The following is a 72089-nucleotide window of genomic DNA, read 5'->3' as shown; positions in this document are numbered from 1 at the left end:
AAATGTGTCTCTGTGGGGCTAGGAAATACTTCAAAGAGAGAACGCTCACAGAGGGGAAAGTTCTTAGGCTTTCTCCGTGTTAGGAATGGGGCCAGCGGCCTGAGCCGGACAGCTGCCCCAGGCGTGGTCAAATCGCTGACAAGCAGCCCAAAGCTGCCTGAAGCATTTGCTCCACATCTGGGACTTGTGACTCATCAGCCACTCTCTCCTGCTCCCTACATTCTTAGGCAGGCCTGAGCATGCAGGCCCCACAGTGCACAGGTCCCAGCACTCAGACTCGACCTTCCACCTGAGTGCCCATCAGGATTTTTACTTATCTCCAACACTGCCTTCCCCTACCCATAGACTCGGCCTGATTCGCCAGCTCCAGGTCTAGGGAAAAATGACCAGACTGTCTCAGATCCAGCCTGAGGTATTATAAGAACCTCCCAAGCTGAGTCCATGTTCCTGGACACTGGTGTCTGCTCTGGCCCTTTAAATTTAGCAGACCCACAATCCCACCATGCCCAGCTGGCCCACCAGAGTAAGCCACAGCAGCACCTGTTCTAGTCCAATCCTGTTTACCCTGGACCTACTATTTTTGTTCACACATCCCTGGTTCTCAGATTCCTGGCTCCATATCCCAGCTGCCATAACTGCTTCTGGCCCCTTCACTTTGGGACCCTTTGGACTTCCCTTTTTAGATCATAGCCTCTCATGTACGTGTTTCTGATTCCTGCAGTGCTGGCTTCACTCTCATTCTTGGTCAAGGACTCCATGATTCAGTCCCAGCCCCTGGTTACCACTTCAGCTGGGGTCATACCCAGGAAAGGCAGAAGGTGAAAACGTGTTCCTATGACCCCTTCCTGCTTCTGACCCTCAGCCTTGCTTTGCCCTCTAATTCCAGCACCTGGGAGCCTGTCCCTGTCTCTGTCTGCTGGCCCCAACTTGGGTCCTGAGCCCTGCAGTCCCTCCTCCATCTGGGCTCTGCCCTAAGCTCAGCTTTTGATTTCATGCTGACCTTGCCCAGGTTATACCAGGCCCACTCCCCCCACTTTCTCATTGAGATCAGAGTAAGGGAGATTGTCAGGCCTCTCGAGGAGTGGGGGCGGAGGGGGAGGTCTAAGAAGAGGGAAACACTGCCTCTGCACAGGGTGCAGAGACTGGGAAGAATGTCACATCTGTCTGCGGTCATTTCTATCTACCGATTTGGGGAGTTACTTATGAGAACAAGCCTAAGCGGAAGAAGAAGGCGAGGCACTTGCCATCTCAGGCCCTTGTTTCCTACTCTCTAAATTGTGTGCCTGGGGAGGGGGGAGGGTATTTTGATCCAGGTAATACCTCACACAATCTGCCAATTATAAGACAGTTATAAGACCCTGGAAGTTAAGAGTGGCCCCATATGGCTCAGACCCTTTTCTTTGTCTGCCAGATTCCACGTCTGACTTTAGGGACATGTCTGTCATGGACATTCTCCCTCCGGCCCCTCTAGCAATGAACCAATGAACCTGCCCGCCGTTCCCCAGCTCCCAATCTCTCTATTTCCTCCACACCAGAAGGTGCAAAAACAAGGATCAGAGACAGCTTTTGTTCTCCTCTTCCTCCTAGTCATCTCCTTCCCTGAAGGCCCACGGACCGAAGACCATCCTTCCCTAAAATCTCAAGGGACCACCGTTTTTTGTTTTGTTTTGTTTTGTTTCCATATGCCCTACAGATAGTGGCTTTGCTTAATGAGCATGTGCTCTGGTGGAAGGGTGAAGAGCAGGACTTTAGGCCTGGCACCCAGGACAATTCCAGCTCTGCCACTTACTAGTCATATGACCCTAGACAAGTGATCTAACTTTTCTGTGCCTGTTTCTCCATATCTAAAATTAGGATACTAATAGTCCCTCCCTCACTGCACTGTTGTAAGAATTATGAGTTCATTTAGCAAGAACGGTGTCTCACATGTAATAAATATTGATGCTACAAGCTCTCAATTATGGATTACTTACCCTATGTCAGGCCTTATTCGAAATACTTTACATGTGATAATTCACTTTTCTAAATGAAGTAAATCAGGAGCAGAAGGATCATTTCATAATTCTAATTTAAATTATCATTAAATAAATAAATTGATTAATTAATTATCATTAATGTTTATTGTGCTCATCAATATAATAATGATATATAATGATAATAATTAATTATCATTAATGTTTATCGTGCTCATCTATGGAGTTAAAATGCATTATCAAAATTCATCATAATTCCTGTTACTCCAAAAAATCAAATTGTTTTTATTATTTGGTGTGTAGTGACCTCACCTTTAGAAACGATAGGTTAAGGATAAGACATGGTACGTGCTAACCGCCATGTCTCACTTTTAGTTAGTTATCTGCTAAAAATTTATTAACTAAAGGGATTTACTGGCCGGATCACTGCCTATAGGTACAAAATATTTTAACAATGACGCATTCTGCTTCTGTACCCCTGCTTGCTTACCCACCTCTTAGTTATCAGTTAATGAATGGAGGACATATAGTCTTTTGTGTAAAGATTAAGGATGTGGGGGATGGGATCGAGGGCTTAAAACCTTTGTGCCCCTGCGTCTCGGGGCTGCTCCTTTGCAAGGACAGCCGCCGGCTAATAAACTGTCTCTTGGACTAGAGCACTCGAGTTGGGCCTGGTTATTTCGGTCACAACAGGTGCTCTCTGTACTGGACTTGGTAAGTTTCATATACAATGAATATTCACACCTGGTCAAAAAAATAAACTAACTTGTATAAGATTAGAGAATTTCTCCATCTGTACACAAATCCAGAGTGTAAAGATGACAAAAATAAGCACCTAGGGAACAGAGACTCCCAATAATGTCCCTCATGTGGACACAAGCCTGCATCATAGTGTGTCATAGTATAGACGAAATTCTCTGTGTATCTTTTAATTTAACATTAAATCATAAACAGTTTCCATGTTGCTATACAGTTTTTGAAATTATCATTGATGATTGCAGAATAATCCATTTAGTTGAATTACCATAATGGAACTGACTTCCTCATTATATATTGGTAGATTTTACCATTATAGATAATTCTATATAAACATCATAGCACAAGTGACCTTTTTTTTCTTTTTGATTATTTCTTAGGCCAGTTCTCAGAGATGGGGTTACTGGATCAAAGAAGCAATCGGAGGCTATTTAAAGCTATAATTGCTTCCATCATCTTATGCATCCCTGTTCAGTTAGTGGAGGACTCTACACGTATTTGAGGGATAAAATATTCCAGGTGAAAGCAGAAAGAAGGAAAAAGGAACTAGCATTTGCTGTTGAGTGCCAGGCATTGTGCTTACTTCAGAATGAATCTTTCACTTGCAGCAATCCAGACTTCCCAGATTTGTTGTCATTGATATTGTTTTGGCCATTGATGAAGACATTCATTAAGCTTTGTTCACTCAATCTCATGTAATCCTCACAACAATGCTCTGAGGAAGATATTATTATCCCCATTTTACAAAGGAGGAAGCAGGAGCTTGGAGAGATTAAACTAAGATGCACAGCTAATAAAAGGAAGAACCTGGATTCAACTTTTTGCTTAGTCTGCTCTGCCACATTGTGCTCTGGCCCCTCCTCAACCCCCTAGCCCTGAAGCTACAGATGGGATTTTTCACTCTCTGCTCTGTGTGGACAGAGGGAAGGCTGAAGACAGAGGCTGAGGGAAGGTCAAGCTATAGGACTGCTCTGAAGGGAAATGAACCCTCCTGGCTTTCTGTCCACAGTTTCCCTTGTCTTTCTTGCTGGTGAAAAGCATAATATTAAAGGCAACTTTGTTTCACACATGCAAACACACACACGCACTGCACACACGCACACACGCACACACACACGCACTCCAAGGAGAGGGCTCTCTCTAAATAAAAGACCCACCACCTATCAAAGATGCTGACCAAGGATTAACAGATGTCCTTTGAGGCTAAAATATCTTTCAGAACAAATATTACTAAACCTGAGCACATGGACTAAGACTATCCATAAGTTAAAATGTTCTCTCATGGAATTATTCAATCTAGCCCAACATTTACCAACTTTGTACACATTTCAAAATCTCAGTTAAATCATCTAATCTCAGAATATATTCATTCTAGTCTTTTTCTCCATACCAAGAGAGACCTGTATTATTTTTCCGTCATATTTTGAAACATTGTCTCTCTTAAATACATTGAATTAATAAAATACCAGATGTTGCTTAATGATGCAACTGGGCCACTGATATCCCAGCTTATTTTAGTTAGGACTCCCAAGGAACAGGCTGCAGCTGGAGAGGGTTATAGAAAGACAAGAGCTGGCACCCGCACTGACCCAGGAGACCCAATTTAGTAAAACGAATGAATTAGGAGCCACAGTTCGGTATGGTAGGAGATCATCGTGATGGCTCTGTGAACTGAGTTCTGCCATATGCTGAATTGTGCAGACATGCATTTGTCAGGCCTCTTTCAGATACAAGTGACAGAAACCTAACTGGTGTAACCAGATTCAAGTGCTTAAATGGCATCATCAAGAATCTGTCTCCATCTCTTTGCTCTGCTTTTCTCTCTCCAGAATTATGTCCACCAGTAGCTCCAGGCTTATTTTCCACAGAAAGAGAGTATGTATTTCCCAATTGTTCCTTCAAAAATCCCAGGGCTGACTCTCAATTGGCCTAAATTCACTCATGTGCTGAACATTTTCAGCGTGACCTTCAAATCCACTCTCCACCCTTCTCCTTGCTCTGTAGTCAGGAGGCTGGCCTGTGTAGATGCGTCAATAGTTCCTTTCCCCTATACCTTCCTCTGGGTACTTTCAGTGGGAAGACCAGCAGGAGACTGGAAGAAGAGAGAAGAATAAGATCAGGATGTTTATTCTCCCCAGATCCCTTTGCAAAGGTCTGCATGGGTTAGCTGTGTCTCTTAGTCAATAGCCACAGGTTCTGCCTCAGCTCTGTCCACACACCTTTCCCTCTTTTAGTCTCAGTAATGGCTCCTCAATTTTGCCTCTACAACCACTGGGTGGTACCAATGACCCACAATAAGTAACCCTAGGAATAACACTATGTCTTATTGTATTCCTATACTCTGCCCACACCTTTGTGGAAAGGTTATTTGATAACCCAGTTTAAGAGGAGAGTTTCATCTATTTCCGGGATCCTACTGATACAGCTAACATGCCTATCCCTAAATCAACCCCATGTTTCTTGTTGGACAGACCTGAGTCACATGCCTACCCCTGAAACAAAGGTCTGAAATCAGCTCCATCAAAACCACAGGTACCGAGAGTGGAGGAGGGATAGTCCCTCAAAGGGACAGATAACCTATGATTACCCCATCTAGCAAAGTAGAGCAGAAGGCATTCTAATCATCAGTAAGAGTTAGAATACCCAAGCATTCATCAGATGCAGCACCTACATATAAATAAAGATGAGTTTCAGAGAATAAATAGCCTTTCATCCATGTATACACAAACCAATGCCTCCAAAAGACCTGGCCACTCATTTTCTGAGCTCTGGGCCTGTTGACAACTCTCTCCTGAAACAAATAGAAACTTCTATCATCGATTCACTTTGAAATATCGTAAAGCAGCTTAGGCCTTGGCTGGCTGAGCAATAAAGCAGACCCTCTTGGCAGCCTCACTGAGCTGCCCCTGACAGGACAGAGGACAAGGCATTAAACATTGCCAAGAATAGACAATTTGAAAGCCGCCTAGTGGTAAAAATGACAAGGCCAAAATCATAATGCTTTGAAAAAAATGACATCAGTTGAAGAATAAACATAAAATGGTAAAATAGCAACCTCATCACAGAGCTATAGAGGCTTAGGAGAAAGAACATTTAGCCTGATACCATATGAAATCCCCATATCTTAGCAGGGAATTGTTTTTATACATGATTAACCCCCGTTATAATGACTGGCCCTGCCATGGGTGAGTCACCTTGCAGATAAAATCAAGGACCACTACCCATGAATCTCAGCCCTTTACCATTATCCAGAAAATTAGTAGTGCAGATGTTAGTTACCTGGTTCCCCAACCCCATGTTTTGATGGAACCTCCACTATGTTTTTAATGGACAGGTTGACATTCAAAACACGTAGAGGCTATTTGGCTTTCTTTGTCAGTTTTCTCAATAAAGCCTCAGATGCTGCTTTTGTTGGAGTTCAAGAACATGGGGCTCCTGAGCCACTTGTGTGTCTCTCCTACATCGATTAATAATTCCTTCGTGATACAATTCCACCACAGTTCTCTTCATCCATAAAGATATTTGAATATCAGTTCTTTGGAAGAAAAAGAAATCTAAAGGATCCCTTTGCTTCAGTTCCCCTGAAGTGTAGGAAATGAAAATTTGGGGGCCTAGAAAGAGAAGAAATCTAATCTCTAGCTAAGGGAAGCCACACCTGGGCCCTATGCATATAATGGAAAGATTATGGGCGTTAGAGGCAAATAGACCAGACTCAAGTCCTAATGTGTGACCTTGAGCAAATCACACCTTTATGAGTCTGAGTTTCCTTCTCATCTAGTATCATTGTTTCTAAGACGCTAATGATTTGATAAGCATTAAAAGTAAAAAATGAGTTCTTTGAACCCATGCAGCTCTGATTGGCATTTCCAGGGACAATGCTGCTTTGAAAGACACATCTAAGCAAAAGTTACCAACAAACTTAGAGGACAGAACAGAGTAGTGGAAGCATGCCAGAAAGGTTTCATCTTACCAGCCATCTCTGCTTGATTTGTAGTAACTCCCTGGAACATCGCGTTCAAAAGGATTCTGAGGTCATATCTGGGCTTGGTGGGAAAGCCTGTTCGGTAGGTACAAGAAGAGGGTCTGATAACATGAATGACATGCCTGTGGTGGTAACTGTGAGCACCAAGCTTGAAAGTCAATTCTTGGAGAAAGTAATGTGTATTAGCTCTTGCTTCAATAATAAACAAGCAAAACTATAATTTCAGTGGCTTATGAACATAAACACTTATTTCTCACCACATAGAGGGTCAGGCTGTGGGTTGGACTGGATTTGTTCCATACTTCTTCTCATTCCAGGACCCAGGCAGAAAAAAATAGCCTTCATTTGAGACATGTGGTGCTTGTGACAAAGGGCAGAAATTCCAATGGCCAAATCAAATCAGATAATCGCATTTAAAGCTTCTGCTCAGATATAGCATATGTCATATCATTCACATTTCACTAGCCAAAGTAAGTCATATGGCCAAGCCCCAAGTCAATGGGGAGGGATATATACCAGGAGGGAGAAAGTGGAAAACTGCAATCAATGCAGTCTACCAGATGGTGTTTGAGAAAGACCCTTTCAGTATTGAGATGTTATATCTGTTTTTGTTATTTTTTATACAATATGTATATAATATACATATAATTAAAAATGAAAAGTTGTAAAATGCTAATGTATCTTATGGATATTAGGAATCCTTGATACCTGGAAAGAGAAGGGTGCTTATGCTGATAGAAGTAGGGGGAGAAAAACACATAAAGCTGGGAGATCTTCAGAGAATATGTGAGTTTAAAGGAGAAGATGGTAAGGAAACTAAGAAGATGACAAATAGCTCCACAATGGAAGCCCCAGAAAATCATCAACGGTGAGTCAATGAGCAAGTAGGATGGTGCCCACGGTGTGCCAGTTGGATAAGCAGATTACCTCAAGACCTGCAGAAGGCATAGCGGTCCCAGAATAAGGGGACAGCTGGGTGAATGAATGACTGTATAAATATCAATGATGTCCAGAAAACAACAACTATGGAATACTGGTAAAGAACACAGGTGTCTTTTAAAAGAGCAGTTTCAGCAGAGAGCCAAGCATTATTAAATCATTGAATATTTACTGAGTACCTACTAGGCGCCAGGTACCATGATAGGTGCTGCAGGTACACTGGTGCACAGCAAAAGAGACACAATTTCTGCATTCACAGGGCTCAGAGTTGAATGGTAGAAATAGACAACAATCAAATCTCAAATGGATATTAAATCTTCTTTCAATCTGATGACACTTTCCTAGCATACTCACTTTCTACCATCCAAAACAACTTCTTCTTCTCTCTCTCCAAATCCATTACCTCAATATCTTTGTCCCTACACACACCACTTCCCATCTTCTTCTCTCTCTCCAAATCCATTACCTCAATATCTTTGTCCCTACACACACCACTGCCCCTCCCCTCATACTTCATTAAAAACAAAAAGCAACTAACGGCTCACCCTCTACAAACATTTTGTTTCCACCAACAATATACCAACCTAAAACTCAGCACACATTTTCTTTGCTTCCTTTCTGTTAAAATGGGCAATCTCTGCCCCATCTAAATCTCATCCCCTCTTTCATTCAGTCTTCACTCCTACAATTATGCTTTTTTTCATCTGAATTCTCCTCCCTACCAGATCATTTGCATTGTTACACAAACATACTATAGCTAGGAAGTTGGGGGAGGGGGGAGCAGGACTTTCCTTTCCAAGAAGAATTTGGAAATGAATGCAAGTGAATTTGGTTACCACAGTGACCAGGGAGCCCCAGTGGCATTTAGTGGGGGCCAGATATGCCAATTGTGTTCTATTTTATTTAAACAGGAAAACTCTTTTAAATCGTAAAACCTCTATCGACTATTACAAACTACTTCTCAAACCCACCACAGGAAAACATCTTAATAGAGTTATCTATATACATTGTCTCTACTCCTTCATCTCATAATCTCTCATCTATCCATTCCAATCATGTTTCTGCTCCCAACACTTCCCAGAAACTGTTCTTTTTGGAATTATCAGCGACCCCAATTGGTCCACCACTTATTTGATGTCACAGGGCATGTGATCCAACTGACCATTCCTTCCCTTTTGAAAGGCTAACTAGGCATGTCAAATTAACAAGACCAATAAGAACACTCTTGATTTATTCTCCACCCCAAGCAACTAACCAACCAACAAGCAAATACTGCTACTTCTCTTTCCTTTATCTCAGGAAAGGCTATCTAGGAATTTAAGCCAAAAAAAAAAAAAATCTAGATTTATCCTTGAATCTTCTTTCCCATTTCCTATATAAATTCATCAACAAGTCCCATCCACTCTATATCCAACATATAGTTCAAGAGTCTACACTTCTCTCCATCTCCATTATAGCCTCTCTGGTTCAAGCCATCAACATCTCTTGCCTGAACTATAGAAAAAGCCTCACTGCTCTCCCTGCCCTCCACTGTAGTTGTCTATGACCCACAATGAACTTTTAAAAATGTAACTCCCATGCTTGAAATCCTCTATCGAATTTTCATTTTATTGAGAATCAGAGCCACACTCCTTACTTTATCTTATAGAGCTCTATATGATCTGACCTTTGCCTACCGGTCTGATTCCACTTGATACTAATATGTTCAGCCACACTGGCCTTATTTCCATCCTTGAAGTATCATAAATTTCATACCTTTTGGTACAGCAAATGTTTAAGGATTTATTGCAAAAAAAAATGCTTAAAGCAGATATTAGTGGGTAGTGAGGTACGATGACTATCTAGAAAGAGTCTCTGATCTGAAAGACAAAGAAGGATATTATATATTTATAAAGGGTCAACCCATCAAAAAGATATAACAGTTATAGTGTTATAATACCTAACAACAGAATCTCAAAATATATGAAGCAAAATTGACAAAATTGAAGGGAGAAATAGACAGTTCTCCAATAGTTAGAGTCCTCAATACCCCACTTTCAATCATAGATAGAACAATTAGACAGAAGATCAACAAGGAAATAGAGGACTTGAACAACAGCATAAACCAACTAAACCTAATAAACATATATAGAATACTCCACCCAGCAACAGCAGGATACACATTTTCTCAAATACACATGAAACAGTCTCCAGGACAGACCATATGCTAGGCCACAAGACAAGTTTCGATAAATTTAAAAGGACTGAAATTATAATGTATCTTCTCCAACCACAATGAAATAAAAGTAGAAATAAATAACAGAAGGAATTCTAGAAATTTTACAAATACATGTAAATTAAACACAATCTAACAATCAATGGGTCAAAGAAGAAGTTCTATGCAAATTTTTGAGAATTCTGCCTCACCCAGCAATCTAATAATTATAATACCTACGACCTTAATATCTTAAAGGAAGCAACTGTATGACAAAAGAAATGCTATGAATTCTTATACAAACGAGCTTTTGCTGAATAACAACAATAAAAATGCTATGCAACAATAAGCATTTACTCTCATACTTAAAGGGCCTTGAGATTGGCTGGGATAGTCTGCTTCAGGTTGCAGTTCTGTGGAGAACCTGAGATAGTCAGGCTGAAGGAGCAACAACTTCCTGGGGGCATTTTCTCTTCATGACAGTGGACAAAAGCTCCCAGAGCAATGAAGGGATACACACAATTCCTCTTAGGCCTGGGCTTACATGTTGTATGTTATTATTTCTGCCCACACACTATTGGCCAAAGCAAATCACACAATCAAGTCCAACATCAGTGGGAAAGGGAAGAACACTTACCCTTACCACAAGGATTAGAGGGGAGGGAACGAATATTTCCTGAACAATAATCTATTCTTAAACAGTCCCCTTGGAGAACAACTTTGAAAAATCATGTTGTTGTTACTACTATGAATGCTGAACAATATCTTCTTATTAATCATGTTGGTTGTATTATAAATGAATGTTTAAGATTCATTCTCTCAATGTATTTGTAACTGTTAAAAACCATTAAAAAGCCATATAGAAACGTTATATTCTTCAAAGCCATTTGCCCAGATTCAGTTAACAAATATTGACTTACTAATTTATTCTTAGTTGAGCAGCATTATCACCTCAAGAACTTTTGCTTCAACATAATTTCTTTTCTAGTACTATCAAATAGAAAGTTTTAAAAATGTCTGTATGATATATCAAAGTATGAAAAGTGAATCTAACACCATCAATAGAAACTGAATTATTTTCTGAAAAATCTTCCTAAAAGAAAAATCTCTGACATTTGAATTTTTGACTTATTGTAGAAAACTTCAACCCTCAGAAAGAATCTTATCTCTGCTGAAGTAAAAACTATGCAATATAAATACAATACAGAGTCTAATACAGAGTCAATATGACCTCGATATGTTGCTAATATTTTCACAAACAAAAAAAGCTGACTGTGATGACATTATCCTGAATTCTGCATTACTCAGTCAATTGATGTTACATGGCCTCCTTCATGCTCTAACCCCCTTTCCAATAAATATTTCTCCCACAGATTTCCATCCTATTTGTTTGACTTAGAATGCGGTAGAGAAAAAAGAAAGAAAGAAAGAAACCACACACAAAAAAGAATCTGGTGAAAAAAATATATTTTTACCTTAATTTCATGCCAGAAAATAAGAAGTCATAAAAACAAACTTAAAAGGATAGATATTTTTTAAATTAGACCTTACGAGCCAGGCCCAATGCCTGTTGCCAAATTGAATGAAGAATTGTTTGAAGTAAGAACAGAACATTGCTCTGGGACTGAGCCAACTATAAAGGCTGATACACTATGACATCTCTGGTTTGTATAACCTCCCTGCCCTTGAAATGAACTCTAGAGGGGCAGCACAGCCAAAGTTGACAGCGAGGTGAAGAATGCATGTCCAAGTCATAAAAGTACCCAAAACCTCACTATTCAAGACAACCCAGTTGGAGGAAAGATCCATTTAAATTGGTGGAAAGTCTAAATTCCCATTATTTCCAAATACAAGGAATATTTCTGGATTTAAAAAACTGACAAATGGAATGAAAGTTTTTCCACTTCTTCCCAAAATGCCATTGAAATAACATAGATATAAAAAGAAAAAACAAATAGCAGTACTAGAAAAATCGAGAGGAATGCTATCACTATCAAAGAAATGTTGATGAATTTCTAGAAGATATGAAGCAGATATATATAAATTGATGTTTATTTCTAAAATTGTCTAAATATAAATATTTGACTTACTGATCAAGCTGATAAAAAGGCAATTGGTGACATAGCTGGGCACCCAACACAGGCAAAAGAGGACAGGGAAGTAAGTGGGTTTCCCGAAACAATCATTGAAATAAAAAATGAGGTTCAGCACAGCACGGACATAAAGAAAAGTAGGCTGGGGGAAGATCAAGACAATTATATGAGAAGACTTAAGTTTTAGAATTGTGTCACTGTCTCATGTACTAGTCCTGCAGATCAGTAGTTTTCATTATATGAGGACTGTGAGATAACAATTATTTTCAAAATAATAATAAGATGTTATTTATTGACATTCATACTGATGGAACAAAAATATTTGTGGGTAAAACTGCTGGTGCCTTGGGCACCTACCTGGTACTAGCAGGCATCGTATTCTTCATCACCAGAGACAGGGGAAAACCAGTTTCACATAAGAATGCCCTTGCTAAAGCATTAAAAAATCAATGTTATTAACATATCAATTATAATATTCTGTGTGACAAAATGGGTAGAATATACGAATCATTTCTATTGATACCAAGATATGATGGTTGTCTTAAGAAAAAGCACTTGTGCAATTGGTTTGAGTTGCAAGCTGAATTAGTTGCTTTTTTTCATGGAACACCATTTTTTCTTGAAAGAACAACAGACAAACTGTAGTAATTTAGACCTGGGTATCTGACAGGTATTTTCTCCAAAATGAATGAAGTGGAGCATGTCTTTGCAAGGAAAATAGCTGACAGTATTTGTTGCCAGTGATAACATTCTAGCTTTCAAGAGAAGATGAGAATTTTGGAAAACTTATATACATCTCCATAAGCCTGGCATCATCCTAATACTTAAGACTTTTTTGATAATTTTAATAAATGTGATTTATTGATATTATATAATGAAATGTATCAACATTTGAAAGGTCTGCATCATTCAGTGAGCTAATATTTTCCAAATGATCAAAGTATGATGCTATAAAATCATGCATGGGTAATTGAAAATTTTAGGGTGCAAAATAGATCACTCAATTTTAATGTAATAGAATACAAAACATTCACTGCCTAGGTTTCGGATTCCACATTTGAGCCATCCTTTAAGAAACATGCATTTGTCAAGTTTTGTGTGGTATCCAAGAAGATTATTCACATTTTATCTGAAAAAGTTATTAAAATATTCCTCCTTTTTCTAATTATATATCTGTGTGACGCTGGATTTTCTCCATATACTTCAACTAAAACAATGTATTATAAAAATTGACTGCAGAAGCAGATGAGGTAGTCTTCTATTTAAGAAATTAGTAAAAATGTAAAACAATGCTACTCTTCTAATATCTGTTTTGAAAAACACCGTAATTTTTCATAAAATATGTTCTTTACATTAACATGTGATGGGTTTGTTATTTTAAAATAAATAAATATCTTTTTAAATTTCTAGTACAGGAGCTATCAATAGATAGTCCTCACCAACAAAAGCTCTTTGAAATCCTCAATACTTTTTAAAAGTATAAAGTGATAGTGACACTAAAATTTTGGAGAATCAGTGTTGTATTTATTCTCATGTTTGCTATGGTTGGTTTGTACCTTCTGGGGTTAAAAGAAGATGAAGGGTGGGAAGGTGAACACTGAAAGTGTCACAGCTGCAACCAAAGTAGGAGGGAAGATGACACATCACAGGGTGCCCTGAGGGTAAATCTCCTCATACCTTTCATCAGGCTAAAGTCCTAAGGGAACGTGGATACCCCTCAGATCAATCAGTAGATGCTAGCACTGACAGTTTGAGAGCAGGTTTGGGGAAGCAAATGAAAGAGTTTCCATACAACCCATTCATACATGAAGGTGTCGGCCTGGCCCCCCATACCAATTTGAGAAAAACAGGGGGATCAAGTGGATACCCCAAAATAAAAATAAAATAAAAGAATCTGATTTCAGATATGCAGGGTTTCAAGGCACTAGCAAAGCCTCGGGACAATTATTCACATTCTCACAGATGCTTATGATTAAGTTTAGTCATCTATTTGTTAAGCGAGAGTTAAGTGTATTAACCAAGGCTTGGTGCATTTACCACCATGAAAAGGTTAGTATTGGATTAAAAAAGAAAGTTTAGATATAAATGGATCTGCTAAAGGATTCGCTCTCTTTCAGACTATCTCAAATTTCCTTCTCCTTTTAGAAATGACTTCTTATTCTCAGTCTAGTAAACAAATTATTACTAAATCAGTAAGTAGATAATATTTCAATAATTCTGAGAACACAAAAATCATTCTACTAAAATTATCAGTGAAATGACTTCACTTTTCAAAATATCCAATGAAGTTTCTTGAAGAGTGATGAAATTAACTGCTTTTTCTATCTGGTGACTTAATTTGCCATTTCAAAAAGCTCATCATTGATGGAGTTGTAAGTCCTGGGAGAACTGGAAAAATGTCTCTTTCACTCACTCATTCACTCATTCACTAACTAACTCATTCATTCACTCATATGTTTGGGGTTAGACTGAAAGTTCCAACCCTCCATACAGTTCGTTCCCCTGGCAAGCAGCCTCCATCCTTAGGTACTTTCCAAAAGTCACCTTATTAACATAAACTCAGGTGCGGTTGAAAGGGGTTTTTATAAATACAAAGAAACCTTTTTTGCTCTTATCGCTTGGGAAATTCCAAAGGTTATAGGAGCTCTGTGCCAGGAATGGGGATGAAGACCAAATATATATTTCTTATTATAAGTCACAATATCACAGCAGGTCACACAGGAAAATCTATTCTAACATTCCCACCTACTTAGCCTTTGGAATCCTTCCATATATTATGCTAGGGAAGTTCTGGCACAAAACTTCTTTGAATGTAGGCCATCGCTGAGTCCAAAATGTAGTCATTCAAGCTATTAGAGCCATTTCTAATTTTAGCTAAAACATTAAATCCAGAATAAGTAATAAGTGTACTCATATCAATATATTAATCCTGATACGAAGGATTAATTTTTTTTTGGACTAACACCCTTACAATCTTTTCCCACACATACATCCTAGGTTTCTACTTATATGAATTATCGAACTCCTGAATTTATGTGATGTATGAGCAATTTCTTCCCAGGTCAGAATCTTCATTTATTCTGCTTGAGCATGCTGATATCTGACTCTAGTTTAGGTCTAGAATAGAAAATAAGAGAGAGTGAAGATAGAGGAGAATAAGCATCTCTTTTTAAGGCAAATGCCTCGAATAAGGTGATTATAGAGCCTTCAAGAAAGAAAGGTCAGTCTTCTCAGCCATAAGAAGAGGGGCTGCTTCTGCTTGCTTGGAAAGACCTGGACATTTAGCTTCACCCAGGTCTAATCCAAGTCTCAGAATCCCACTTGTTTTTCCCAATGCCCTAATTGTCACATAAACAATTTGGTGTGTCTGTGAATTCAATTTCTGTTATAATTCTTCAACCCATCCAGTCACATTTTTAATTGTTTGTCTTACAGCTAAAAAAAAATGAGAGTTTTTTTAGGGTTACTATAAAAGTTCCATGATTATCTGAATGTGATTTGAGCTTAGACTTTACAGCCTTGAGCTTGTCATTTTCTGTCAGTTTTCTTGCACAGTCATAAGATATCATCCCACTCCGTAGTACTTGTCATTACTATCATAATGGTTAAATGCAGCATCCACTTGGTCTCAAAGGCAGCTACTTCAATAGATGCTTCTTCTCAAGCAACCACAGGTCACACTTTAATTAATCATGATCTTACTGTATGTTATAGATTACCAGAATCCTATTTCCCACTGACAAGGAACTAAGCACTTCATTTAAGGCCAAGGACATCAACAAACCAATCCCAGAATTCTATCTTTGAGAAATAGAAGGAATAACTATAACGTTTTTATAATTAAGTAGTACTGAGCCGGCTCTACAGCTGACCCTTGTTATGTCAGAATCCAGTCAGAAAAAGAAATACTACACTAGGTATTTCAGCAGAAGGAATTTATTACAGGGAAATTAGTTATACCAGTGTTAAAGTGCTGAAAGCAAAAAGTAAATGCTGAGATCAACTAGAAATAGTTTCAAGAAGCAGCTACTACCTCTGGGGCTGAAGAAACCAAAAGAGGAGATGATATACTAAAACTTAGAAGCCCAGACTAGAGACCCCATAGAGATAGGCCTCAAACCTCTGATGAGAGTAGAATCACCTGACTGCTGCTGATAATCTGAGGATTGCAATGAGACCGGTTCTGGTAGTGCTGAATGAAGCTGGAGTCTGCACCCAACTGTCACAGCAAGGATGAAGTACCACAGGTGAACTGCCCTGCAAGCAACCACTAACAAGAGCAGCAAGAACGAGAAGTGTGTTCTTTCCTCCTTCATCCTCCCAGTCTCCCTCTAGTGCCCCCTATTGGCAAGAAGCAAGCTGACAAGGGAATCTGGGAAACAGTTTGTGTAAAGCCATCAACAGCATCCCAGAGAACAAAAGATGGATTTGGAGCTGAGAGACAATAGGTAATAAATGACTGGCATAGATGGTGCTTATGTCCAGTGTTTCTTTATGACTAAGTGAGGTTTATCCCAGGAATATGAAATTAGTTTAACATTTGAAAATTAAGTAGAATATAGTTTTCATAGATTATTAAGCTAAGAATTTTTCGAATTTCAAGTATAAAGACTTACGAGTTTCGTTAATTGTAAAAACAAAAGTGCGACATTTTAACCTATGTACTCTCTCCTTGGAAAAGTCATTTAATAGTTCAGTTATTGAAAATACAATAATATAACTCCAGTCATTTATTACTGCTTTGTCATAAGTCACACTGCTTTGTTTAGTGGTCCTGGATACTAGAGGCTTTTCAGCTATGAAGTCCAGTGAACTCTCTCACTGTGGTCTGTATGTATATGTTATTTGTTTTGGCTTTAAATAAAAAGCCTTTCTTGTTTTTGTTTTTGTTTTTTAAATAGATTACTGAATAATTACTGTTTATTACTGTAAAATCTAAATTTTATTTATTTCTATACTAGCAATTAATGCACGAAAACCAAAATTAAAAATAGAATACAGTTTATGATCGTTCAAAGAAGAAAATAAATGAAATTTTTAGGTGCAAATCTAAGAAAACATTCACAGGATCTATACGTTGAGAAACTACAAAATACTAATGAAAGTCAAAGAGAATCTAAATAAATGGAGAGCCATGATATGTTCATCAACTGGAAAACTCATCACAGTAAAGATGTCGATTCTTCCCAATTTGATATACAGTTTTAACACTATTCCTATCTAAATTCTAGCAAGAGTTTTTACAAATATAGACAAGGTTATTCTAAAATTTATATGAGGGCAAACAACTAAAACACAATTTGAAAAAGAATGCTAGAGTGAGAAGAACTAGTTTGCCTAATTTCGGCAATCAAGACTATATGGTATTGGTAGAAGGACAGACACACAGATCAATGAAATATAATACAGAACCCGGAAACAGACCCACAACACATACACCCCAATGATTTTTGAAAAGGATAAAAAGCAATTCATTGGAGGAAAGATATACTTTTCAACAAATGGTGCTGGAGCAGTTAGACATATATGGTGAGGGGGAGTAGAACCTTCACACAAGTCTCACACCTTATGAGGAAATTAACTCAAAATGAATAATAGTCTTAAATATAAAAATATTAAACTATAAAGGTTTTAGAAAAAATATAGGAGAAAATTTTTCAGGATCTAGGGTTAGGCAAAGAGTTCCTAGACAACAGAAAGGCATGATACATAAAAGAAAAACCTGTCAAATTGAACTTCATCAAAATTAAAGTTTTGCCTTATGAAAGCTCATGTGAAGAGGATGAAAAGACAAGCCACAAAGTGGGAGAAAATATTTAGAAACCACTTATTGAACAAAGGAGTATTATCTACAATATATAAAGAAGAATATATAAAGAACTCTCAAAACTCAACAGTAGAAAAAAAAACATTAGAAAATGAACAAAGACATCAAAAGACATTTCATCAAGGAGGAGATACAAATGGCAAATAAGCATGTGTAAAGATGTTCAGCATCACTAGCCACTGGGGAAGTGCAAATTAAAACCACAATGATATATCACCATGCACCTATCAAAATGGCTAAAATATAAAATTGAGACAACAATAGATGGCTAGCAAGGATACAAAGAAACTGAATCACTCATACATTGCTGGTGGGAATGTAAAATGGTACAGCTAAATAGGAAAACAATCTGGCAGTTTCTTAAAAAAATCTATATATGCAACTACTATATATCGTATACATACAATGGCACTGTTAGGCATTTATCCTAGAGAAATGAAAACTCATGTTCACACAAAAACCTACACATGAATGTTTATAGCAACTTGATTCATAAAAAGCCAAAATTACCTATTCAATGAGTAAATGATTAAACAAACTGCAGGACATCCATACCATGGAATACTGTTCAGTGATAAAAAGGAACGAATAATCGATACACAAATCTGGGTGAATCTCCAGAGATTCACTAAATTAAAATATCCATTATCAAAAAGGTTACATATTGTATGATTCCATTTGTGTGATTCTATTTGTATAACTTTCTTGAAATGACAAATTTATAGAAATGTAGAATAGATTAGTGGTTGCCAGGAATTAACTTAGGGTAGGACTGGGAGAGAAGTGAGTGTAGCTATAAAAGGACAACATAGGGGATCCTTGTGGTGATGGAAATGCTCTTCACTTTGATTACATCATTGTCAATACCAAGGTTACAATATTGTACTATAGTTTTGAGAGATGTTACCAATGGGGAAACGTAGGTAAAGGGCACATGGGGATCTCTCTGCATTATTTCTTACATGTCCATGAGAATCTATAATTATTATCCAAAAAATTTAATTTTTTTTTTTAATTTAAAAAAAGGAACTGTAAAAAGTAATAGCAGTCAAGTTTAGGAGTGAAAAGTAGAAAGTGGATAGATATATAGAAGAGAAGAATGTCGATAATTACTGAAGCTTAGAGATGGATATGTGAAGGTTCTTAACTATTCTGTTTAATTTGTATATGTTTGAAATTTTTCATAATAAAAAGAAAATAAAAGAGACACAGAGAGAGGGAGAGACAATACGCATGTTGATAAATACATATACAATATGTATATAAATAAATACATAAAACAATAACTCTTCTCTCACCAATAATAATTAGAAAGTAGAATGAAAACCCTATTCATAATAGCAACAATAACTATGAAGTATCAGGGAATTAACTTTGTAGCAAATATTAAGATTCAGGTAAATAAAACTACATAAATACACTGAAGGTCTTAAAAGAAGACCTAAATAATGGGCCTAAATAAATGGAAAAACATACTATGCTCTAGAATGAAAAGACTTGACGTTATAAAAATACCACTCTCTTACACTTAATCTATAAATCAAATCCCATCCCAACATTATATTTATAGGATCTGTAAAATTTTATTCTAATGCATAAGATATAGCCCTGCAATTTTTGGGGAAAAATAACGAGGGGGAACTTTCTATATCAGATATCAAGATAGATTATAATGCTATATAAATAAAAAAATAAAATAATGCAATATTAATGCAGAAACAGGCAATTAGTCTGTCTATAGAGAATCAAGAATTATAAATGTTTGATATTTTGAAATATAGTATCTTAAATTATTGGGATTAAAGTGAACTAACTAGCACATGATTTGAAACATTTTGCTAAATATTTGGGAAAATATTAAAGTAAGTCACTTTTTTATAGCTACTCAGAATAATATACTCCGCAAGGATTAAAGAGCTCTTGTTACTTTTGAAAATAATAGAAAAAAATAAGAAAATGCTTTTTAATAATCTTAGGATAGAAGGAGTAGAAGAATTTCCTCCTTAAGCAAGACACAAGTCCTAGAAGCCATAAATGAAAATATTGATTTCATAAATATTAAAAATTTCTCCTTGGCAAATAATAATATCATAAAAGATAAACCATAAACTAGAATAAATGTGCCCTAAGACAGCATTCATAATCATAATATTTTAAGAGATTTTACAAATCAATGAAAAACAGAAAATCATCCAATAGAGAAAATGAGAAGGCCTCTGAACAATTCACAGACGAATAAATATGAATAGTTGATAAACTAATAAAAAGATGTTTAACCTTATTAATAATAAAGAAAATACAAATTAAAATGAGTTTTTAATCTCTCAAATTGCAAAATTTAGAAGGACTGATAATATACAAAATAATGATGGCACGGATATGAGAGATAGGTACTCTTCATGTGATATTTATGGCACGGATATGAGAGATAGGTACTCTTCATGTGACATTTATAGGCTTTTCCAGGCACAATTTAACACATATCCATTAAGGCTGAAGGTTTAAGCCAATGATTCCACATGAGAAATCTAACCCAAAGAAGTACACACACAGATGCACAAATACATATACACAAGGACTTTCATTGTAGCATTATTTCTAATGTTGAAGGATTAGAAACAACCTAAAAATCTTTTCATAAGGAATGATTAAATAAACGAAGTAGAATACTCTCCAACTGTTAAAAAAGATAGTTTTATATCTGAATGAAGATTTCTTCAAGTCACATTGTTAAGGCCAAAACATATTGTAGAATAATTTATAAAATATGTATATCAAACAATTATATACATTTGTGTGTGTATGTATGTATCTGTATACACAAAACACTATTATGTGATTACTTATGGTGAGCGAGAGAAATGGGATGAAAGGAGAAAAAATAAAATTATATTTATTTTTTTGCTCAATTAAGCACTTAAAAATTATAATAAGAATAATCTCTTGCGAAATGTTTGTTACCACAGTTTTTTAAAAGAATAAATGCTACCTGGGAAGCACTCAAAGCTTCTCAAAGCAATAGCATTGCATAAATTCAAGACACCGATATTATCATTGTTATTATCAGAATTCTTACCCTTCACAACTATTAGCACTGATATGCCTTTCATCAGATACAGTTAAACAAGATTTACAAACATAGGTTCATTTATTCACAGAACACACCTTTGAGGCAAGGCTATGATTCCAAAATACAGACTTGCCCAGATTTTCAAACAAGTCAGGAAATGATCCAGAACTAGGATTCCACTCTCGTACAAATGAATATATAGACTGTCTCCCGGCACAGGACCATAAATAACCCCAGCACTTCAGTCTCTCCCCAAGTAATTGAGTGTTTAAATGACTTACAAACCTCCACTTTGGCTTTAAAAATTGTCTATGTCTGGCATTCTTTTTAAAAGAATGGCTTTTAAAAGTTTAACATTAACTTTCCAAGTAAAGTAAGAGAGCAAGATTAGTTTTCACCTTCTATAAAAGGAAAACCCTAGAAGAACATTGTGCTTTTCTAAAAGATAGCTCTCATCATATTATTTTGCCTAAGGTCAGTGGTTTAGCAGTGCTCTAAACTGCATTAGCCTAATTCTTTAGAAAACTTTCTAAAGAAAAGGAAGCATAAAACACACTGATCTGAATCACAAAAATTGATCCAGGCCCTGCCTCTGCCACGTGTGACCATGAGTAACTGCACAAACTTCTCTAAAACCTCACATTCTTCATTGTAAAAAAGTAGGGAGGCTTAACTCATTGAATTGTCTTGAGGTTCAAATAAGGGATTGTGAAGGTGCTCCATACAGTATGAAGTTCCAGGTAAATTATCATTAATGTATGAGACCTGAGTTCTCAATACAAGTATAATTCCTACTCCCCACTCCCAATGTGAGAAGATATCTGATTTGCCATAGTTAAGCCTCTCAATTCGGGGCCTAATAATTAGTTTTTTCTAGACCAATAGGTCTCAACTGCAGCATCTAGAAAAGGAGTGTATGGCAATTTGTGAGGTATGTCACAATTTAAACTGATCAAGTGTCTTAAGCCTTTTGTAAAGATTATACTAGAGATGTTACTCACAGCAACACCTGCTATAGTCCTTTTCTGAGTGAACTGCCCCCCTCTTTCAGCTTCTGCTCCTCACATGATCCTTTCTTAACCACAGCTAGAGCTGGATTAAAAGGTGGAGAGTTGGGCAGTTGCCCAAATAATTATAAGGGGCACCGAAATAGCACCGGAATGATTAGTAACTATAGAAACAATTAAGGTTTCGACAGGCAAATTCTTACACAGCTGGAGGAATATAAATTTACCCCAGCTTGAAATACTGTACAGGGAAGTGAAAACTAAAAACAATAGTGTTAATCTAACATTTATTAGATGCTTATTACATACCAGTCCCCATTCCAAGTGCTTTACACATGATTTTATTTACACCGAGAAATTATTGTATATTATTGTTTTTAAGCCTATTTTTCAGATGAAATTGAGATGTGCCCAAGACTATACCAGAAGCAGATGGTGAAGGTGTGAATTAAAATCAATCTTCCTCCAAGACCTGTATTAACTATGCCTCACAGCCCTCCTCAAGTCTAGCTAAGTCTGTCATATGTTTTTGGGTCTTGCACTTACGCAGGAAAAAGTAGATGAAATTCATCAGGCAGGCTAAATCTCAAACCAAATAATTCTTCGATAGCGCTGTTGGCCAGAAACCAGTGATCCACTGTAGAAACAAATTTTAAACCTTTTAATATGTCTTCAAAGAACATGTCTGGTTCAGAAAAGTTGCAAAAGAAAAGTGAAAAGAGAATAGAAACTATAAAAAAATGAAATATATTGCCAGATTGTTTCAAAATATTGACTAGGGACCTGTCTTTAATTTTAATTGAAAATTAAGTTTCTCATTGCCTCATCACATAAATGTTGAACAAATATTTAAAGAATGCTTTTGAAAGTACATCAGTTAGAATTCAATTGTAAATAACAGATTTCACTCTAGCTAATTTAAACAGAAAGAGATTTACTAGGAGGAATTAGGGATTTATAAAATCACTAGAAGGGCTAATAGAACAGAGGCTGTGCTTTCACAAAAGACTTCCAGAACACTATTATAGGACTGGTTCGACATGGGCACCATGCTTCTGTCACATTTATGGAGCTGGAAAATCAAGAAGCCATCACTGTAGCTGCTGACTCTGCCATAATCTAAATCAGTGAAATGGGTGTCCTGCTTCCTGTCTTTCACCACCCAAGAAATTTAGAGTCTGGATGCTGGGACCTCTGCTAAAGATATCTCAGAAAAACTAATATCTGCCAGTGTAAATAACAGAAATGGCAGAAATACAGCATCTACCTCAAAATGCTCACTTTTAACTTTCATACCTCAAGAAGGTACATCTGTTTTACAGAAACTAGGTATCATGAATCCAAGCTATAAGAACTTTTGGGAAATATAGTGTCAGGGTTTCCAGCCTCAAGCAATAAGACTTGCTAGGAGGGAGAAGTAATTGAGTTGAGTGCATCCATCTGTGATGTCAACTATAACAGACACCAAATTATTAAAACCATCTTAGAGCACACACTCATCTCATTCCTGGCAACAGTTCAGAGCAGAAATTCAGCGTAAGGACAGCCCACCCAAATGTCAGCCAATGGTAGATGACCTGATGAAAAAACATAATTTGAGACCAGATTCCTCTCTCAGGATTTGGGGATTGGAACAGTGAAGGATTGAGCCATAAAACATAGGGTTTTATAAATTTCAGGTTAAGCAGATTTGGAGTTGGGACAATGATGGGTCATGTGTAAACAAATAGCATTATACACATATTTATTGAGAAATATGGAGGTAAATACCAAAATAAATGGCATAAAATATTGCAAATACTTTATGCTTATAGTGTTGGGATAAAAATTAAAATTAACAAAACAACAAAATGAATCCCCCAAGCTTGGGCCTTTAAGCCAGGATAACTAACTCATACATCCCATGACCACTTGGTGAAGAGTGGGAGCTCCAGACAATATAGTCCTTACTTGCCTCACTTCCCACCTAACACCTCCACTGCAGAAAAATTGACAAGAAAAATTTTAATTGAAACCAATTTAGTGAGAATCTTGAACGCCAAGCCAAGGTGTTGATCGCTCCAGCAACAAGGATAGCTGTAAGGGAATAACTTTTAACGTAAGTAGAGTGCTTAATTGTGTGCAAGATAAATTAAAGAGAGGACAGCCAGGAGATTGGTTAGGAGATTAATAATAGGATCCTGGACTAAACTGATGACAGTGGAATTGTAGAAAAAAGGTTAAACAGAGAGATGTATAAATAGAGTACATTTAGTGAGTTTCTTGCATTTTTCTAGAACTCCTTCCTTGTAAGGACTGCCCCTCACCCATTCCATGAGATTCTGGTGAATTAGAGTAAAATTATGTTTTCAAAACTAAAAGAGATATGTGTCCCAAGTTGACCACTGTCCTTCACTGGAGACTATTTTGGTTCACAAGCATGATCCAAAGTGAATCAAAGACCTTTCTGGGAAACTTTCTCCCAATGCTAGCAGGGAAGATGCTCTTTTTCACCATAAGTTTTGGGATGCCTGAGGCCATCACACTGCCATGCAGAGAGGGCTTATCAAAACACAGTCAAACAACATCATTTGAGCCATTGAACCCATACCTATACCAATGGACTTTTTAATGTCAGCTAAGAAATTAACTTTCTTGCTTATGGATTGGATTTCCATCACTTGCAACAGAAAGAGGACTTCTTAACAGGGAGTAAAAGATGGCTTAATTTACATATCAACTAAAATTTACAGTGTATCTGCCAAATGAATAGTTTAATGTTTAGAACAATGAGAGATAAAAAGGAATTCCAGGACATGCCCCATACACCTTGAGATCTAGTCCAGCTTTGTCACCAATTATCAATGTGACATCAAACAAAGTCATGTGATAGTGCTGGGTTTCATTCTCTTCTTTAAAACTGAGAGAAAGGAGATGATGTTGTATTATTTTCTATAGAGTGAATAAAAGCCACAATAAAAATTGATAATTGACATGACTAGTTTGTTTATTAATAGGCAAAATGTTAAAATTGTAAACTTGTATTTCTTAAGCCTTTAAGAAAGCTCAATTTATAAACCTTGTTAGTCTACAAATCTCATAATCTTTGCATAAAAATATAGACTTATTCTCTATGATTTAACTAATTCACAATGTGAACAGACTAAATACTTCTTAAATATTTAACATAATTTGCATGCTCAACTAATCAAATTTTCTTAGACATTTTAAATTAAATTACAAATGTAATACAGCCAGCATCTAGCCAGTGAACTCTTTATAAGCATATATGTAACTCTTGGAAATCTAATACCAATGAATCAATCTCATACATGTGGTCACTACATTCTCTTAAATGTTTCATACATCTTAAAAGTTAACAAAGCACATACCACCACAATAATGATAACTTTCACAGAAATAATGGAAACTGTACTAATTTACCACCTTTATATTAAAGGTTACACATTGTGGCAGACATGGAGACATGTCACTCAGATCTTTTTTTTTCAAGGACTTGCTGCCTGCTCAGGCCCTATAGTGTGATCAGGAGATGGCCTCTGGCTATCAGCTCATTCAGGGTCAGCCTCAGCTGCATTCTTGCCCCTCCCAGGGCCCACATATACTAACTGGGGGAGGGATACAATAATAAGGGGGTGGGGCAGATGGACACACCCTGACCTACAATACTGGCTCCACAGCAACCTGTCCCATCATCTGCTTCTGGCAAATCCAACTGCAACACAAATTAACTCTTGCAACCAACATTACCATCTCAGACCTCTTAGAGCAACTGAGGAGACTGCAAATTTGGGATATCAGTCGAAATTCCTGTTACTACTTCTAGTGATGATTTTAACTGAGCCCACGGTAACAAACCAACTTCCTTAATGTTCAGTCTCTACCTGCTTACCCAATATATTACTGTAATCTGATTCACATTAGTTTTCTACCTAATATAAATTTGTGTTCACATCCCACCCAGACACACCTGGCTTGTAGTTCCCACAACCAGAATTGCACTCAGTCTAGGCTGTTACCAATTAGTTTTGGGAACCTGGGCAAGTTATCTAACAATCTGTGCTCAATTTCTTTATCTCTACAAGGGATAGTAATCTGACAGGGTTGTTGTGAAGAATAAGTGAACTATTACATTCGAAAGTGTGTAGAACAGCCCTGGGCCCAGACTTTGTATTCAATAAATGCTAGCTACAGTATTATCATCATTAATCTGGGTTCCGCATTGCCTATGTTTTCTCTTCGGTCTCAGCAACCAACAGTCTACATAATTTATCAAGCAAGTACAGAAAGTTATGTTTCAAGCCCTTTAATTATTAGATTTCAGATTTTAGGACCTTGATTAAATCCTAGACCTGACTTCAGCTGAACTTACCAGCTGAATGTTTTGGATTTTCCCAGTTTATGAAGATGTAAACAAGATATGTGAACATTAAATTGGGAGCATATATGTAAAAGGTTTTCTGAAATATAAAACATGAAAATGTGGGATATCATTGCAACATTATTATGAAACTAGACAACTCCTGCAATTACAAAATGAAAATCTTTGCTCTTCAAGTAAAATTACACTCCCTTCCCAAAAATGAAACACCTTTGTGTTTCAAGTTTAAAATAATAAGACATGTGGAGTATCTACTACAGAGCAAAGTCTGAAGATGTAGAGATGGCCTTAAAACATTTAGGATCAAATGTTGGCATCTAGTATCAGTCCTAGGAAATCGTCTATGCCGCAGTCGAAAACTGTGTTAAATTAAGAATTCGGCTTTTTTTCAACGTCTACGAAATCTATTCACATATCAAAGGAGTATATTTACGAAAAACAAAAGGTACCCTTGACAAGTTGGGGGTTTTGACACTGGTGCAGTGCCGGAAAACATGATTTAATTTTCATTTATCTATTTCTACGGGGCCTCAGAACGCTAAAATATTGCAAACAACGAGACCTACGGTTTAATGCTACTCGTACTTCAACAAATTCCTCTGAGTGTATATATTTCAAGGTGCCAGTTTGGAAAAATCGACTCTGGGTCTCCACGACAGTTCTCATACAATATGAAAATACAAAACCACCAGCCTTTTGCTGTGCTGTTTTTAAAGAGGGGAGGGCATAGAGCTATTTTAAAATACCCGAATGCTGCAGCTAGCAAACTGAGTATTCCAGAGGACTGGCCCGCGGATACAGGCGGCCCGGCATTCCTTCGAGGAGGGCACCACTTGTGAGAGGTGCCAAGACAGAGCAAGAGGACTCTTTCATCTTTGCAATGGACACTACCGAGACGCTGCTATCCCTTCCTACTCGTCCATGGCGGCTCCTGGACCCCATCTGGGGTCACCCGACAGCTCTGGCGGGAGCATCGCCCTGGCGACCGTTAGGCTTAGCTCTCCGCCGGCTCACTAGGGCCCCAGACACGCCAGAGGCGGGGAGGGGCGGGGAAGGGAGAGGGCGGTTTCTGCCCCAATTCCAGTGGGAAAACAAGGAAAAGAGGAGACAGTTGCGTAACCTGGGCCTGGGGTGCGGTTCGGGGAACAAAGAGGTCGTGAAAGCACCAGCTGCCCAGCCTCTGCGCGCACCTTCGTGGCACTGCGAATCTACTCAAATCACCGCCCTCTGGACAGAGCGCCAGAGCCTATGAACATGCAGATTTCTCGAGTCCAGTCCGGCCCTACGGGGTCACAAACTCCAGCTGCCGGTAGACTCAGACATCTGCATTCTAAACGAGCACCTAGGCTGACTCAGGCGCAGCGAAGTTTAAAAACAATTGCTTCACAGCTGGAACCAGCTGGCTTGCACTAACCTAGCGCGGCGGCTGGGCCACGCCTCAACCGAGCTTGGTCCTTTCCTTTGGTCCCGCCCCACAGCTCAGAGCCGATTGGTGGCGGTGAGCAACTCTAGCGCTGATTGGGCAGGGGAGGAGTCGCTCACGGACGCTGTAAGTTCGGTTGCCCCAGGGTGCTAAATTTATCTTCAGACGAGCGACCGCGCCAGCCGCGAATCGGATCTTTATGGAGGTGGCACAGGCGGTATCCCTGACCTGAGAGCATCACCCTGACCCCGAATCCTTCTTTCCTCTGTTTTATTTTTCATTCCTCCCTCCTCCCTCCTCACCCCAGTCTGCGACGACTGGCTCTTGACCCTGTTCAGGCCTCGGTGAAGGTGAGGACCAGAGCCGCCACGGCGGCTGAGTGGTGCGCTCTGAAATGGCCGCTGCTTTGAGCTGTGTAAAATGGCGGTCGCAGGCTCATCTGGGGACCGCGGCGCTGCTCTGCAGCCCAGCCGCAGCATAGGCCGTTCTCTCCATCACTGATGGAGATGAAGTAGAAAGATAGCGTTGGGTACTGAGGCGTGTTTTTGTGGTTGTTAGCCGAGACGACCGCCCTGGGACGCGAGCAAAGAGTTGTGTAGGCGAGATCGGGCTCTGACAGGAAACGAGCCCCAGATGTGGCGGTCTGCGGGTATTGCGCACCTGTGACAAGGTAGAGGTATGGATGGCTGGCCCGGGGCGCACATCGAGTTGACCGTTTCAGAACGCACTTAGGTGCTGGAAGGGGTGTTTATACTCACCTCCTGCCTAGGCTTTCGAAAGAACTGTACTACTACCCAGCCTTCCTGCCTCTACGGGTATTGTTCAAAGCAGGAACCGCCCGAAGGTGAGGGTGAATGGATTGAGCTACCTGTCAGTTAAACTGGAAGAGACAAAAGATGAGGTGTCACTCTCTCCCATTTTAGGGAGTGGAATAGAAACTTTACTCTCTACGGAGTCCAGGGTCTTTGTCCTCGAGAGATTTGGGGAAGCACTCTAAAGGGGAGAGAATGATCCCCTCCTTCCTTGAAACCAAGCTTCCAACTCCGTCGTGTCCTCCTCTTGCAGCAGAGAAGAGGGATCCTAATCGTTTAGGTCATCCAGCAGTTCCACGAAGTTCTCTTGTTGCTAAATCCAAATAGGGACTGTGGAAAGATAATCTACTAGATCTTTTGCTCCCTGTAATGGCGAAATTGGGCCTTCTGCTGCAGCCAGTTTGAGACTCTCAACTTTCTGGCAGTTGTAACCCATTTCTCCGTGCACCATCCTGGTACCAGATATTTTAATACTTGGGAGATTAAAGAGTCAGGGACACACAAATGATGGCTAGTCATATGGGCTCAGCATATGTGCGTAGTTATTCACTTAAAAGATATCTTTGTTAACTTAACAAGGTGACTTAACCTCTGTGTCTATTCGTTCATCTCTGAAGTGGAGTTATTGATAGTCCCAGACTCTCGGGTTTGTTTTAAGGATTAAATGAGCAGTTATGAGGGATTTAGCATTTACTGGCACATTGTAAACAATGATCACCACTCAGTAAACATTAGTGACCTGGAAATTGGTTGTTGAGGGTACAAAAATGGTTATAGCAAAAGGCATGTTTCATGTACACTTGTATAGATTGCTTCCATTTTAGAGTACTTTCAGTGCTTAATTTTAGAGATATTAAAGTGTGACTTTACTTCTAAAAGTTAGATTTAGTTTTCGAAAGTTTTTAATGTAATTCTGTGAAGTCAGTGGGTGAGTAAACATCTCAACAATGAAATTATCAGGATGAAAATATTAGCGTTTTTACTGTGTTAAGCATCTTCTGTTTCAGTCCAAGATCTGCATTGCAATGAAAAATCATTCGCACTGCCTGGATCTAAAATAAATTGCAATAGATGGTCATCTTAGAGGGTTATAGATAGTGCTGCTTTTGCAGTGTCTAATTTTAATTTTTCTCATTCTAGGCTCTTGGTTACTCCCCTTCCACCCCATCCCTTAATTTTATTCTTTTGAAGAGTCTGCATTTCAAGCTGCCAAGGTGGAAAGTGTGATTGCAGAAGGGAGTACTCCTCATTTCAGGTATCTTACCCTCTAGCTATTAATAGGAAAACCGTTTTGATTCAGGATCTAACATGAGAATACAAAGCTTACAGCTTACTCTGTAGCCATATCATAAAGTTTAAATCAAAAGTAGCTATATTTGGATAGACAATAAATTCGTATGCCTTAACTTATAAAGCTAGTAGTATTCTTTGGAGGTCCTAAAATCTGCATTACCCTTCCTTTTAATTATGCCTATTAAAAATAAACCTATTAAAATGAGAGTTTATGTTTTCTTTAGGTCCTGGTTAGGTCTTCATGTATAGCTTAATGAGATGAGTAATCAGTAAATATACATTACTTTGAACGAGTCTTAATTTGAATAATATAAATATTTATGTAGTTTTTTAAGTCCAGAGAAATAGTAGGTAACTTTTTTGGTCTATGGTTTATTTTTCAATGTTAGCACACAGTTTTTAGGATACAATAGAGTTCTGTGTCTTCCAAAACTTTGAACTGTTTGTGCATTTTTAATACAGCTCATTAGTTGCTAGCCCTGAAAGAAGCCTTAAGATGTATAATAGTATCAACAATGAATGTATCTAATGGCAATAGGCATCAGAAAGATAAAAGAGATTCCAAGTGACCATGAGAACGGGTTGGTAAATTAAGGCTTACGTTGTCTTTTTTTTTTGTAAATAGAAATTTATTGGAACACAACTGTGCCCATTCTTTTACGTTTTGTCTATAGCTGCTACCATGCTGCAACTACATAGTTGAGGAGTTGCAACAGCGACCATATGGCCCATAAAGTCAAAAATATTTACGATATGGCCCTTTACAGGAAGTTTGCTAACCCCTCCCATGAGACGTATTCTTCAGGGTCCCTCCCTTAAAAATACACTTATCAAGTTTTCATTATTTCTTAGCCCACTGGTTCCCAAATTATGTTTTATAGAATATTAGTATTCTCTAAGTTAATAAGTATTCCAAGGAAAAGGTGCTAACAGTAGTTTTTTGAAGTTTATCTTAAAATATAAGTTTAAGACTACTAAATTCATTTCTATAGCTTTTATTTTTATGTGATAATCTACCTTTAAGAAAAGGTGTGCCATACCTGAGAGCACCAGGAAGTCGCATGAGAGATCACCTGATACACGAACGTGTGATGTTCCATCTGCGCATTGATGCATAGGCAGCCTTTACAAATTAACTGATGTGTTGCTATATATCATCTCTTTGATGATTGCTCGTCTTCTATGTATCCTGTCTTATAATTTCAACACATTTTTGATACTCAATGTTTATTCTAAACTAACCATGTTTTGTACCACAAATACATTGCCTATGGATCTGTTGCTGAAACAAGGAAGTCTTAAACAAGAAGTAGAATCTTTTTGTTATCAAATTGTGTCTGAATCAAATGATCAAAAAGTTGGAATATTACAAAGTGAAGATGAACAGTTACAGCCTTCAGTTTCTAAAAAATCAGAAGGTGAGCTTTCCAGGGTCAAATTTATGTCCAGTTCCAACAAAATAACAACATTTAGTAAGAAACCAAAAAGAAGAAAATATGATGAAAGTTACTTGTCTTTTGGATTTACTTACTTTGGAAATAGAGATGCACCTCATGCTCAATGTGTGTTATGTAAGAAAATTTTATCAAATAGCTCTTTGGCCCCTAGTAAGCTTCGAAGACATTTGGAAACTAAACATGCTGCATATAAAGACAAAGACATAAGCTTTTTCAAGCAACATCTTGATTCACCTGAAAATAATAAACCCCCAACACCTAAAATTGTCAATACAGATAATGAAAGTGCTACAGAGGCATCATACAATGTAAGTTACCACATAGCCCTCAGTGGAGAGGCTCACACAATTGGAGAATTGCTTATCAAGCCTTGTGCAAAAGATGTTGTGATGCGGATGTTTGATGAACAATACAGTAAAAAAATAGATGCAGTACAACTATCAAACAGTACCGTTGCACGTCGAATTAAGGATCTAGCTGCTGACATTGAAGAAGAGCTTGTTTGTAGACTGAAAATTTGTGATGGGTTTTCTCTACAACTAGATGAGTCAGCTGATGTTTCAGGACTTGCTGTGCTGCTTGTGTTTGTTCGTTATCGGTTTAATAAATCTATTGAGGAAGACCTACTCTTATGTGAATCTTTGCAAAGTAATGCTACTGGTAAAGAAATTTTCAACTGCATCGACAGTTTTATGCAGAAACATGAAATTGAATGGGAGAAATGTGTTGATGTTTGTAGTGATGCTTCTAGGGCAATGGACGGGAAAATTGCTGAGGCCGTCACCTTGATAAAGTTTGTGGCTCCCGAAAGCACCAGTAGTCACTGCCTATTATATAGACATGCACTAGCAGTTAAAATAATGCCTACTTCTCTGAAAAATGTGCTAGATCAGGCAGTACAAATCATCAATTATATTAAAGCTCGACCACATCAGTCCAGACTACTAAAAATTTTATGTGAAGAAATGGGTGCCCAGCACACAGCACTACTTCTAAATACAGAGGTGAGGTGGCTTTCCCGAGGTAAAGTCCTTGTAAGACTTTTTGAGCTTCGTCGTGAACTATTGGTCTTCATGGATTCTGCTTTTCGATTATCTGATTGTTTAACAAATTCATCTTGGCTGTTAAGACTTGCATATCTAGCAGATATTTTTACTAAATTAAATGAGGTTAATCTGTCAATGCAAGGAAAAAATGTGACAGTTTTTACAGTATTTGATAAAATGTCATCATTGTTAAGAAAATTGGAATTTTGGGCCTCATCTGTAGAAGAAGAAAACTTTGATTGTTTTCCTACACTCAGTGACTTTTTGACTGAAATTAATTCTACAGTTGACAGAGATATTTGCAGTGCCATTGTGCAGCACCTAAGGGGTTTGCGCTCTACTCTGTTAAAATATTTTCCTGTAACAAATGACAATAATGCTTGGGTTAGAAATCCATTTACAGTAACTGTTAAACCAGCCTCGTTAGTAGCACGGGACTATGAGAGTCTGATTGATTTAACATCTGATTCTCAAGTGAAACAAAATTTCAGTGAACTTTCTCTAAATGATTTTTGGAGTAGCCTAATTCAAGAGTACCCAAGCATTGCAAGGCGTGCAGTTCGTGTACTTCTTCCTTTTGCTACAATGCACCTCTGTGAAACAGGATTTTCATATTATGCTGCAACAAAAACAAAATATAGGAAAAGACTTGATGCCGCACCTCATATGCGAATCCGACTCAGCAACATTACTCCTAATATTAAGCGGATATGTGATAAAAAGACACAGAAGCACTGTTCTCATTAAAATTGAAGGGATTTGCATGTTTCTTGATAACCAAATATAAGATGAAAATAAAAGATGATTTACTTTATCTCTGGCATTTTGGGGTTTTAAATAAAATTACTCAAATTTTTTATATTTCTTAGGTTTTAAGAAAATAACCAAAAATTTAAACATGTATTATTGGTATTTCTTCACATTATAATTTCAAAGGATTCCCTGGTCATAACCGTGGGTAATGTTGATCCATAAGATAAAGTCTCAATTCCTTAGCATAACATAACCTCTTTAGGATCTAATGTGTACCAATCTTTCGAGCCATTCCTCTCCTGTAGCCTGCCAGTCACATAGATTTTCTTTCCATTCCTTAAACCTACATATTACACTGTTTCATGCTTTCAGGTCTCAAACTATTCCTTCCCTTTTTTGCTTCCTGACCAATTCCTGTTTACTTTGCAACACGACTTAATTTATCATAGGTACTTTCATTCTTTATATCTTTCTATTTTGGCCTTATTTTTGTGTCTGTTTCAACTATGAACTGCCTGGTAGTCTCATGATACCCAGTGTAATTGGACTGAGCTCTTACAGGGTCTTATCCAGCTCTGTCTCCATTATTGGCAAAAGGCTTTACTGAAGTAGATGCTCAATAAAGGAAATAATATTGGTGAAGGGGAACATCAAAAAATGGAATAGGGCATTGTGGCTTATATTTGTATATTCTGCATGTTTACAGAATGCTATTTTTTTTTTTTGGCTCAGTTACTCTTACGTAGAAGTTGGACAGAAGTCACTAAGGAATGTCACAGCTCTGATTCACACTAAACTCTTAGGGGAGGAAGTATTAAGGACATTTTCAGATATTTCCTTTGTTCCTCAGTTCCTATATATACTTTTGCAAATTCCATACAATGTAGTCTAAATTAATGAGGCATTACCGTACTTGAAGATGATTAGACTTGAAACTTGTATCAATTTATTCTTAGAATACTATGAAAATTTTCTGACATTCCTGTCTCAAGGCTTCTCTTCCTGCATCACATCACACAACACAGCTCAACTCAGTGTTAAATATTTTGTGTTATTCTTGTAATTAAGAGCTACTGCAGATAGCCATTATTTAATCTTACTTATCCAAACCTATCTCCCATTGCGGGGAGTAGGAGTACCTCCCCTTACTAAGGCGGTGTGTGGTAGAATCACTAGGTTTGGTACTTGCTCCACTGCTCAACTAGCTGTTTAATATTTGGCAATTGAACATTCCTGAACCTCTGTTATCTCATCTGTAAGCTTATAATTATGGCTTCTTTGAAGGATTGTTATTAAGATTAAACGAGAATGTATAAAAAAACTAAATGTAGGTGATCAGGAATGGATGTACAACATATATTAGTTCCCTGCCATATCCAACTATGTCTCAGTTAATCTTCACTCCACACTCATTTTAGTCTTGAGATTTTTTTTCTGGAAATTCAACGGCCTTCCAGGAGATAGGACCTGACTTAGCCTGAGGCAGCAAGATTAAGCATTTCTAGTCCAGGTTTTTTTCCCCTTTGTCATTAAGAGCCTATATGTCATCTATAATCTTTACAACAATCCTAAAAGATTAGGTAATTTTTGAACTTGCCCAGGGTCACACAATAACAGAACTTAGTTTGGGTCTTTTCTAAAGATAGTACTTTATGCAGTTACTGCCTTTCACATTTTTCTAAGAGCATCAAATAGTGACTTCGGAATATAGCTAAAACTTCCTACTAAAATCTGGATATTTCTTTGAAATTCAGTGTTTTTTTCTTTAGATTCAACCAAAATTTGCTGTCTCCCTCAAAGTATGACTACTTATTTTAATAGAAAAGTATGTAAAAATGGGAGTTAAATTGCTGTCAAGTAAAATTAATTCTTCAAAAAGATTCATCATAATAATTCATACATGCAATACTTTTTGTCAACTAATCCCAGAATTAAATCTACCCTAGTATGAGAAGCATGTATAATGCCATAATGTCTACATCGGGCTGATAACCTCAAGTTTGATAACTGGATCCCTTATGGGATTACTGTACCTGCGCCCTTGATTAGGTCATCTGTCCAGGATGTCAGTCTCTTGAAATAGAAGACCTCTTGTGCTTTCCAGTTTCCCTTACTAACCTCTGAAAGTCTGGATTCCTGCATTTAAACTAAAGTCTGTTGACTGGGACCCTGCCATCTGCTACTAGATCTCTTCAGTGCTGACCCTACGCAACTTGGTTCTTGATACCAACTGCAAACCTGTTTTATAACCTATCAGGACAAACCTATGAATACTTTGCATGGCTAAACGAGAATGGACTTTTAGCACCTGAAGGTGGGTCTGGTAACTGCTAGATGTTAGGCGAGTCTAGTTCCAGGCAGCAACTTCAGATTACCCTAACCTACTGTAGTTAGCATGAATGAATCTCCAAAGAAGTTTATTTTTCTTTATGTTTAAACCCTACCAGAATTGGCCTTTAAATAAAACCAAAGCAAACTAAGTCTTGAGCACTGTCACGCTCCTTTTCTTTTGTACTTAGAAAGCCCTTTGTTTATTCTTTTGCCAGTGTTTCCTAAGGCTTCAGATACTAGAGGCTCTATCTGGAACTAGAGGGAAGCCTCTGACAAACCCTTTCATACAAAAGCAAAAACTCTTAGGGAAGAAATGGGTGGCATTCTACTTAATAATAGAACAGATATTTGGGAACCAAATATTTTTGTGGCACCCTCAAATGCCCACTACTCTTCTGCTTGTGTATGAAATAGTAAAGTTCCCCTAATGTGACCAATCCAAAAGGACTTTCCCACTTCTTTTGGATCATTCATAGGATTTAGCAAATGTCTAATCACATAAAAAGTGCTCAGTGAATTGAATTCCCTAGCTTAAAGGGTAAAGTATCGATGTGAATTGTAATACAGTTCATACTATAATATGAAAATTAGCTTTAAAATCCTTAGCCCCACTTAAATGAATAAGGCAGTAACTATTATATGCCTTTCAAAGACTTCAAAAGCAACATTAATAAGCTCCCCTGTTGCCTTAAAAATGCAACTTTACTCCTCAAAATACAATTCACCTACAACTCTTGAAAGAATCCATCAGTTATATAAATCTAGGTGCCCCTGAAACATGCATGTTTGTTATTTTCATCTTTTAAAATTAGTACAACTACACAATTAATATAATGGAAATAATTTTGAAGCAGGTGTCAAGAGACTTGGTTTTGCAACTAATTACGTTAGATAAGTTCATCCCCTCTAGGCCTTAGTTTCTTCATTTATTAAATGAAAGGAATTGAACTAGAATGGGTCCTGAAGTTCTTGTAAAATAAGATAAAGTTTAAACCTAAATAAAGATGAGGGTGATGGCAAGATGTGCTCAATTATTTGAAATAAGTGTTTTTTCTTAGAAGCCAAGCTTTCCACCAACCAAATGATAACGTGTAATAAATTGTTTTGTCATGGATACTTGATGGGAGAAATGAAGTGCTTTTTCAGAAGGGAGGAGGTATATTTTGAAAATTAGAAAAAAAAATTGTAAAAACTAAAATGTTATGACTATTAACATTTAGTGTAGATTAAATAATAACTAAAGTGGCAAGCAGGCTGCAGTGGAAATTGCTATTTCCACAGCATTTCTTTTCCTCTCCCAAATCGTACCCTGATTTTCTTTTACAAAGCTAACCCCACTCCAGCTTTGGGAGTTTTGTCTAAGATAGTAGCTTTCAAACTTTTTGATCCCAACTCACAATAAGAAACAGATTTTACATTATCCAGGTGTATATATGTGTGAACATCAAAGTTTCATAAAATAGTACTAACCATATTTGTAATGTAATCTCAAATCTATTTAATTTTTTAAAATGATTAAGACCCAAAGATAATTTCATGATTCATTCTTGGGTTATGATCATTGTATGAAAATCATTGGTGAGTGTAATGCCATTGCTCTTAAAAAAATTGTTCAGGAACCTGGAACTACGCCTATTAAGGCATAGTATTACTCTGGCCACAGGAATAGCATGTGACCCAGTACAGGCTAGTGAAAAGCAAGGGCAGTATTATAGGGGCTTTGAGAAAAGATGTTTTCTCACTCTTAATGAAGAGATAAATGTCCTGTGTACTTGAGAGACCTGGAATTGTTGCAGCTCTAGCTATCAGCATGGGAATAAAGCCAACACATAGAAGACAGAGCCAAAATGATTAGTAAGAAACTAAATGAAAGCCTTGATTGAACAACACTTGATCGCTATCCTGCATTTAATTTTTTTTGTTGCCTAGGCCAGTCAATGCCCTCTATTGTTTAAGACAGTTTATATTGGGTTTTCTATTACCATAGGCAAAATCATCTTAACTAACAGTAGTCTAAGGAGAAAGCAATAGAAAACTAGAAATTTATTGGTAAACTTAGCTGCAGTGATGAGATGAGTACCATCCCAAACTGAGTCTGATCTCTGGTTATTTAGCCATCTACCATAGTGTTACCATTCAAAACTCTGATAATATTTTATAGACCAGAAGCAAAATCAGTGCATATCTTGACATTATTAGATATCATCCAATGCCATTTATTTCTCTTAGTGGAACAACTTGATAATACATGGATTTTACTTAGTGGCTTAGGCTGAACTAATTATGAAATCAGGTATATAATTGAAATTAGAAATTAACCTTGAAAACAAATCTGATCATTTTCTTTTAATTTCTTGAAGACCCTGATAAATATGATAAAATTTTTTAAAGGTTTAATAAGTTATTTTGTAGGGGAAATAATCGGCCAGAAATAGTTAAAGTAGTCTTCTACTTTAGTAGTAGTTAAAGTAGTAGTATCTTAAAATTTTTTAGTAGTATCTTAAAATTTGCTTTCTATCAAAGTTGTAAAGTTCTTTAAAGGATTCTTTTAACTTCTCAGAAGAGTTGTGTTGACAAAACAAAATTTCACGTTGCAGTCAGCATGACTTTCATGACAAATACCTTTGAGCAAAATAACCTTTCCTCAAACAAGTTGGGACTTCAGTTTAAAGGTGGTGATCTAAATTCCTACATTTACTCTACCTTCCTAAAAGTCTATAGACATGCTAAAAGAAATGGCGAATTTAGATTAAATCCATAATAATACTGAGAAAAATGAGTAAAGGTGTCATTATTCTCAAAGAATTTACATTCCAGCGGGAAAAACAAACTATTAAGTGCTATGAAAAAAACTAAAACAGATTAATGTCCGAGTACTGAGGAGTGTTAACTGAGTTAATTTGAGGTCTCTTCAAGAAGGAGAGCTGAAGCCTGAGTGATAAGGAGCCAATCAAATGAAGATTGGGGAAAGAATATTCCAGATAGAAGGCATGTACAGACACCCTGATACAGAAAGACTATGGTATGTTTGAGGAATAGAAGATTAGTATGTCTGGAATAGAGCACTACGAGCATGATAGAAGTTGTCAAAAGAGGTAGGTAGGAACCAGATAGAGTGTTAACAGCTAACATAAGTAGTTTAGATTTTAAGTACAATGGAAAGGCGTCCTGGTTCTCAAACAGAAGGGTAGGGATTAGGTTACCTCCATGGGGTGTTTATAAACATGTGAGGGCATTTAGGGAAGAGCTATTGTAATATAATATCCACCCAGATAAGACCCTTTCTTTTGAAGAGCTCAAAGTTTGGACAATACTGGGCCTTCGTTACTTCTAAGGAGGCTCAGAACTTTAGAGACTCCACTTTGGAAAATACACATGTTGAAAGATTCTCCATCTCCATTCTTGAGAGCAGGGAATGTTGGGCCTCTTTTCATTCCATACAGGACCACACTGGACTCCTTGTTGGCACTGTTTTGTGGCACAAATTTGACATCTATCTAAATTTGGAAGCATGCACATTTTAATGGTGATTATCTTTTGTAATAAGGAAATATAGTGCATCAATCAAACAAAGGCCCATGGTCTATAAAAATGTCCAAATTTGGCTTTTAGTATGTTTTTAATCAAGTGAATGGATAAATACTGAGTCTCCAAGCCTCTTCTAGTAACTCAAGTTGGCTGCTGCCACTATGTCTTTTTTGCTGCTATACTCTTCCCCAACACTCTGTCCTCAAGGAAGAGAATCCCAGAATTCTTAGTGAGTAGAGGAGTAAAAAGGATGCAGCCTTTGGAAATTTCACTGTTAGAATTATTTTTTAACTTGATTTTTCAACTTCCAGATGATTTTAAGACTTCATGTAAAGAAGTAGCACTAGCTCCCTACCCAAAATATGAAAGGGGAATTCTGGTCTGAATGCTACAACACTAGGTTGACAGAGTCAGATTTTATGCCAAGGCTTTTCTCCATGCTAATAAGTATTTTAAAAATGTCTCTGGATGTCCTTTTCCAGAACACTTGATAAGTGTTAGGCAATTAATTTTGCAGTAGGTTATATAACCATGTAACAGCTATGGAAGAATTAATTGCCTAACACTTATGAGGTACTTTTGGTTTAGAAAAGGATTTTTAAAATGCAAAATGTTATTTTTGCTATTCTATATGTGTAAATGGAAAGGTTAGACATCATCTCTTATAAGAAGTAAAACGTCATCATATATTGTCAAAGCCTCAAATGCTTTTATTAGAGTTCTTAAAAAGCCCCCAGCAACGTTCATTCACCATTTTTTCCTCAACCAAGCACCTATTTCAAGAGGCAGCAGTGAAAATCGCTCTAAAATGCATCTGTTTTAACAGCAATTCACTTTTTAAGTACCCATCACAGCTTTTATTAAATATACCTACAGTAGTCCCCCTTTATGTGAGAATACATTTTAAGTCTCCTAGTAGTTGCTTGAAGCTGCTATATGTATATAGTTTTTTCCTACATACATACCTATAATAAAGTTTAATTTATAAATTAAGCATGGTAAGAGGTTAACGACTATATAATAAAATAGAACAATTATAACAATATACTGTAATAAAATATGAATATGGTCTCAAAATATCTTACTGTACTATAGTCATCCTTTTTTGTGATAATGTGAGATGATAAATGCTTATGTGATGGGAAGTGAGGCGAATGACAGGCATTGTGACATAGCATTAGTTTACTTTTAACCTTCTGATGATATGTTATAAGGAGGATCATCTGCTTCAGGTGATCCTGGATCCTGGAGCCATGATGATATTGATGGTTAGATGTCAGAAGTAGACAGTGTCGATGGTTGGAGAAATTTAATATTTTCAGACCGTAATTGACTATGGGTAACAAACTGCAGAAAGTGAAACCTCGGGTAAGAGGGGACTACTGTATATCAAAGCACCATAAATAAAGCAGACAGGTGTCATCAGGAACTAAGCCAACATCCTTTTTCAGAAAGGCTTTGGAAACAAATTTTTTTCTGACAGTCAAACTGTGTGCTTGTTCTAGAAAACAAGCTATTCTCAAGGCTTCAGTGTCTAGTTACATACAACATAGAGCTCTAGTCTGCTTTGGACTTGAAGTTCTGAGTCTTCACAAGAAATTGACTACCAATTAGGATCTCACAGTATTCCTGCAAGCATCAAATAAGTCCAGCACTACTTAAATTGTGCAACACTAATAAACTAGCCTATTTTTGCTTAATTTTGTGCTCAAGGTAAATAGCAGACTTTCATCAACTAAACTTAATGCCAAAACATGAGAAATGAATAGAGCTTATGAAACAAAGGCCTGAAGTCCAAGACACAAACCTTGTTATGAAAAATCAATGAAGAATTGTTTGGTATATGTATGGAGCATTTATCTAGTATTTAGCTAGTCAAATACTGAAACACAAAACCATGCTCTGCCTTGTATTACATCATGGCTAGTGAAATTTACTTAAATCAGGACAAAGTTAATGATAAAGTAAACATTGTATTTCCAAGTCCTAAAGTATTAAAAACACACTAATCCAGAATAAACATAGGAAAGATAGAATTAATAAAAATTTCAAATCCTTATTTCCAATTTTATAGTATAAGGGGAACTACAAGCTCTATAGGGGCAGAGACTTAACTTATCCACCTCTGTAATCTCAAGACCTAGAATAATGCCCGACACCTAATAGTTCTTCATTAAATAAGAGTTGCATTAAAATGATGATGGAAAAAGACTAGGTTTGAATCTCAGCTCTGAAACTTTCTTTATAGAACCCTGGACAAGTACTTAAGTTCTCTGACCCTTGATTTTTTTTTTTTTCTGTAAAGGAGAAATGATTCTGTTTTTCCAGTATATTTTTCAAAAACAACAAGCAGTTCTCCAATTCTCAGTGGACACTGACTGAGTGTCCTACAATTTAATTCAATTCTGAGAAGAAAGTGAAGTTGTATCTATGATTCTCACCCCCTTCAGACATCAATAGCAAGTTCAAGTCACCTGTGCCTCTCCTGAATGACTATAGATCAGCCCCCTGTAAGACTGCTTACAATATGCCAGCTGGCTTCATCAAAGTGAGCAAGTGAGAGAGTGTCAGTAAGAAGTCACAAACTTTTATAAAATCTAATTTTGGAAAGGAAAAGCAAGTCTCTGGTGAACCAGGATTGCAGGCTCTCAACAGAAACTGAATCTGCTGGCACCTTGATCTCGGAGTTCCCAGCCTCTAAAGGAAATGTGAGAAATAAACTGTTGATTATTAAAAAATAAAATAAACCACTATAACATTATATGTAGCTCACATTCAGAAGAGAGTATTATGCAAAGGCATGAATACCAGGAGGCAGAGATCACTGTGAGCCATTTTAGAAGGCTGCCTCTCTCAGGCTCAGAGTGTTCAAGTTGCTTATCCAGTTTTACAAAGCTAATAAGTAGCAAACTTGAGTTTCCAAATCACGTCTGCCAGACTACAAAGCCCACAGTGTTTCCATCTATTACTTCTCCAAATGAATACATAGGAATAATGAAGAGTTAGCATAAACTTGTGTAGAATAAAGTGTTAATCCATTTTTCTCTAGGGTAGAATAAGCCATCTCCATCCCAACTGATCTTTCTAGGATTGTTCATTCTAATCATTTTCTTCATAGATAGAACAAGTTAAACTTTTTTTTATTCTTGGTCCATGGTACTATAAATCCCAATTTTTCGTTATATCAGAATTTTCATTTTTTTAAAACAAAGTACGAATTACCTCTCAGCAAGACCATCTAAGGAAAATAATCTTGTGGACACTCTGGTGTTTTTAATAGACTTGAAAAGCATATCTTTCATTTGTTAATTTATTCACAGTTTATTAGAAGAGGACATAGACATTTTTAAATAACAAAGGTGTATGCAGGAGCTATGTAAGCTCAGAGAAAAAATACGGTTAAAGAAATACGAATCAAAGAAGAGGAAAAAAATACTTTGAGTCTTGAAACATGAATCCGAGTTTACCAGGTGACTAAGACACAGATCTGTTATTAAAAGAAAAAGCAAGCATGGCCCAAGATTACCAGCAGATTTGGAATTTAAGGGTTCTCTTAAAGTCAGAGAACAGATGGAATCACATAGGCAGAGCAAGAGTCAGACTTAAGTTCAAGCTCAGAGGCAATGGATACAGAGAGTTGAGGGGGTAAGGGTGGGAGAAGGGCATAATGTATTAGAGCAACCATAAAAGGTAACTATTTGAGGAATGGAATGTGAAACCTCTGGCTGGGTTGGCTTCACCCTTCAAAACTAAGGATACCCTGGAATGGTATTTGCTCCTAGGCTGGCACAGTGAATCTGGAAACTTTGGGCAGATAAGCCAGGTAGTATCCCACGTGGCTACATCCAGGAAAGGAATCCTAATTTCACACCTAGAATATTAGCCACTGGCATGCCCTGTCCAAGATTACATTTATCCCTCACGATCTCCAGAGAAAACTGTGATGAACAGAAACAGCATCATGCACAGAGAACAAGGAATACCAAGATGAAAACAAAATCACGAACCACCAAATACCCATGGAAGATCAATACCATGAAAGGGTGACACCAATCAGCAAATGAACACCCAAGCAAATAGTTATTAGAACAAACAGAAGAGGATCTTGGAAGTAGTTATAATTATTTACTGAGTAGTGTGTGTGATGTCAGGCATTGTTCTGAGCACCTTACATGGTTTCTTTTTTTTAATTTAATATACAGAATATCCCCAAAGGAATATGAGAGAATATTGCATCTAACTTTTATATAAAAGAACTAGTTAAAGATTGTTAAAATTAAAAGATGGTCTAAACAGCAAATGGACTTTGATGAAGAGCAAATTAGCAAAACTAGAAGAATAAGCTGAAGAATTGTTCCAAAAGAACAAAGATATCAGGGGAGAGATGATTTAAGAAACATTAGAAACAAGATAAATCTAGAGATTCCAAAGAAGAGATAAGAGAGGATTTTAGGGCAACAAAACTGAAGAAATACTAGAAGAAAACTTCCTTGTATGACTAGTTTAATTTAGAAGAAATAATGTCATTTGTATTTTTTTTTAAAAAGTTTGAACATTATGTAAGTGTACCTTATTTTTTTATTGTCTGGCAATATCTAAAACTTCACATTTTATGTATTTCTAAATTATATATTCTGTATTCATGATAATTGTGCTTTTTTTAGCTTTTTATTTTGAAATGAATTTAGACACAGGAAAGTTGCAAAAATAACACAAATGCCTGTCACCTAGCTTACTCTAATGTTAACATCTTATATAATTATAAAAATAACTTACAATATTATTAACTAAAAAAAATGCCTTACATAAACTGGAGGGAAAACAGGTCAATGAGAATGATTAACATACATAAATATATACAAAACAGAACAAAAGAGATGAGTAATTACTACATCATTCTACAACTGATCTTGAGGCTCTATTTACAATATCCTTCTGTCGTCATCTATTCCATATTTTGCCAGCATCCACGGCTGTTTGAGGTTCTCACATGATGTGGCAATCTTCATTCCTAAAGAATGAGTCCTTGGTAGTACTCCTTGAATTGGATTACTATAGTTTCTTATTAACTTTTAACACTGTACATGGCAATACTAGAAGGTGATCCAAAGCATCCCCTGGGTTCTAGACATTTTCATCCTTGCTCCCATTTATGTAGGGGAAATCAGATTTCCCTTTGATACCAAGAATTAATCATCCCAACCTACAGTGTAACCTCTATTTCTTCCAATTGTTCCAATGTCACAAAAGCCCCAAATAATCACCTAGTAGTATAAACTTCCAGTTAAGTGGAACCATTGTTGAGCTTTCTGGGGAGAGCATTTCTCCCTTTGATACTAAGACCTGTAAGTGGTTAAAGCTCAAAGTCGTGGGAATAGAAAGTAGAACATTTTATCAGTGGGTCACTATGTATATTGGTGAGAGGTATCAATTTCACTCCTGGGTTCCCCAGCTCATGTATTGTAGATAAGGGAGAAACAGCACTCCGTGTTGTTAGTTCATAGCACATAATGCTGTAGGGCAGGAGTTGGCAAACTTCCTTGTAAAGGGCCAGATAGAAATATTCCAAGCTTTAAAGACCACATATGCTGTCTGTCAAATATTCTTTTTGTTTATAATCCTTAACAAGTGTAAGACCCTTACTTAAAGGCCGTACAAAAATGAGATGCAGACAAAGTTTGGCCCTCAGACTATGATTTGCTGATCTCTGCTATAGGACAACACCTTAACTTTGGAAAGTATTCCCTCCCTGCTGACACTAGAACTAAGTCTTCAAAAGACCATTCAAGAGTCCTAAAAGCCAGTTGCTACTGGATGGTGGGGATATATAACCAGTGGGTATTGTGTACATGGTATTTGGGGTCACGGGGATTACCACCATTCTCCAATAATACCTTAAAGGTCAAGATGTCCTTTCCCCCCACTCCCACACACTCCAAATAGATTTACCCTAGCAACCTTTTGGAGAAAGGTTGAGAGAAAGATTTATACATTCTTTTGATGTTATCACAAGGTCTTCTTGCAAAGGTACCCAGCATACTCTGTTTTCAAGAGCTCCTGGATCTGTGAACTCCCCATGACTAGGAAATGGGTAAAGGCTATTACTCTTAGTACTGTTTCTAGTCAGGCCTCTGTTTTCCCAAACTAGAGTTCAGTACACTGATTCCCAAATATCTGGTAAATGCCCTCATTAATAAATTCTTTCCTTGTTCTTACACCCTCAGAATCTATTCCTACACATATTCTCCAGGTCCTGGCTAATTCAGTTTTTGCTAATCTTGCCATTCTTCTAGCATGTAATTTTTCTCTTCCCAGATTTACTTTGTAATTGGTCCCCTAGAACATGCTGGGGTCTGACTCAATTTATAGGTTTGGAGTTAGTGAGAGGAGCCAGGGGAGGAAAGGAGAGAAGTTGATATCCTTGTGTAAGATGAGACTTGCATTATCTATTTTTGTGTAACAAACTGCCCAAAACTTAGCAACTGAAAAATGATAACCATTTCACATAGGGAACTACACCAGGGCATTTAATACTAAGAGGTGTGAATCACTGGGGCATTCTTAGATACTGGTTACCATAAGATTTTCAAGAAAGGTAAAACCAGCCTCAGCAGAGGAAGGGAGCTGCTTCTGCAGGCAAGGGACATTCAATGGAGTTTGGCAGTATAGGATACCATTTTTGGAGTGCCATTCTTTTACAGTCAGTACCCTAATTTCCACATCAGAGATCAAGCAAGGCTGTTAATTCTACCTCTGTAGTAATTTGGTGTTTTACTGAAGAAGATTCTGCTTCTAATTGTTGGTTGGTGTGTTAGACCTACAAAAGATAAGGTATGTTTTTAGGGCAATGATAGAAACCCTCTGGTTTTCTAAACATGCCCTATGCTGAAAATTTGAAATCTTGAGTCTACAATTTTCTTTAAGTTTTCTAGCACAGTTAGAAACAACCAGTAATATCCCTGCCCTTATTTCTATTCCTTCTGCCTTTCATAGTATTCTAACTCAGCAGCCAGTTAGTTCACCAAAGCCATTCCTTGAATAGGCACTTAATTCCAGATGACCCCATATAATAATCTTTTAAAGCAAAAATGGAATATATTTTCCCATGTAACTGAATGGTCTACTGGATAGACCTGCATCCAAGACTCATCATCTCTTGGCCCTGCTTCCTCTGCTTTCCTCTGTTTACTTCCAGGGAGACTCTCCATGTGATGGCAGAGATGGTCTCTATCTACAGTTTACTCATTTAGCAATCCACAGGTAATAATTTAAATACTGTTTCTCCACTGTGTATCATGGACTTCCAGTCTCTAGTATTTTACCCCTGGCTTGCAATCATAGTTACCAGTAATAGTAACCAGATCTTCACTACCTTCAGATACATCCAGGTCAGATAGCTCATCCTCCATTCTCATTTCCTGGAAAGTCAGTTGTTTAAAACATTTCAGTTGCATAACAGAATCCCATCTAGTTTAGGTAAAAGGAGATTTAAAATAAGGAATCAAGTGCTTACAAAATCATTGAAAGGACTAGAGGAGCAAGCTGTAGATCCAACTTTTTGGAACGACCTCCAGCCCTCGCAAGTACTTTATTTATACCATAATTAGAACTGTACCCACTGTTCTCACTGTACCATTGCTGTAGGAAGCTGCTGCCACTGTTGTTCACCACAATCGCATTCACACTGCTGCTGCTGCTACTACTGTTAAAGAAACCTAGCTCCAGAATCACATGCATCACTTCTGCTAAATCCACACAAGCAAAATAGATCCCATGTATCTTTACTAACTCTTGACATGACTCCATTCTAAATTCATTTCTCACAAGATCCATCAAACTGAATCACATCTAGAATCTTAACTGAAAAGGAGTCTGGGAAATGTCACTTATAATCTCCAGCTTTTTCAGATTAAATAGGGTTTGAGCATCAACCAACAGCACTCATATCATTTTGTTCACATCACATTTTATTACACTCTAGAGTTGTTCATTGTTTCTGCTCTATTAGAGTGAGATTCTTTAAGAACAGGGATAAAATTTTATTCACATTTAGGATACCCAGCATTCATTAAAGCATTAAAATGTCTTCCCTCATTTCATACACATAACTTTGGATTAGGAAAGTTATCAAGTTCAGCTCCTTACAACCTGTGAATAAGCCCAAAGCTAAAGGAAGTGAAGTTTCACATTTGTTCCTACCAGCCCTAGTGCTTCATGGTTCAACCTGCCCGTCTATATGTTGACACAATTGTACCTTAGATCCCTGATAAATATTTGTATGGACAGATCTTTATCTTCTCTTTGAGTGAGATTTAGTATGGAATTTGCCCAGAAATAGCTCTCTAGACTTGATCATTAGACATTTAGTCTCAAGGACAACTCACCCCATGTCTCATACTGAAAGGGAAGTTTTTGCCTGGCATTCTGAAGTCCAAGACCCCCCTTCTAGATAATAGAATGTGTAGTAATCTTGATGCTAACTATTTATCTCATCATAGCTGACCCATTTTTGGCTACCGAATCTCTTTTTTATTGCTGAACCTCCTTTCTGCCATCAGCCAGGCTCAACATAGATAGCAGGGTCTAATGCAGTGGTTCTCAACTGGAGAATGACTTTTGCCTCCCAAAAGACATTAGATGATGCCAGGAGACATTTTTGGTTTTCAAAACTAGGGAGAATGTTGCTACCAGATGTAGTAGAGGCCGGGGATGCTGCTAAATAAGCACAGGACAGCCTCCTATAACAAAGAATTATCTGGCCCAAAAAGTCAATAGTGATAAGGTTGATAAATCCTGGTCTAATTTTAAACTCATCTTGTACACTAAACACTGTCTTGGAATATCATCACTCACCAGCAAGTTCCAAAATAAGACAGCTCTATCATGATGTCATCATGATGCCTGCCCATAGCATCTTCCTCTGCCTTCTGTAAGGCTTTATTCATTTATAGTCTCCTAACAGCCATCTTTTATTTCTTCTATGTTTATACATTGTCTCTCCATTGAAGGCTACAAGCTCTTCAGAATAGCCCCATCTCCCACATTCTATAGCCCTGTTGTGTGTAACAATTTTAATTAATCTCTAAAAATAATTAAAGAGCCTGGATTCTTTAAAGACCAAATCTTTAAGAATGTTCCTACTCTGGACAAAGGCCTAGAAAAAAATAGAATCCTTACCTAACTGAAATATTAAACACGCTGAAGTCAAGCAAATAAAATCTCCTTGGCTTCATGGATCTCTCTCTATTCCCACCCATTCCTGACAGTTCTTGGTTTTTATCTTGGCTTTTGATTTATTTCCACTGAGAACCTCTCTTCTGTTTATGTCTAATTGCTCTCTCCACTAATACTAATACAACTTATACTTCCTCTTTCATTATATATCTCATTTTAATTTCTTTTCAGTGTTCCCCAAAAGACTTTTAGCTACTTGAAAGCAGAAACCATTTCTGTCTTCTTCATTACGGTATCTTCCAGCACCTTAGCACAGTGCCCGGCACAGAGTAGGTAATTTCCCGTGTCATTAGTGCATATGAGAGTTTGTTTTTTTTAAAATGAATTTTATTAAAACATGGATTCCAGAAAGAAGTTCAACAAAGAAACTACAAAAAAGAAAAATTTAAATTCAGAAACTATATCCTTCTGTTCTAACGCAGGCTGATTAATGCCCAGGCTCATGAGATCTGTTTTACAGCCTATCTGAGGGTAACACTCACCTAGAGCAACTCCTAGGTGCCACTCACCTCCTTTGTGCCCTTCCTTCCTTGAGGTCTCTGACATTTATGCCCTGGAGAAAATTGCACATGAATGGGATAACAGGCCTTTTTAGGATGAACTGCTGCCTTTACTTTTCACACGGTACCTATCAGCAATTTATCTGTGCATCTACATGTAGTTTCTACTCATCTGCATGTAGCATTTGGACCAAGGATGATGGCAGGCCTCTTCAGTCAATGAGAAAAAAAATCATTTTCTACTCTTGTCTACCCATGACCATTTCTTCCTAATTGTCTCCCTTAGAGAGATTGTTATACTGTGTAAAATTAAAAAATCCATTCAAGTCAACCTAAATTTCATATATCACTTTCCCTTCTAGACTTTCTGTCATAAAGAATTGATTTAAGACAGGTAGTTTTTTAAAAAGCCATGTTCATTAGTACTTGCTAGTATTTATATTGTACCTCTAATCAAAAGGAGCAAGGCTTTTTAAGAGCAGAGTTTAATGTAACTCCCTAAATTCAAGCATGCTGCCACCACAATGGATTCATCAGGTTTTGAGTCTTGGCCTCCTGGATCTATCCATCTGCACCCACCCCTGCCCCCTCCATGTCAGTTTTTGTCCTTGGCTTTTGATATTTCTGTCTCCAGACAAGGTAAGATGTTCTGAAATCTACCGTTCCACTATCCACTAACCAAGCTGTGGGTATGAGTGGGTGTTTGCCTCACTCTATAAACTAGCAGAGGCTCTTCTTGATTCCCATGGCTTAACTATCAGCCAACTCCCAATATCTATTGTAATTCCCCAACCTAGTGGCACACTTCCTCTTCTTGGTTCTTCAGTCAGGCAGATATCCAGCTCTGGTTTAATTTAGCATGGAGTTACTCTGGGGCTCTTTTCTGGTTAACCTGAGGCTGTATAAGTGGTGATATAGCTTTTGGGCTCTAGAATCCATACTGCCTAGTCTCAAATCTTGATTCTGACACATATGCACGTCTCTGTGCCTCAGCTTTGTCCATGAAAAAGAATAGTAACCACCTCCTAGGTAGGATTGGTGTACACATGTAAAATATTTAGAACATACCTTTTTTTTTTTTTTTTTTAGGCAAGGCAATCCTTGATTGACCTCACAGATTGCAAGGACCTTCTCAGCTGACAATCCCTTTTTTTTAAAATTTTTTATGCCTCTAGCACCTGGTCTTCCTAGGTGGTCTCCCATCCAAGTACTAACCAGGCCCGACCCTGCTTAGCTTCCGAGATCAGACAGGATCGAGATTAGACAGGATCGGGCACATCAGGGTGGCATGGCCATAGACTTAGAATGTACTTTGCAACATAGTAAGTGCTCAGTGTTTGTTAATTATTATTAGAGTTGACACATAACTTTGTTGCGGAATGACCTCTGTTACTTCTGCTACACTAACAGTTCAGTAGATGTTTTTTGAATGATCTCAATGTGCCAGACACTGCTAGGAAGAACATAGACATGAAGTAGAAATTAGTGTTGCCTTCATTTCTCAATGTGTACTGCCTTTGGTCTATAGATGGTAATGGTGGCAAAGGGGTGGCTGTTTAGATAGCCCTGCACGGTTGTCCCCTTGACTCTTGAATGCATGAAAAAATGTTTACCCTTTGATTTCTACTATTCTCTTCTGGTTTTTTTTTTTGAGAGGTCAGAAGCTCATTTTGTAATCATAGATCATGATCCCCCTTGTCTCTCTTTTAAACGTATCAGGGATTGTCAAAATTATGTATTTTTTCTATTTTCCTATAATTAAAAATAAAAAATATTTTGTCTCTTTCCCAAATTCTCAATTCTCCAAGTTCTCAGAAATTTTGACTTTGGACCTAGAAATTACTCTGATACTTTTTTTTCCTTTATGCCTTTGATTTGTTGGTTTGTCATTATATAGTCATGCGCTGCATAGCGATGTTTCTATCAATGACAGACTGCATTTATGGTGGTGGTATACAATATAGCCTAGGTGTATAGTAGGGTATATCTAGGTTTGTGTTTGTGTAAGCACACTCTATGATGTTCACACAACAACGAAATCACCTAACAACATGTTTCTCAGAATGTATCCCTGTGGTTAAGCAGTGCATGACTATGTATGTTTTTGCCCTTTGGCTCTAATGTGATGTGGAAAGATGAGCTGTAATCAGAAAGATGTGAGTGAACTTACTATTGAATATATGTAGTACTTACTTAAGTCTCTTTTTCACCAGTTAGTTCCCAGATCGAGCTGGATTTTATCTCTGGCTTGCAATCATAGTGAAAGAATGCAGAAAGGAGACAAACTTTTGAAATATTCTCTTCGGAAGAGAATAAGAGCTCTCTCTAAAACAAAATATGAAGTGCTAGTATAAATGATGCTTGAGAGGAAAAAAAGGATACAATGAATTAACTAAAAATAAAAGACAATCCTGTGTCTTGGTTTATCATTCTACATTCAAAATCAAGACATTTTGTTGATTTGTATACTCTGTTAGGTACTCTCTCTTCTAAGGGAGAGGAGCTATGGACAGGCTCTGAGCTTAGTTGTAGGGATGTGAAAATGGAGATGTACGTCGCTCTGGGACAAAGATTAAAGTCTCTGAGACAGTATTGAGTAACTGGATCAGCATTGGTTCACCATGGTATCATTGATTTCTGTATTGAGTTCCTTGGTGGTTCACAAATGTTTTCTCTCCACCCTTTATTTAATCTCCCCACCCTTTATTTAATCAGCCACAATAAAACGTAACTATCAACCCGAGTACATTTAAACCAAGGAAAGGTAAGAATTTAGTACTTTACAGCAAGTAAAATTCTATTTACTGCCTAAATCTGGAGGAGAATTGGAGATCCTGGGTGCCCAGCCCAGGAAACATATGAAGCAAACAAATTTAAAAGAAGGGAAACTACTTGGCCAGGGTATTCAAACATCCTGGTTTCTAGACCTTGACTTGTGCAACTTCAGGGGCAAAACCCTAATTATAGAGCTCAGAAGGCCTCAGTTGCATCATCTGGAATTATAATACTATTACCTACCTCTTACCATCCCCCCTTAAAGTTACTGTGATCTGACAAAGGAAAGTGTTTTGGCCTACTCAGAAAAATAATGCATAGCTTTGAAGCAATACTATTATCATTATGATTATTATTGTCATCATCCTTATACTTGGTACATATCATTATTGATGCTTCTTTCATCAGAGAAACTCGAAGGTTTATAAAGAGAAATGTACTCATATAACACATCTCTAGGAAAATTCTATAATTCTACTATGCCAAATTGCTTAAGTTTGCAAATAAGTTAGTAGATGATCCAGAACCAGAATCCCACTGCAGCACATATGAATACACACACTGGCAGAGCAACAGTATAAGTCACCTGCCACCTCGCCTTTTAAACTCACCCTCTGGAACATTTAAATGTCTTGCACCTGCACTTCCACTTAAAAATTACTTAAGACCAGACATTCTTTTTAAATGGTCAGCTTTCTAAATTAAACATCAATTTTCCAAAGAAAGTAAGAGGATGAGATTAATTTCAGCTTCTCTAAAATGATAACTCTACCTGATCATAATAGTTTTTCAAATAGCTACTGTGTTAACCAAGGTTCTCCAGAGAAACAGAACCAACGGGATATGTGTGTGTGTGGCGAGGGGTAAGATTTCTTTAGGGAATTGGCTAACATGATTTTTGAGGCTTGGTGAATCCAAAATCTAATGGAGATAGGCTTTCAGGCTTCAGACTTAGGGAAGAGTTGCAGTTCGAGTCTAAAGCCAATCTGCTGGTAGAATTCCTTCTTATTTGGGGAAGTCAGTCTTTGTTCTATTAAAGCTTTCAACTGATTGGACAAGGCCCACCCACATTATGGAGAGTAATCTGCTTTACTCAAAATCCACCAATTTAAATGTTAACTTCAGGGGTGGCTCCATAGTATAGTGCTTAGCATGTCTGCTTTACACACAGAAGGTCCTGGGTTCGCACCCCAGGTGGAGCCACGGACCATACCCCAGGTGTGCAACGCGAGCGTGTGGGAGGAGATGCCCCGTCTTCAGAGATCCAGTTCTTAAGGAGAGACGGCAACATCCATAGGTCAGGGGTGGAAGTGGAGGTGGGAATTAAAGAGGGGAACTTGCCAGGGCCTTGGCAAGTTGACCCATAAAATTAACCACCACAGCTGATTTGATTATATTATTCAGACTCACCTAAATGGTTTATTGGCATTAAACAAATACTATACCTTATTTTAATTCTGAACACTCTATATTCTATTAATAAATGAAGCAGAAAGTAGGAAAAAACAACTGGAATAAAAATTTTAAAAAACAGATACATGCAAATCAGTTAGCTTCTCCAAACCTGTTTCCTCATCTGTGAAATGGAAATAAGAATATTACTCCTGCTTACAAAAGCATTCTTTAAAGTGCAAACTTGAGCACTTTACAAATTATTATTAATGTATATAACCTATGCTCTGGACATGTGTACTTGTTGCCCTTCAAAACGTGATTACTTTGTTTATTGTGCTTAAGTATCTCTATTTCAGTTCAGTAATTTTGATTTTCAAGAACAATGATTCTTTCACTGCTTTGTTTTAGCACACTTTTTGATCACATTTGGTTGTAAAATATGTTGTAAATAAGTATTGTTACTAATAAAAATTATATGAAGTACCAAAGTTTACAAATGATTTTATTTTAGAGTGGGTGCAATATTATCTCTATAATAATATTCTTTGTAACTTGCAATCATATGTGCTTTATTACTTCGGAAAGAAGGGAATACTAGGAATTGCACATAACTTGAAGATGCTGTCGTCTAAGTTGCTGCCAGTAATCTTAATCATCTTTCAGGAGTGTTTGTTGCAGATGAACGTTACCCATTCTCTAACTTTAGTTTTTGAAATACAGTGAACTGAAAGCATCAGTTCTTCTCTACTTGAGACTTAAGTGCATCTGTAGCCTATATAGTATAGAAAATTTTGCCCTGAAATAGGCCTCCCACTTCCAGCTTGCAAGTTGAAAATCCAAAGGTATGAGGGGTCTCCATATTGATGAAGTCCAATGAGATCACCTCAGTCATGCTACTATCTAGCCATTTAAGAACTTTAAAAACTAAACACTGTGTTTGATCTAAAAAAATAAGATGGGTAAGGAAAAAATACTAGTAGGCAGGATCTTTATTTCAATCTGGTGGCCTGACAATATGCATCGTAAATAATCATATGTCCTGGTTTGCTTGGTATAGTCCTGGTTTATACTTGTTCTAATATAATTATTTAATAGCACCCTCTATCACCCAAAGCATAAAGTGCTTACAATTGTTTATCAATGTATACCCAACTTCTGTACACAGCATGCATTAGGTACTCACTAAATATTTATTAAATGAATGAATAGTGATCCAAATAAAGAGAGACTGGCCCATTAAATAGAGTTCTAAGAATTCATTTCTGCACTAAGATGCTATGAGCACTGTAGTGAGCTGAATGATGGTTGCAAAAAAAGATATGTTCCTGTCCTAATCCCTGAAACCTGTGAATATTACCTTATATGTCAAAAGATGTAATTAAGGATCTTGAGAGGAGTTTGTTCAGAATTATCTGAGCGCAATCACATGTATCCTCATAAGAGAGTCAGAGGGAGTTTTGTGACACACACACAGAGGAGAAGGCAATGTAAAGACAGAGCAGAGAGAGATGCAGCCACAAGCCAAGGAATGCCACCAGCCACCAAAAGCTGGAAGAGGCAAGGGATAGATTCTTCTCTAGAGCCTCTGTAGGGAGTACATCCCTGCCAACACCTTGAATTTGAACTTTAGATGCCCCCATAACTGTGAGAAAATTAATTTTGTTGTTTTAAGTTACCCACTTTGAGACAATGTTACGACAGCTATATAAAACAAATGGAAGCACCTTACACATGGCATGCAAAAGTGATTTTAAAGGAAAAAAGGAATAGCCCCATATCGTTACTTATGTCACCATAGGAGGAAGCTTGGCATGCTTGGAAAAGTATGAGATTCTGCCACATACTAACTGAATTACATTGGAAAAGTCACCTAAATTTCAATTTCCTTCTCTGTAAAATGGGGGAAATGACACTTCCCTACTTACCCCCAAATGATTTTTACTGAGACTCAGATGAGTTCAATAAATATTTGTTGATGCATACTATATGCCAAGAACTATTCTAAGCACTGTCTCTTAGGGATACAACAGTGAACATGGCAGATAAGTTTTTGCTATCACTGAGCTTACATTCTAATACGATAAGCAGACAATAGACAAGAGAATGCAAAAAAATTATTTCAAATAGTGCTAAAGATTATGAAAAAAAATATTACGTGGAGCGATATAATAGAGTGCCTGGAAAGGGAGACATTACATAGGATGATCATGGAAGGTTTTTTAAAGAGATGACCATAATCTCATAAAGCTGAGGTCTCAATTATGAAAAAGAAACAGCTATGTAAAAAACTGGAATAAGAACTTTTTGGGTAGTGGAACTTGAAAAAGTTCCTTTGTACATCTGAGGAATATAAAGCTTTGCTTGAACTTGATATGTTTGAAGAATAGAAAAAAAGGCAGTGTGACTAAAGTATAGAGGTCAAGGAAGAACGAGGTAGGAGATGAGGTCACAGTAATACTTAAGGGCTGGAACTTAAGGGCTGGAATGTAAGGCCATGTAGGCCACAATAAGAAGTTTGGATTTTATTGTGGATATAATGTATATCTATGATCAAAGGGTTTTTAACATGGGAATGATGTTATCTGATTTACATTTTTAAAAGATGACTGGCTTCTGGGTAGAGAATGTATTGGAGAGCCAGAGATGAAGTTGAGAGACCAGTTAGGAGGCTATTGCAGTAATCCAAGCTAGAGATAATGGTACTTAGATTAAAGTGATAGCAATGTAGATCAGGAGAAGTGGACCAACTCAAGATATATTTTGGAGTTAGAGCCAATAGAACTTCTGATGGATTGGATATGGGAGACGAGAGGCAGAGGGAAATTAAGAATGATTCATAGATGTTGGCCTTAGCAACTGGCTGATGGTGAATAATGGAGGAAAAACTATTCAGAACATGTTAAATTTGAAATGTCTATTACATATCCAAGGAGAAATTTCAGTAGGCAATTTGATACCTATCTATAACATGCACGAGGGGAGGGATGAATCAGAAATGAAGAAATGAATTTGGAAATTATCATATAAGTTGTTTTTTAAGTCATAGGACAGATGAATTACCTAGAGAGAAAGTATTCAGAAGGAAAAGAAGAAATTCTAGCATAAATCCTTGGGTACTTCAATATTTAAGGTCAACCATAGAAGGAGAAGCCAGCAAAGACAGTTGAATTGAGAAAGGAGCCAGTCAGGTTGGAGGAAATCCTAAAAATGTAAAGTCATGAAAGCCAAGAAATAAATGAATGAATAAATGTCAACAAGTAATATGCACAAATATTTTCTCAGCTCCTGCTATGTGCAAAGAACTCTACTAGAAATGCAAGAGAAGTGTTCCCAATCTCAAGGACTTTTATAATTTTGGAAGGGAGATAAAAATAAGCCCCCCAAAATAATACAGTACATAGCCTTCTAACTGATCTCCCTATCTCCAGGTTTTTCTTCCAATCCATTTGACACAAGCCAAAAGGTTAATTTTCCTAAAAACGATACCTTGATCTATTAAAATTATCAGCTTTAAACTAAAATTCATCAGAATTCTGATCAGCTCAAGAACTTTATCTGTCCTTAGAGTCAGTCCCAAATCATCATTCTGGCATTCAAGGAAGGATGGTCACAGCCTCATCTTCTATTATTCCCTTTATGAAACCTTATAGCATTTTTTCTTGATTGTTCAGTTTAGCATTGTTTCTATCCTTCCCTGCCCTTGTATGTAATTGGGGTGTGTATCTTTTCTTTATCTAGATTGTGAGCACCTTAAAAACAGATTAAGCCCAAGCTCCTTGTCTAACCATTAGTACATTAACTCATTAGCTTTATTTGTTTCTGCCAAGTATCTGACAAAGACCACCAAATTTTAGTCATATGATATAGAACAATGATGTTATAATGGAACAAATTTTGAGTACCGTAGAGCTAGATTGTGGATAACAAGGAATGGAAGGTGGTGTACTTAGGAACAGGGAAGTAGTCTGAAACCAGATTACTTACTTTACCTTAGTAAGGGTCTTACTAAGGAGATTCGTTGTTACTCTGTTAGGGAAGACTTACTAAGCTTTTTGAGCAGGACACTCATATACTCTTATCTGTACTTCAGGAATAAATCGGTAGAGGGGATAAATAATGGCCTCAAAATTGCAGGCAATAGAGCACTAGTGGGAGTGAATTCTTTGAGGCAGCAATACCAGCCTAACTGGCTCTGTGAGAAAAGATAGGGTGTCTGGGAGTGGTGAAAAATAAGACCAACAAGAAGTATGATAGGGCCAGAATATGAAGGGCTTGAAAACTAGGCAAAAGCATGTGAATGGGATCCCTGAGTTCTAAAGCCTGTTTCCCTATTTGGGGAAAGTCTCTTATCTTTTCTAGAACCCAGTTTCCTTTACCTAGGCTTTTCTTCAGCTGTAAATGTTATTTTATCATTTTCTATAATCAGACCTGCTACAGTGTTTCTCAAACCTTGACTGCATATTAGAATCACTTGGAGAGCTTTAAAATCTGTTAATGCTTGGATCCCACTCTGAGAGATTCGGATTTATCTGGTCTCGGATGTAGCCTGGGCACTGAGTTTTAAAAAGTCCCAGGTGATTCCACTGTGCAGCCAAGGTTGAGAGCAACCGATGTAGAAAATAGTGAAGCACTAAGATTCTTGGGCTTAGTATATACGTTATGGGGGAAAAGTGTTTTAAGGAAGACTAATATGAGTAACCAGAGTAGAGAACAGAGGCTATAAGAGACTAACTGGAATTTTTCAATAATCCAGGAAAAAAATTTATTAAGGCCTAGGTTAGCATGCATGCTATGACATTGTAGGATAGAAGAAGATGGAAGATTATTTAGAGGGAAATAACATCAGGACTCAGTAACTGAGTAAATATTAAACCTGCTCAAAAGGAAAGAGATAATGCAGTGTCGGTTTTCTAGTACAGAAGAGCGAGATCCTTAGCAAACTAAAGTAGTTGTGGAACAGTTGGTTAATTAATATTACTGATAATATGGTAACTGACATTATATAATTACTATGTCAGGGACTATGCTATGTGCTTTATATACATTATTTAATCTTTAGTGTTATTCCTATTTTACAAATCCAGGAAGAAGAGAGATCAGTTAAATAACTTGCCCAAAGTTACTTAGTAAGTGGTAGAGAAGATATTTAAAGTAACTGACTGATCCTTTTTCTTATAATAGGAAGATGATCAGTTACATACTGAATGTGTTGAATTTGAATAACTCAAAAAAAGCAATATGGCTATAGAGGTTGAACAGGAACACAAATGAGTGAATCAAGTCAGACAACTATGGTGAAATGAAGAGAAAACATCTAAATGAGGCAATCCCTGCTCAGCTATACTCGAATGTTGCCCTGTTGGAATTTCAGGCCCCATACTGCCATTTTTAAAGATTTTTCATGATTCATGAAAACGTGAAAATCTGGATTTGTATGTAAAACTCCCTAAAATTTCAATGTCGACAAATTCAAATGTTTAAAATTACTGCGTGGCCCAAACTAAACATGGCTGCAAGTTTTCATCTCTAATCAATAGGCTGTTGGAAATTCAGAATTAGTGAAATATCTGGGCTGGAGATGTATGATCAGGGAATCCTTAAGGGCTGAGGATTGCAAATGCTCCAGGAGTTATATATGTTAGAATAATAATCAGCATTTGACATGATTAGTTAAAATAACGCAAAAATACATGAGTTAACAAGTCAGTCAGGCCTCTAAGAGATTTTCAATCTTAGAGAAAACTGACATAAAATAGAAGTGTTAAAACTACCAGATTGAAGTGGGTGTATTTAAAATTCAATTTTCTATAAACTAAAAGCTAAATTCCAGACAATGACTTGAATTTTCATACATCCATGATGTGATGGAAACATTTCAAAACTGTGACTATATCTCCCACTGATTGAAAGGTAATTAAAAGACTATGTTTTATACATATTTTCACTTTTCTACCTTGAGTTACTTTATCCCAGCCCAGTTTCTCACATAACACTCAACTCTTGCAAAGCCCATAGCAGAGGCGTTCATGATTAGCAAAAAAAAAAATTTTAGGTAAAACCTTTTTAAATTATTGAGTTTCAAGTTCCTCAATTTTAAAAGATCATCCAGGTTTTAGAGCTCAGTAAATATTCTCTTTGAAGTCTGGACTAGAAGTGTTTTTGAACACTTTTTTTTTTTTTTCAGATTAACCTATTATCAGTCATGAATAATGTAAACCAGTTATGTAAAAATAAAATATCATATATAAGAAAGCATTTTTGCAAACTGTAAAGCCCTACAGATTATAAAGAAATAGTATTCTGGTGTTATTTTAAAGCTAGAAGGGTCCTGAAATTACAAAGTGAAACATTTGTATTTGAAACACAATTTGTACCTTTCCACCTTTCCCAAAAACAGGTTTCCTTTTTTTCACATGTAGCTAATTCCAAAAGTAAGAATCTTTTCCAGTTGTGAAAGATAAAGTTCAAGTGAAATTGACTTAACAGCAATAATTATAGTAATGTAATGAGGGGGAATGATCAGCCTAATATACGGCAGAGATCTAAAGATGCTGCAATTGTGTTACAAACCTTCAGAGTCACCACACCCTTTCCACGATCAGGTTTAAATGTCCCAGGAAAAACTGTGCAACTCTTTTGAAAATTGTATTAAGGACTAGGTGCTTTCAACACTAAGCCGTTTGGGCATGTCAACATAAGTTTGGGTCTTTGAAAACCCTGACCTTTTCTGAACAATATCTTTAAAAGTCATGCATGTTACACGCACACGCACTTTCTTGCTTTTGATTACACATTGTTTCAAAAACTACATGTTTAAAATGAAGATGCAGAAATTTCTGTTAGTTATTTAGTATATGGAAATATGACTCCATTTTTGGATAGCTAAAATGTCTCAAACAATGTAACACTTCATTTTGCGGTACTCTTTTAAAATATTACCTGAGAAATACAAAAGGTTCAACCTGCCGGCTTTGAAAAGCCTAATCCTATTTGTTACAGCAGACCTTAAATAAAATGGAAATACACAGCTGACAGTCTTCAACGTGCTTTTAAAAAACCCAGAAAACAAAAAAGCAGGAACTAGAAATTAAAATCCTCCAACGCTTGTGCTCCGCAAACACTTCTTACAAATTAGTCTGGTATATATATTCTGGGTATTCTTTCATGACCAGTGGCCGGACATTTCCTTGGGAAAAGCTGCTTTTGTGTGAGGTACCAAGGCTAAAACCCCTTCCCTTCTCATTCACTCTGTGGGGGGTTGGGGGGGGTAATAAAAGAGGAGCTGAATGAAGCTTTCTTTACGCATTTGGGTGCACCGCCTTCTGAAACCTACTATCCGGGCTTCCCCACACTAAGGAAGCCGAAGCGGAGTACCTGGAGACCAACAGTGATTCCAGGCACTGCACCCCGGGGGCGCCAGGCCTCAATCCTACAGGCACGTCCCAGGGAAGCCCGGCCTGCGGGAGCAATCACCGCTTCATGAGGTCCCCAGGAAAATCAATGCTCTGACAGCCTACGGACCAGAATCGGATAGCGTAGAAGAAGGGCAAGTTTTCTTCCCACATTCCCGGGGAGAAACCGAGGTAAAGGGGAAAGAGGGTTGTATAACTCCAGCATTGGGGTACGGACTTAAGGAACAAAGAGACAGGAGGAAGATGAGACAACCACACTAACGCAGACTCAGAAGGGCTCTCCGACTTTACGCAAGTGGCCCGCACCTCCACAGTGCTCAGTTCCCCTTACGCCACTAGCTCGGCCGGAGCGCCTTCGCGAATACGGCTTTGCGCACTGCGGCGGGGCTGCGCCGCAACCGAGCTTGGCCCTGTGGCTCCTCCCCGCTGCCCTGCGCGGATTGGTGGCGGAGAGCAGCCAGGCTGCTGATTGGGTGGTGAAGGAGCCATTCGGGGCGGCTCTGGTGGGTTCGGCTGCCCCAGAGTGATAAGTTCGGCTTCTGACACGCCTTAGTGCTAGCAGCGAGTCGGAGCTCTATGGAGGTGGCGGCGAGTACCGGGTGGTGGCTGCAGCAGCGACTCCTCTGAGCTGAGAGTTTCGAGCCGTTCCCGACTCCTTCCTCCCCCTTCCCTTCCCCTTTTTTGTTTTCCGTTCCCCTTCCCCTCCCTTCCCCGTCCCCGACGACCGGATCCTGAGGAGGCAGCTGCGGTGGCAGCTGCTGAGTTCTCGGTGAAGGTGAGTGGAGCCACCGTCGCTGCCGCCACCGAGTAGAGCGCTCTAAAATGGCCGCCGTCCCCTGGCTGCCGCTTCTCGAGCGGCACAAAATGGCGGCCGCAGGCGGAGCCGGGCGGGGCGACTCTTTTTAGCGTTTCCTCCACGTTGCGGGCTCCTGGAAATTCTCCGCTTTTGTTCTTTCCCCTAGCCAATGGAGTAGAGAGAAATTGGTAGCTTTGGTGCACCCGGCCGTCGTCGTGCTGTCGGTGGCCGTCCTTTGGGGGCCGAGATCAGGGTGGGCCGAGGTTCGGGTGTGCTCGCACGGGAAGAGAGCGTGGCGGGGCCGCACGCGCCGCGGCGGGGAGGGACGCGGGCCGGCGGGAGGGCCCGGCCGTTGGCGCGGGACCAGCCGAGGCGCAGGAGTCCCGGAGACCGGCCTCCCGGCGGGGAGGAGGTGTGCGGAGCCCTGGTGTCGGCCGGGAGCGGCCCGGCTGTTGTTCGGGGCGGGGAGCGTGGGGCATCCCCGGCGGGCCCCTCCTTAGACGGGAGAAGGGGAGAGGAAACGAGGACTGTGGCCTTTTGTCAGCTGGGAAGGGGACGGAGGGGCAGCTGTCAGTCCCTTGGGGATTTATGGGGTGGGAGGGGGCCCACTTGGAGGCGACGGATGAGAAGGAGGCCGCTTTCCCGACTAGAGAACAAAGAGTCGGGAGCTGGGCCGGCGGGGGCGGCCTGCGCGCTTCCCCGCTTGCCCCCAGCGGCTTCGTGGTGAGGCTGTCGGAAGCACTTCCCTAACTCCAGCCTGGCTGGGAGGATTCCACTCCTCTTTTGTTCCCAGGAAGGGAAATAATGGGGCGGAGGTTTTTTGCTGCCATGTTGTGGCCCTGGTCTTTCGCCTGCCTAGTGGACAGGACACCCTTGTCCCTTTCGGGCATCTTCCCGGATGCCCTCTGTGCAGAGGAGTTAAGAAAATAAGACAGTGAAGAAAACTGCTAAACAGTCTGGTTATTTATGTAGTCTGTTTGGCTTGTCATTGAAGACATTTTCCACATAATGTGCTCGTGTTGATAAGAGTTATATTTTCTGTTACTGATCTCTGTTCAGTTTTAAAGGATGTAAAATGTGACTTTTTCAAAGATTCGTTTTTAGCAGTTGAGATGTTATATTTCTGTGAAGGCTCTTTACATCCGCAAACACAAGGGAATTTTCAGGTGGCAAAACAATTTTATTGTTCATTTGTGTTTTGAGTACATTCTATTTTAGTCTTAAGAGATCTGCAATGCAGTGAAAGTTCAATCAACTGCAATGCTACAATTGGAAATAAATTATAATTGAAGAAGGGTTTATAGATTTGTATGTTAGCAGTGTCTAATTTTGGTACTCTTTTTCATTCTAGGTTTTTCATTTCTCCCATCCCCTACCCTCCCCACCCCATCCATTAATATTATTCTTTTGAAGATTCTTCGTTGTCAAGCCGCCAAAGTGGAGAGTGCGATTGCAGAAGGGGGTGCTTCTCGTTTCAGGTATGCGTAGATTGATTTTTGGCAATTTTTAGAAGGACCAATCACAAAACCAAAAAAATTACCATAATGTTTTCCTTCTAATTAGTGCTTCTTCGGGCGGAGGAGGAAGTAGGGGTGCACCTCAGCACTATCCCAAGACTGCTGGCAACAGGTATTGTAAACATGTAAAAACTGAGTATTATAAGTAAAAGATTTATATGAATAGTCTGTCACATATAAGGGTATAGTTATGGTAGTAGACATCAGGAATCCTAATTTGGCAAGCTTTCTGCTGCATATCTAAATTTAGAATATCAGCTCTTGATTATTTCTTAGCCAAGTCATCTAATGAGAGTCGAAGCTCCTAAATTGCTATTTTATTCTCTTTCTCACTGATGTTATTTCTGAAATCAGTTATTACTCATTAACTGGTAGTGTTGAAGCAGTATGCATGCACCACAGTCATGAGACATTAGAAAATGTTGGTTTCCAAGGTGGCTACCAGATCAGCAGCATTGGCATCACCTGAGAGTCTGTTAGAAATGTGAATTATCAGGCCCTACCCTTGACCCACTAACGCAGAAACAGAGGGTGGCCCCAGCAATCTAACAAAAGCTCTTCAGGTGATTCAGATACAGAGTGTTGTTTGAGAACCACTGGTTGTGAGTTTTTTAGTTGTAAGGGAAATTGGGAACCTTGAATTGTGAAATTTTTTATATTTAGAAGGATTTCTGATGAGCATGACGTTTAATATGTGACTGGGTACTACATTTTAAATTATATTAATCTTAATCATAAATATTAATTTTTACTAGCGAGTTCCTGGGGAAAACCCCAGGGCAAAACGCTCAGAAATGGATTCCTGCACGAAGCACTAGACGAGATGACAACTCCGCAGCAAACAACTCCGCAAATGAAAAAGAACGACATGATGCAATCTTCAGGAAAGTAAGAGGGTGAGTACATAGGTCTGTTTTGTCCTTTTTTTACTAAAAGGAGGGAAGAAGAGTGGGTTGGCTGTATTTCTTGTATGTGTATGCTATATTACTCAGAAGGTAATGTTTATGCCCAAATCACTGTATTTTAATGAAGCCAGTACTGACAGTTTTAAACTGAAGAGCAGCACATGAGTGTTGTAGAGTTGCCTTCAGCCTGTTGTGCTGTTGTTTCCACATCTAGTGCGTAACCCAGTGAAGCACAGAACATAATGGTCTCTACTTTTCTATCTAGCCTTGAATAAGGAGGCTCTTGCTCTCTGGGTTTTGAGGATGTGTGTAAGATTTCTTTTCAGACAGCTGGGGACCCCCAGATAATAGATATAATCTATAAACAGACTTAACATCCCTTTGGTTAGACTGGTAAGAAGAAATGTCTTAATAGCAAAGGGAAATGGTGGAAGGAAAATTAACGTAACTTAATTATTTTTCAACTCAATTCTTTGTGTGCTGGCTGACACAAAGTGTGATTTCTTTTTCCTCAGCATACTAAATAAGCTTACTCCTGAAAAGTTTGACAAGCTATGCCTTGAGCTCCTCAATGTGGGTGTAGAGTCTAAACTCATCCTTAAAGGGGTCATACTGCTGGTAAGTTCAATATTGGCTTAACTGGAAGGGAGAGTAAAGTATTTAACAAACTCAAGTTGGTATGTTTACACTTGCATCATAGCTTAAAACTCTGAGGTATAAGATAAATGTATTTTTGAATATCGGTGATAAAGATCCACTAACTTTGGCATCAAATTTAAGAGGCGAATTTTAAATCGTTCATAATATGTATGCTAGGGGAGTTAACAGGCTTATCAGCAGGCTCTTGAGTTTTGTTTTTCCTTCTGTGGAAAACATTTTGGTCTTGGAAGTGAATTGTATGATAGTTGATAAAGATTCCAGCATCTCCTTATAGTTTTGATTTTTGGCATATTTTCAGCTCCTAAGGGGGGAGGGTGTGACTAATATGAGATCTGTATAACTGGATTTTTTTAGTACTCTGTAGTAGCTAACATGGAAAAGTGTGTGTATTTTTCCAGGCCGTGTGCTAAGCACTATATTTCACACAGTAGTAAACCTTACAAAAGAAGTTGTTTTTATTCCTAAATTATAGAAGAGACGTAGAAAATTTGTCCATAAGAAATTGAGGTTTAAGATCAAGACTGCAAAGAAAGTATTAAGTTATAAAGAAAGGGGTCTTTAAATTGTCAGTTTAGTTTTTTTTAACAACTTTTCTGTAGATTGTGGACAAAGCCCTAGAAGAGCCGAAGTATAGCTCACTGTATGCTCAGCTATGTCTGCGATTGGCAGAAGATGCACCAAACTTTGATGGCCCAGCAGCAGAGGGTCAACCGGGACAGAAGCAAAGCACAGTAAGTGGTAGTGTTTGTTTTGCCTATTTTAAAGTTGATTTGAAATACTTCATTAATAAAATTTGCCAAATTTGTTTCTTAATAGACATTCAGACGCCTCCTAATTTCCAAATTACAAGATGAATTTGAAAACCGAACCAGAAATGTTGATGGTGAGAGTTTATACCTGATACTGAGTAGCATTGTGTATTTTCAACTTAATTCTGAATGCTGACTTTATTCTTTCATATTTTTTCCAGTCTATGATAAGCGTGAAAATCCCCTCCTCCCCGAGGAGGAGGAACAGAGAGCCATTGCTAAGATCAAGATGTTGGGGAACATCAAATTCATTGGAGAACTTGGAAAGCTTGATCTTATTCATGAATCTATCCTTCATAAGTGCATCAAAACAGTAAGTATGACTGGGAATTTAGGCTTAGATTAACCATTGGGTACACATTATTTGGGGGAAATGAGTCAATTATTGCTTTTACCATCTGAGAATGTTAGGCTAGGTATGTTAGGTGGCCAGCAAAACTTACTTAAGTGTTCTGAGTATGAAAGTTACTCAGTGTAGAAAGGTATAGGGGTAGAACTGATTACCTGCCTATGTTAAGTTGCTTAATTTAGAGGGATTTCTTCAATACAGAATATAGAGTACCATGTTAGATATTATAGTAACTATATGAGTCAATGCAAACATAAGGGAAAGTAGTATATTTAAACAAAGTAAGATATTGTCAACACCTGGCATTTATTTCTTTTGGTAGCTTTTGGAAAAGAAGAAGAGAGTCCAACTCAAAGATATGGGAGAGGATTTGGAGTGCCTCTGTCAGATAATGAGGACAGTGGGACCTAGATTAGACCATGAACGAGCCAAGGTATGTGTATTGCTGACAAAGATATGCGTAGTTTGTCTTAATTTTATTCAAATCAGATGGCTTATTTTTGTGATACTATAGGAGACTGCCATATTTAGTTACTAACCTTGGTTATAATCTAGAAGCCTTAAGTAGTATATATTTGCCATAGCACTTTTTAATTATATTTTTTCTCGTTTATTAGTCCTTAATGGATCAATACTTTGCCCGAATGTGCTCCTTGATGTTAAGTAAGGAATTGCCAGCAAGGATTCGTTTCCTGCTGCAGGTAAACTGGTTTCTTTAATTACGGTGGAGAGCTCACTTCTTCTGAATATTAAAATGAAACTTACTAAAACTTTTTTTAAATTAAAGGATACCGTGGAGTTGCGAGAACACCACTGGGTTCCTCGCAAGGCTTTTCTTGACAATGGACCAAAGACGATCAATCAAATCCGTCAAGATGCAGTAAAAGTAAGATTTTTTTCTATCATCAAGTGGGTTATAAAATTATAGTTTCACAAGGACCTTCTTAAAAAGTGAGACGATCTTGTCTTACCTGGAGGAGCTTATTAGTGTTTTTAGTGTCTTATGTGCCATGTTGGGAAGAAGTTTATTTATAAAAATTATATGAGCACTCTGAAAGTTTAGAAGTTTTTCCTCAACATAAGAATCTTAGTTTTAACATAAAATAATGTCCAGAAACAAGTGTTTATTCACTTTATTTCTAAAGGATCTAGGAGTGTTTATTCCAGCTCCTATGGCTCAAGGGATGAGAAGTGACTTCTTTCTGGAGGGACCGTTCATGCCACCCAGGATGAAAATGGATAGGGACCCACTTGGAGGACTTGCTGATATGTTTGGACAAATGCCAGGTGATTTTTTTGAACAAAACAGTGGTTTGGTTAAGTTAAAACAGCAGTGTAACATAGTAGAAATGTAAAGAGTTGTCCATGTATGTATTTTAAGGTAGCGGAATTGGTACTGGTCCAGGAGTTATCCAGGATAGATTTTCACCCACCATGGGGCGTCATCGTTCAAATCAACTCTTCAATGGCCATGGGGGACACATAATGCCTCCCACACAATCGCAGTTTGGAGAGATGGGAGGCAAGTTTATGAAAAGCCAGGTAAGAAAACATTTAAGAATGTTGAGGCAACAAGTATTAAATCCTGTAATATGTGGTTTAGTTTTGCTTTTTAAAAATGCAAATACTTCAAGGGTTGTGTCTTTCTCTAAAATCAGATTTACAACTGCGACAGTTATTTTAAACTGGGTGAAATGCTTATCCTTAAGATTAGTAAAATCACATCACTTTATTTGACAGTTAGGTTAGATTTTTATTCTTCCCTGTTTCATCTTTTGCTTTCTCTGGGCAAATTCAATTAAACTTTCTTTATGGCTTGGCTCATCCCTTTGGTACTTTATTACCATAATTTGTGGACCCCTTTTTATCTAGACTTTCTTTCTCCCTTTCTGAAATAGGGGCTAAGCCAGCTCTACCATAACCAGAGTCAGGGACTCTTATCCCAGCTGCAAGGACAGTCGAAGGATATGCCACCTCGGTTTTCTAAGAAAGGACAGCTTAATGCAGATGAGGTACATTTGCCTATGTTACTTAATATACCACAGTTTGTCAATTCAGAACTCTGTTGCCCGATGATTATAAAAAGACGCGTTATTAAGAGGACTTAATGCTGGAGTTCTTTACCTTCTTTCTCTCTTTTCTGTACTTCTTTTTCTTTCTTTGGATGTCCAGCGTCCTATGAGCGAAGATTATGAGATATGAGGGCAAGCCTCTTGATTAAAAGTCTAGTGAGAACAAGGAAAATGGTTGTCAAGATTTTTATTGTGATTTCTCTGTAAATAGAATGACTTAACTAAGAATAAAGCAAGACGCTTTTTAAACTCTTTAAATTTTCCCTTTGTGTGTAGTGATGCTAATCCTAGGAGAATTCTCATACAAATATAAGATTTATAACAGTGTCTTACTCTTGTGTGAATTACGTCTTTAGTTTTCTTGCCAGAAATTAAAACTGTTAACATGGAGTACCTTTTTGGTTAATAGTGAAATTTAAATACTTGTTCTAGATTCTATCATGTTTTTATATACTGAATTAGTCTCAGGATTTTGGAATGTTGCATTTAATATCTTAGACAACTGCATTTTAACTTGGATATCTGTTTTGATTTGTTTTCAATTTTAGATTAGCCTGAGGCCTGCTCAGTCGTTCCTAATGAATAAAAATCAAGTGCCAAAGCTTCAGCCTCAGATAACTATGATTCCTCCTAGTGCACAACCACCACGCACTCAAACACCACCTCTGGGACAGGTAAGGACCCAGAATATGACAACTTTTCCTGTTGTTCCAGTACTTTGAAGATACCTAAAGATTTTTTTTTATATCTTCTTCTAAATTCATAGGCTCCTTTAAATAAATTTTTATTAAAAATTCATACCTGTTAATGTTTTTTAGACACCTCAGCTTGGTCTCAAAACTAACCCACCACTTATTCAGGAAAAGCCTGCCAAGACCAGTAAAAAGCCACCCCCATCAAAGGAAGAACTACTTAAACTAACTGTAAGTTTCAGATAATCCCATAGTCTAGTTTGTGGAGTATATTTTAGTTAAAAAAAAAAAAATCCTGAAGACATTTGGATTGTGTTCTTTTCAGGAAACCGTTGTGACTGAATATCTCAATAGTGGAAATGCGAATGAAGCTGTTAACGGCGTGAGAGAAATGAGGGCTCCTAAACACTTTCTTCCTGAGATGTTAAGCAAAGTAATCATCTTGTCACTAGACAGAAGCGATGAAGATAAAGAAAAAGCAAGTTCTTTGATCAGTTTACTCAAACAGGAAGGGATAGCCACAAGTGACAACTTCATGCAGGTAGAACACTTTACTGATTCTGTGAAAACACTTTCCATTCAAATTTGAAAACTAATAAACTGACTATGTTACCTGTTCCTTTCAAGGCTTTCCTGAATGTACTGGACCAGTGCCCCAAACTGGAGGTTGACATCCCCTTGGTGAAATCATATTTAGCACAGTTTGCAGCTCGTGCCATCATTTCAGAGCTGGTGAGCATTTCAGAACTAGCTCAACCACTGGAAAGTGGCACCCATTTTCCTCTCTTCTTACTTTGTCTTCAGCAATTAGCTAAATTACAAGATCGAGAATGGTTAACAGAACTTTTTCAACAAAGCAAGGTCAATATGCAGAAAATGCTCCCAGGTAAGAGAATACTGGGGTTTTTTTTGTTGTTTTTTTAATGCTAAGTCTAGATTTCTTGGTACTTTGAATGGATTTATGTAGGTCAGACAGTGTTATCTTCCTGACAAACTAATGATAAGCATTTATAAAGACTACCTTAATAAAAAGTTATGATTTTTAACTACTTTTATTTGCTCCAGATGTTGAGAGTTTCCTTTGCTGGGTTAGTTCTTTATTCTTTTACATGAATGTTGTACATTTGGGAACTCACTGCCTGGTAATGCAAATGGTTTTGTCTCTTCAGAAATTGATCAGAATAAGGATCGCATGTTGGAGATTTTGGAAGGAAAAGGACTGAGTTTCTTATTCCCACTTCTCAAATTGGAGAAGGAACTGTTGAAGCAAATAAAGTTGGATCCATCCCCTCAAACCATATATAAATGGATTAAAGATAACATCTCTCCCAAACTTCATGTAGATAAAGGATTTGTGAACATCTTAATGACTAGGTAAGATAAAGTTGTTATACATGTATTACAGAGCTATGATGTTTTACTAGGGGAATAAAAGCCTGCAAAGCAAGAGACTAAGAATTGTCTCTTTCTTGTAGAATATTCAATTTTGCGTTCTAATAGATCTTTCTTTCTGCAGCTTCTTACAGTATATTTCTAGTGAAGTAAACCCACCCAGTGATGAAACAGATTCTTCCTCTGCTCCTTCCAAAGAACAGTTAGAGCAGGAAAAACAACTGCTGCTTTCTTTCAAGCCAGTAATGCAGAAATTCCTTCACGATCATGTTGATCTACAAGTCAGTGCCCTATATGCTCTTCAGGTGCACTGCTACAACAGCAACTTCCCAAAAGGTGAGAGGACCAATCTCAGAAGAATGACAACTGTATGGTAATTCTTGAATAGCACACTAAATAATGGGATTACGTTTTGTCTTTTAGGCATGTTACTCCGCTTTTTTGTTCACTTCTATGACATGGAAATTATTGAAGAAGAAGCTTTCTTGGCTTGGAAAGAAGATATAACCCAAGAATTTCCGGGGAAAGGCAAGGCTTTGTTCCAGGTAAATCTCTTGCTGGAGGAATTTGGTCTGCTTTTTCCAATTTGCTTGGTATTAACTTTAATGAAGAGCCTTTAAAATGAGATAAAAGCAAAATAGTAGTTTATACATACATAGCATTCTGCACTGTTGTATGCTATGGTAAAGTAGGCAGTTGTGGCAAAATGAGATAAAGCTATGAAATGAAAGGCTTTAGTCCCAGTGGTATAAGATAGACTGGAGGTAGCTAATATTTTTTAGAAGTTAAGCCACTTAACAAATATTAGATGATTGTGTGATTTGGGGTTTAACGTTTTTTTTAAATGCCAGTAAAGAAATTGCTTCTCATTTCTCATTCCTTGATTTTTTTCTCTTGCTGAGTGGAATTCTAGACCTAGGGGATTCTAAAGTCACAGTATACATTCATCACCTGAAGAATAGTTTTTAAAGCAGGTTCTGGGCTTGATCTCAGAGATTCCAATTTAGTAGGTCTGTAGTAAACGATCCAGGTGATTATCATATTAGTTTTCCAGGGAACCAGGCTTTGAGAAACACAAGCGTACTATATCTTAATTCTTCATGAGGGCCATCTTTGCAGCATTTATCCTTAGCCCTGTTCTCGGGGAACCTAATTTAGTAATTCTGGGATGGGTCTGGAAATCTATCTTTCTCCCTCCTCACCTCCCCAGCATGGCTTAATATTTTTAAGTTTGGAGGAGCCACTATCACATACTAAAATGATCCTGGAACATAATTGGAGCAGTGTCAAAGAATGACCATAAACAGCTTGTATGTTATCCCACATCTATATAGTCAACATTTAATATAACTACAAAACTAATATATCCACATTATATTTGCAATTTGTCCTGTAGACTGTTTGCAGTTATAGAAGGTATAGTACTACATGAAACTTGTCTTTGGGTGAGTTGCTAGTTCGGTCCTGAGCCTGCTTTAAGTTTTTCTTCCTCTTAAATACTGTGCATTTTGTTAATTTGCAGGTGAATCAGTGGCTAACCTGGCTAGAAACTGCTGAAGAAGAAGAATCAGAGGAAGAAGCTGACTAAAGAACCAGCCAAAGCCTTAAATTGTGCAAAACATACTGTTGCTATGATGTAACTGCATTTGACCTAACCACTGCGAAAATTCATTCCGCTGTAATGTTTTCACAATATTTAAAGCAGAAGCACGTCAGTTAGGATTTTCTTCTGCATAAGGTTTTTTTGTAGTGTAATGTCTTAATCATAGTCTACCATCAAATATTTTAGGAGTATCTTTAATGTTTAGATAGTATATTAGCAGCATGCAATACTTACATCATAAGTTCTCGAGCAGAAGGCAGTCTATTGCAAGGACCTTCTTTGCTGCCAGTTACCATAGGCTGTTTTAAGTTAGAAAACTGAATAGCAACACTGAATACTGTAGAAATGCACTTTGCTCAGTAATACTTGAGTTGTTGCAATATTTGATTATCCATTTGGTTGTTACAGAAAAATTCTTAACTGTAATTGATGGTTGTTGCCGTAATAGTATATTGCCTGTATTTCTACCTCTAGTAATGGGCTTTATGTGCTAGATTTTAATATCCTTGAGCCTGGGCAAGTGCACAAGTCTTTTTAAAAGAAACATGGTTTACTTGCACAAAACTGATCAGTTTTGAGAGATCGTTAATGCCCTTGAAGTGGTTTTTGTGGGTGTGAAACAAATGGTGAGAATTTGAATTGGTCCCTCTTATTATAGTATTGAAATTAAGTCTACTTAATTTATCAAGTCATGTTCATGCCCTGATTTTATATACTTGTATCTATCAATAAACATTGTGATACTTGATATAGTTGTGTCTAAGTTAGCATCCACCAATTTATGAAGAAACAAAAGCTCTCAGTTCGAAGACTGGGGAACTTTAAATTCTTAATCTAGCTCCTTTTTCATGAGACAAAATTCCTCCTTAGGTCAGGTTACCAGAAGGAACCAATATACAAACAATTCCCATAATCAAAAACAGTGCTCAGATCACAAGTCTCATGAATTTGGAAGGACATTGCTAAAGCATACATAGCAATAAACTTGGTGATATTAACCTTTTCATAGTGAAATAACATGGTTACCTCTGAGAAACTAACCACACGTGGCCAAGAGAGCATAGCTGTTGATGCTGCAAGCATTCTCAGTAGCTGCTGCTGCTGGAGTCCTGG

The 72089-nt window shown here is 37.7% G+C and overlaps 2 protein-coding genes, 1 non-coding gene and 1 pseudogene across 9 annotated transcripts; 3 read left to right on the top strand and 1 right to left on the bottom strand.

Annotated features, from left to right (window-relative positions):
- The first annotated feature begins 27538 nt into the window (after positions 1-27538).
- ZBED5 (zinc finger BED-type containing 5) lies at positions 27539-33067 on the top strand. 5 transcript variants are annotated; one of them, XM_039863608.1, is made up of 3 exons: positions 27539-27771; positions 29598-29712; positions 30780-33067. In XM_039863608.1, the coding sequence occupies exon 3, from the start codon at positions 30916-30918 to the stop codon at positions 32998-33000; it is 2085 nt and encodes a 694-aa protein (XP_039719542.1). In that variant the 5' UTR covers positions 27539-27771; positions 29598-29712; positions 30780-30915; the 3' UTR covers positions 33001-33067. The 5 variants fall into 5 exon arrangements, with proteins under 5 accessions (XP_039719542.1, XP_039719541.1, XP_039719539.1 ...); XM_039863607.1 differs by having other exon boundaries at positions 27539-27995; XM_039863605.1 differs by having other exon boundaries at positions 27544-27771; positions 30775-33067.
- Positions 33068-49765: 16698 nt separating this feature from the next.
- Positions 49766-49899, bottom strand: LOC120603282 (uncharacterized; annotated as a pseudogene).
- Positions 49900-60711: 10812 nt separating this feature from the next.
- Positions 60712-71724, top strand: EIF4G2 (eukaryotic translation initiation factor 4 gamma 2). 3 transcript variants are annotated; one of them, XM_039863602.1, is made up of 22 exons: positions 60712-60956; positions 62329-62455; positions 62541-62606; positions 63250-63390; positions 63915-64017; positions 64659-64790; positions 64876-64942; positions 65030-65181; positions 65540-65650; positions 65835-65918; positions 66005-66103; positions 66363-66504; positions 66599-66759; positions 67116-67229; positions 67838-67963; positions 68108-68212; positions 68307-68522; positions 68609-68867; positions 69151-69355; positions 69498-69709; positions 69797-69918; positions 70896-71724. In XM_039863602.1, the coding sequence occupies exons 8-22, from the start codon at positions 65098-65100 to the stop codon at positions 70959-70961; spliced, it is 2106 nt and encodes a 701-aa protein (XP_039719536.1). In that variant the 5' UTR covers positions 60712-60956; positions 62329-62455; positions 62541-62606; positions 63250-63390; positions 63915-64017; positions 64659-64790; positions 64876-64942; positions 65030-65097; the 3' UTR covers positions 70962-71724. The 3 variants fall into 3 exon arrangements, with proteins under 3 accessions (XP_039719536.1, XP_039719537.1, XP_039719535.1); XM_039863603.1 differs by lacking the exon at positions 67116-67229 and having other exon boundaries at positions 60736-60956; positions 70896-71660; XM_039863601.1 differs by lacking the exon at positions 67116-67229 and having other exon boundaries at positions 60744-60956; positions 62391-62455.
- LOC120603254 (small nucleolar RNA SNORD97) lies at positions 67283-67425 on the top strand. Its single transcript, XR_005652997.1, has one exon. It is a non-coding gene; the product is annotated as a small nucleolar RNA SNORD97 (small nucleolar RNA).
- Positions 71725-72089: the final 365 nt, after the last annotated feature.

Source organism: Pteropus medius, unplaced genomic scaffold, assembly GCF_902729225.1.
Source record: "Pteropus medius unplaced genomic scaffold, Ma_sr-lr_union100, whole genome shotgun sequence".
In the NCBI taxonomy this organism is placed as follows: Eukaryota; Metazoa; Chordata; class Mammalia; order Chiroptera; family Pteropodidae; genus Pteropus; species Pteropus medius.
This window is presented reverse-complemented; position numbering and strand designations above follow the sequence as displayed.

What these genes read in the sequence shown, in the direction of transcription:
- ZBED5 (XM_039863608.1), top strand. Translation starts at nt 30,916, where the DNA reads ATGATTGCTCGTCTTCTATGTATCCTGTCTTATAATTTCAACACATTT.
- EIF4G2 (XM_039863602.1), top strand. Translation starts at nt 65,098, where the DNA reads ATGTTGGGGAACATCAAATTCATTGGAGAACTTGGAAAGCTTGATCTT. An exon ending in GACAGCTTAATGCAGATGAG is followed by an intron (nt 67,230 to 67,837) that starts GTACATTTGCCT and finishes TTTCAATTTTAG; the next exon opens with ATTAGCCTGAGGCCTGCTCA. An exon ending in AAGGCAAGGCTTTGTTCCAG is followed by an intron (nt 69,919 to 70,895) that starts GTAAATCTCTTG and finishes GTTAATTTGCAG; the next exon opens with GTGAATCAGTGGCTAACCTG.